Below are 69,898 nucleotides of genomic sequence, written 5' to 3'. Positions count from 1 at the left end.
CAAGTTTGTAGGACTATATTGGAAGTGCTACACACTCAGCAATTTTTTGCCAAGCTTTCCAAGTGCAGTTTCGCAACCGCGAAAGTTAGTTACTTGGGTCACATTATTTCTGCACAGGGAGTCCAACCAGACCCAGAGAAAGTCAAAGCCATACACGACTGGCCTCAGCCACGATCACTCACGGAATTACGGGGTTTCCTCGGCCTCACCGGATTTTACAGGAAATTCATAAAGCACTACGCCACTCTCGTCGCTCCTCTCATCGACTTATTACAACACCACAAATTTACATGGACTGAGCTTGCGCAGCAAGCATTCGAAAAATTAAAATTACACATGAAGACAATGCCTACACTACACCTTCCAGATTTTAAGCTGCCCTTTGTGGTCGAAACAGATGCCTCAGCAGTGGCCATAGGAGTCGTCCTCAGCCAATCAGGGCAACCACTAGCTTTTTTCAACAAAAAGATGACTGCCAAGCTTCAAGCTTCCTCCATATACGTTCGAGAGATGTATGCCATAACAGAGTCAGTAAAAAAATGGCGTCAATACCTCATAGGACAACATTTCATAATCATAACAGATCAAAAGAGCCTAAACACCCTCCTCTCCCAAACCATTCAGACCCCAGAACAACAGAAATGGATTGTTAAATTGCAAGGATATGATTTTTAAATTATTTACCGACCTGGGAAGGAAAATGCCGTGGCTGATGCTCTTTCAAGGCAAGGTCATGATTCCACTATCATACTGTTTGCAGTGTCGTCCCCAATCCCACAGCTTATTCAAGAACTCCAAACTTTTTTTGCCACCACAGAAGGCCAGGAAGTGGTCCATGCTTGCACAAGCAGTCAACAACAACCAAGCTTGTTCTCCACTAGCCACGATTTACTCTTTTTTCGCCATCAGATATTCGTGCCAGCATCAACTGATTTCCGCCAGCGCATTATGACAGAGTTCCATGCTTCCCCTTATGGCGGCCATTCCAGCATCAAACCAACTCTCAAGCGCATAGCCGCTTCATTCTATTGGCCGAAATGGACCAGAGACGTCCATCGTTTTGTCCAACAATGCTCCACATGCCAAAAAAATAAGTATATGCCAACCAAAACTCAGGGTTTACTGCAACCATTACCAATTCCAAAACAAGTATAGGAGGACATATCAATGGATTTTATTACTCACCTTCCAGTCTCATCCGGACACTCAGTCATTTGGGTCATGTGCGACATACTCACAAAATATGCGCACTTCATCGCTCTGCCCACACACTTCATGACCCAACAACTAGCCAAGCGTTTCTCAATAGAAATCTGTCGCCTCCATGGACTACCAAAAACCATCGTCTCAGATCGCGACCCCTTGTTTGTTAGCACTTTCTGGCTGCACCTATTCAAAGCACAAGGAACAACGTTAAAATTTAGTTCGTCATACCATCCCCAAACGGACAGTCAAACAAAGGTACTGAACCGCAGCTTAGAGGCCTACCTGAGATGTTTTGTGGGAAACCAACCAAACAAGTGGTACAAATATCTTCACTTGGCAGAACTTTGGCATAATACAACGTACAATTCGGCTATTGGAACCTCCCCGTTCCATGCGTTGTACGGTCGACAACCACCCACAGTAGTTGACTTCTTAAGCGTCCCAAACGCTGGAACCTCCATCCACGAGACACTGTCGGAGCACATCGTCATCCTCCACGACCTCAGGGAGCACTTGCGTCGCACACGCTAGCGCATGTGTGACCAAGCTAATCGCCACCGCACAGACCGTAGTTTTGAACCAGGAGAATGGGTGTGTGTACGACTCCAACCCTACCGGCTACACTCATTGGAACGAAGAACACACCAAAAGCTTGGCCCGCGTTTTTCAGGCCCATACCAGGTCCTACGCCGCATCGGCACCGTCGCATATGAGCTTCAACTGCCACCGTCGGCGCGAGTCCACCCAGTTTTTCACGTTTCGCTGCTCAGACCTTTCAAAGGACCTGCGGGAGAACACCAGGGTCTTTCTACCAAATCCAAGAACTTGGCACTTCCAACACCACTTAACTCATCTCCCAACCCAAATCAGAACGCTCTGAACTCACCGTACCAGGAAACCAATGACAACACGCCATGTGTTACACTCACAAATCACACGGACTTAGCTGGCATCGAGCCTCACGCTCACGTGCCCCACCAGCAAGCCATCTCCACGCCTCATAATCACATCAACACACGTTCTGATAGAATCAACAGCAGAGCGCCACGTGTCCCACTCACGGATGGCGCAGTTTCCCCACGCCTCGAGCCCCACGCGCACCAGCAAACCCTTCCCACGCCCATTAATTGCCTGAACGCGCTTCCTGACGGAGCCAACAATAGTGTGCCGCGTGTCCCACTCACTGATGGTGCAGCTTCCCCCGCCTCGAGCCGCGTGTCCCACTCACTGATGGTGCAGCTTCCCCACGCCTCGAGCCCAACGCTAGCACTCCATGCAATACAAACCGTAATTCTGAAGCACCTCAAACGGCGCCCCTTCCTCAAAACCCTAACGCCCCAACACCACTCCCTACAAACCCTAATGACCCAACAACCAATACCCAACCCAACTCATCCTTAATGGCCCATCCAATTCCTGCACCCCCGCGCCAGCTTGCATACACCCCACCCCATATCCAAACTCACGAGAACCAACACCAGCCCAATAACCGTCCAATGACCCAACTAATTCCAAAATCCCACTTTGAGGACAAAGTGTCTAGTGGGGCGGATAGTAATGTTAGACTGGGCCCATACACAAGCACAAGACCAAAAAGACAACCCAATTGGATGAAGGACTTTGTAATAGGATAGACTCATGTGTCTTTAGTAAATGTCTGCCATTTTATTATTATTATGTTGTTATTATTGAAAGGGTTTTTTTTAAGACCATGATCCCTTTTTTACCCTTACAGGGGACTAAGCAATATCAAAGAAGACAGTTTTTGGTAACCCTAATTTTAGAATAACAATAGCAAAAGCCTAACACATCCTTTATGTTTCAATATAGAAGTATCGTCCAAAACATAAAACATTTTACCAGAGATAAAAACTTAAAATATTCCCTCTAGCAACAAAAACTTAATTACGCCTTATATAATTGATATATATTAACTTTACGTAAAACTATTGACAGTGTAAATTTGGATGACAAACTTATAGAAGTGAGGGATAATTCTCCTTGTTGTGCTTTGATAGTAAAGTTTGATGTAAATTAATATCCCTATGCCAGACACATAAAAAAGGAGTAACAGCACACTCTTCCAAAACTCAAACAAAGCAAGACCCAGTGATGAAGCAGTTAATTAAAATCCATTGAAGTGATTGGTAACAGTGGACGCACCACCCTCCTCGAGTATCGACGTTGCACCCTTGTTTTCATGAAGTGGGTTTTGATAAAGGAGAGCACATGAGTGATGAACCATAAAATGTAAATAAGGAAACCGAAGCGTTCCCAAGTTTCGGGTAGCAACAGCACCAGCATGCAAAGCAATGAGAGTGAAGCGAAGACACGCTTGAGGGTTTGAAAGTGATTAACTCTGATACCAAAGTTGAGGTTACCAGAGAAGGTGAAGAAGCAATAAAGAAGAAAGCTAAGAATGGAAAGCCAAATGGTGTTTGGATGAAGGTGAAATGGGGTGGAATTTTCTGGATATCTGAGTTGGAGGAAAGCGAGAAGTACAAAGAAGATGAAGGCAACAAGGCCATCAACAGGGTGAGTTTCTATTGCCATGTTACATATTTGGATATTGCCTATGTTAAAAATCAGTTCATTACCTCTCATTCCAACTGCACGATCAGCCATGAAGAAGTTGAAACCTGATTTTGACGACAGCTAAAAGAAGGAGTGATTAAAGAGTGAGACAAGGGTACGCATGAGGATCAAGTCCATGGGTCATTTAATATCACTGGGTCGTCTTTGTGATTTTACTTTTTCTCGGGTTAAAGAAATCTTTTCCTATTCAAAGTTGAGTTATGCTGAGACATCCACGAAAGTTCCCTTACCTTATCATTTCTCACATAATGTGATTTGATGGGAAAGGAAAAGATGTGTTTCGGTAGAAAATGGAATGTATTTTTCTAACATTTGTGATAGTGAATGTTTGAGAATTTAAGAATTAATAATCAAGAAAGACTGTTTAGATTTTGCTGGTTAGAAGGGATTTAACGTGATAGAATTTTTTATTTTTTTTAAAAAGTGTGAAATATAAATACAAATTTATTTTTATTTCTAAAAATATTGAATAATAAAATATGAGGAACTTTTATGTATATTAAGTTAATTAAAATTTTATAAATAATTATATTTATTTTCATTATATTATTTTTATTTATTTTATTAATAATATAATAAAATATTTGCCTTAGAACATGAGCCATGAAAAACATTTAGGTGGTGTTGAAGACAGTTGAAAGAAGCCGAAAAGTTGAGATAGAGAAGAGATAGAGGAATAGATCCGGAACCTGAGGAAAGACAGAATATATAGAGGGAACTGTTGTCATTGTGCCGACAGGACCCACCCACGTGAGACAAAGGTCGGCAGTCTGGTAAAGTAAAGGAAATGTTGGGGGTGGGAAGGCACTGAAGTATTTTAACTAATGAATTTGGTCTTATGCAAACTAATAATGCCACAGGTTAGTATACATAATTTATAAAAAAGTTTATCATATTGCAATATTAATTTTTGAAATTAAGAAAAATAATAATTAATTATTATAATTTTTCAATATTTTAAATACAGATAATTATTTAATTTATGTTTTGCTTGTCTTGAAAAATTTAACTTTAATATCTTTATTTAAAATTATATTTTTGTAAACCTTAATAATTTTTGTCAAGAATTTTGAAGTGATTGACTATTATGCGTTCAAAGAATAAGAAGAACTAGTATGATTATGGCTACCATATATAACATAATAAAATATTAATACAAGTCTAAAATAATAAAATAAAAATTAATTAATAATAATAATAATAACAAATATTTATAATTATAAACATATTTTGATTATTTTATAAATATGTTATTTTATAAACTTTTATATCAATTAAATCACTTACGATTTTTCATAATTTATTTATTTTTCTTTTATTTTATATATTTTTTCTTTTAATTCAAATTATTTTAGTTTTTATTTTTATTTTTTACTCTTTCGAATTCATTCTTCAATTTAAACAAGTCAAATAGTATAGCGTTGACATAACAAATTAAAATGTCATGTGATGAAATTACTTAAATAATATAACATTAATATATGATCTTATTATTTACTGGAGGCCTTCTGACCAATGATTAATAAAGATTTATTAAAATTTATAATAAGATCGAAAAAATATATAAATAATTAATTCCAGCATATTTTTAAAATATTAATTTTCTAACTAGTAATGAGATAATCTTATATGCGTAAATAGAATCAAATTTCTATTATAAAATGAAGCAATGATATTTTAACACCAATAAATTTTTATAATCACTTTGTATCTACTATTTTACTTTTTATTTTATTTAATTATACAAAAAAAAAATTTAAACACATATATTATGCAGTTGTGTTATGTTTCCATAGTCAAATGTAAAGTCTGGCTACAACCAAAACCTGGGAAAGTGCAGCGAAAAAAAGAAAACAGGTGTTTGTATTGCAAAATACCCATCAATCAAGTTACACAACTCTTTAGACATGTGTTATAGTGAGGGATGTTTCCTTACTAGTCCTATATTGTTGTGTTGAATTAGTCTATTATTTTTTAATTCGAAAAGCTTTTCGTAAGTTAATGAAACTTAAAAACTTCTTAAAACAACAATCTTCATTTTGTATGGGATCGACCCATGACTCATCTCGATCGGTCCATGATTATATAACCTCTCAGCTTCAGACATAAGTCAATGAGGCTTAAAATCTTGAAACAACCATCATTTATCTTGTATGGGATCGACCCATAACCATACAGTCCCTTAGTCTCTGGCATAAGCCAATGAGGCTTAAAAGTTTGAACACTTGCCATGCAAACGTGTTTCAGTGCCTGGCCTCTGTTTTTGTTGAATAAATTCTTATTGGGCTCGGGAAACCTAGCAGATTGCTTCCTATCTCTTCATGGGTTCTCCATTCAACGTTTTAGCACACTATTCCCTTCCATTCCTCTTTTTTCACCCTTTTCTCTTCCCACCCTTCACTCTTCTTCATTCTTCATCTCCTTCGTTATTCACTCTGCTCCCTTCGAACTCAACTTGCTCTCAGGTACGACTTGCCCTTTTTATTCTACTATTCTATTCCTTATATGTGTGTCTTTTCTTCCACTTGATTGCCCTTCTATTGTGAATAAACCAAACATTACTTTGTTTCGCGTCCTCCATTTTAACTTCATGGATTATAATTTTGTATATACTTGAGTCAGACGTGATGTCCTTCATGAGACCTCCTTTTTTACTTTTGCCAAGTGCATAGAGCAATTATGTCATGCTCAAACATTAAGCCTTTTTGGTATTGAATTAAATGTATGTGTTGTGCCTTGTGTTTTTTTTTTATCAGCAAAGAATTAATAAAATTAAAGGGGACACTTCAGAGGTGGCTCAACCCTTACACAAAAAACCACCAACCCACCCACCATGCTTGCTAATCATACTGTTGGAAAACATCTGCATAAAAATTAAAACATTGGTGCATGGCTTAGCTAATTACAATAGAAAGAAGCCTACTTCTAGCTTTGCAATTTGCACTTCGACATTCCATTCCAGCATACCTACTTTTCCAACTTTGTTTTCCTTTTTCCTTGCATACCTTTCTATATTCAGAATGCACAAATTTTCTTCCCTGCATCAAAACTCCTTGAGACCAAACCTGTGATGGTCTGATTGGTTCAACCATCATTGTTACCACCATCATGATTAATAATTAATGGTCCAATATTAGCTAACTAACAAAGATGTCCTTGTAGCCACCCTTTCCAATCCCCCAGCCACGCTCTTCCATGGTGAGAGAATAAAAGTTGTTTTTTACAGCATGATCACAACAAAATCAAAAACTTGCCCTGCTTAATCACCCAAATCAAGCTGAAACAGAGGTAAAAAAAAACCCTTGTATCTCTACATTACTAGGCCTTAAACCTGCCACTACAAACATCAATTCTGCTCTCACACAAAGCCATTTCCTTAGATAGTTATATACGAATGAATTAGATACTGGATTGTGTATAGAAGCCAATAGGACCCCCACCTTGCCAACATTTGGGAATATAAGGAAAGGTGTTGCTGTCATGATGAGGAATAGGGACAAATGATGGACTAACTCGCAGCAACCTATATAGGTTCTCTATAACAATTTTAGACCCCATATATTGTGCTGATAAGTTAGTGTTACACATGCCTTACTACTCCATCTCACTACCACACGCCAACAATTCTAATGAACAACTGGTTTTAATAGTAGCACCTCTACCTCTAATCACACTTTTCACCCTTACCAGCTCTTTAGAGTTATCACTGGACATAGTATATCTTCCAGTACATCCATTCTGCATCCACAACTCACCTCAAAACCTCTCCCAACAATCCTTTTTGGAGCCCCTGGAATTGCTCACTTCTCCTTTTCTGGCTTCCAGTACAGCAACAAACCTTACCAATTTGCAGGTTCCCTTGTAAGTGTTAATCAATATTCAATTACTTAAAGCTTCTAATACATATTAAAGGATTAAGAACCCAATCTACAAGTGAGTAGTTAAAAGGTTGTCCCTTGTGCTTTAGCCATTGCCATGACTTAACTTGAACCATCTAGAAGATCTCTTCCACATCTACTACACCTTGTTTAAATACAATAGAATTCCTATGCTCCCAAATGCACCTCACAATAGTTGCCCATAGGAGATTTTGTTCGTTGTTTACTTGTGACAAGCATAAGCTCTCAAAATGCATCAATAATACATTGTTTTGAACAAACGATATACCTATCCATTTAAAACACAGTGTCCACATACTCTGGGCATAATGACATTCTATGAAAATATGTTGGCATGATTCATCCTTCGTTTTGAATAAAGCACACAATATTGTGTTTAACATCATCCCTCTCCTACTAAGACACACTCTAGTTGGGATTATGCATAGGAGAACCCTCCAAGCTGTGCTTATGACATTGGGGAACGCTTTGATTTCCCACAGGTTCTTAAACACTTCCCGATGAGGGTTGCTAACCTACTTAGATAGGAACTCATTGTTGGGTCTATTAGTGTCTAAGTTCAAGAGGGGAGGGGTGAATTGAGCTTATAAAATTTTCGCAAGAACACACAATTTTTCAGTATTCCAGAGGCAAAAAGAACAGATTGTTTTTACATGAAACAGATTGATTTTTCAGAGCAGTATTGGCACAATTTGAATATTGTTCACTGTAAAATTGTGATCAACAGAGAATCAGAACAGAACCAGATCAGCTTATTTTTGTGAGGATAAAAGATATAGCTATGCTTAGAGATCAACCAAAATTACACAACACAAGATTTCAAGAAAAAAGATCCTTTCATAGGTTTTAATGAATGGTCAGTTTGTTCACAATTCACTTAAGCCATTATATGCAGCAACCTTGTTTATGATCATAAAACTTTAACAAGACAGGAAGAACAGTTTTCACTTAACCCAGAATTAACAGATTCAATTTAAAAAGAACAGATTTAGTTCTTGACAGAATTAAGCGAAAACAGAAAAGAGTGCAGGGATGAGAATGCAAGATACACACGTTTTTATACCGGTTCACTCATACAGAGCTACATCCAGTCTCACCTTACCCCAAGGTGGAATTCACTAAAAAACAGTGTCAATCACTTACAAAACCAGCAGTTCTTGAACACTACAAGAACACCACACACAATGCTGAAAAACCCTATTTCAGCACACCTTGCACTCCAAGAAACCCTATCAAGGAGTGACTAACACTTACACCTTTACAAAACAGAATAAAGGAAAGATTACACCTGAAAAGAAGATGCAAGAACTCAAAACCAGTAGTTCAATTTGCTGCAGAAACTGCATCAGCACCTTCACCAAGATTCAAGGTTTCCTAGAACAAGCACACTTGAAAATCTCTTTGGAAACCTTTCAAAAACTCTTTTTAATCCTTCTTCTCACATGGAAATTGTTTGATCTCTGTTAAAAGCGTAATTCCTCAGCACTTATTCATGTGAGAGAGACTTTGTTTATATAGAAAACAGTTTCTAACTTCTTTTCAAAAAAATAGTTCAAAAGCAGTTAAGAAAACAACAGATTTAGTTTTGAATCTTAACAGATTTATTTGTGAAAACTGCCAACTCAGCTTAACAGAAATAACTGTCTGAGTGGTACCTTTGGAGCCCTAACTAACTTGTGAAAAACCTTTCAACTCACCAAGGAATAAACCTGTTCTTTCTCAGTGAAACAGATTAAAGTATAACGCACAGGCCAGCTCAGCTTAACTGAAATAACGAACTGAGTTTTCCCTTGGTGCCTTAACAGAAATTTAGAAAAGCCTTTTTAACAGAGAAGAAATAAACAGATTCTTTCTCCATGAAACAGATTTATTTGTGTACTGTTTTAAAACTGTTAAAACCATTTTAAAAAGCTTTTCAAAAACCATTAAACGAAAGCCTTTTTAACAGAGAAGAAATAAACAGATTCTTTCTCCATAAAACAGATTTATTTGTGTACTGTTTTAAAACTGTTAAAAACATTTCAAAAGACTTTTCAAAAACCATTTAACCACACCATGTGCTTGATCTAGACTTGGTTAGGCATCTAGGATAGGTTACACAGCAAAAGGCAATCATACACACTTACAAGCCTAATTACATATGAATCTAAAAGCCTATTACAATCTTCAAAGCACTCAAGCCATTTTCTTCATCAAACATACATCAAGCCTTGGTAGGGAAGAAGCTTCCTCCAGCTTCAACACTCATATGCTGAGCTGACAGAGAAGGACCCCTTTTCATTGCACCCCCACGTCTTAACATCTTCCTGTTCTCTTGTTAAGCTTGTCCGGGATATATGTTGGATAAAATTGGCTTCTAGCAAAGATTCCCACTCAAATCTATCCCTCCTCCACCTTAATTGCCACTGCCATGCTGCATCTACCCACTCCCCAACCCCATTCACCTTTAGACCCTGGTTTAGGGACAATGAGAACAATCTCCGATACAGAGTTTTAAGGTTTTTATTACCAATCCACACATCTTTCCAGAATCTCACTTTGTCACCACCTCCTAATCTCTATGGTAGTTGCTGGTGGAACCAACCTCCTCCTTCTCCCTCTGTACAAACTTTCTGTAGATCTCTCCACCATGACTAAAATTTCACTGGAATTTGATACCAGTCCGAATCCATCCCATACTTTGAGACTAGTAAGTTCTTCCACCTCCCTTTCTCTTCCGACACTAACCGCCACCTCCATTTGGCCAGAAGAGCGTAATTGAATTTTCGAATATCTCTGATCCCCAAATTACCTTCCTCTTTCGATTTACACACGTATTCCCAACTAACCCATGATATCGACCTCTTTTCCTTCCCCCACCCCCACAAGAACCTCCGTTGAATACTGATTATGCTTTGGTAGATAGAGCCTGACGCTTTAAAGATGGAAAGGTAAAAGAGTGGAACCGCAGTGATGACTGATTTAATTAGACATATTCTCCCTGCCATGGATAAGAATCTTCCTTTCCAAGCATTGAGTCTATCTTTTAGTTTGGTTAGCACAGGCTCCCAAAACTTAACCTTCCTTGGGTTCCCTCCCACTTCTAAGCCCAGATACTTAAATGGAACTCCCATCTGGGCACAATTCAGTGTCTTTGCATAGCTTGCCAAAGCGTTTCTATCGACATTTACTCCTGCAGCAATCTTAGACTTATGAAAGTTTATCTTTAGGCCTGAAGCTAGCTCAAACCCCCTTAGTATCGCCTTCACGGTTACCACATTACTATGGTACTCCTCACATAGAAAAAAGGGTATCATCTGCGAATTGCAGGATACTAAGCTCCACTTCCTCTCTACCAATCTTAACTCCTGATAGCAGGTTGGTCTTATTAGCTTTCCTTACTAACCCAACTAAACCTTCAACTACCACAATAAAAAAAAAGGGGCAAGCGGATCACCTTGCCTCAAGCCTCTTGTTGGTTTGAATTCCTCCGTTGGGCTCCCATTAACGAGTACCGAAATTGTAGCCGATTCCAAGCACCCTCGCATCCACATAACCCATTTGTTGTTGAAACCCAGCTTATAGAGCATGTCATATAAAAATTCCCACCTAACCGAGTCATAGGCTTTTTCAAAGTCCACCTTCAAGCATAACCCGCTCCTTCCACACCTTCTAAAATCCTCTATCGCTTCATTGGCCATGAGCACGCTATCTAAAATCCCTCTTCCTTTTAGAAATGCAGATTGACTTTCATCAACAACAGAACTTAGCACTTTCTTTATTCTACCAGCCAACACCTTTGAGATGACTTTATATATAGCCCCCACTAGAGAGATGGGTCGATATTGCTCCAACTTAGATGGATCCTTAATTTTTGGTACCAAGGCTATAAATGATGCATTGCACCCCTTTGGTATAGAACCTGTCTCATGAAACAAAGTCATTGCTTTGACGAACTCATCTTTTATGTATACCCAGTTTTTCCTAATGAAGTTGAAATTGAACCCGCCAGGCCCAGGACACTTTGATCCTTCACATTACCACATCGCTCCCTTGATTTCCCCTTCTTTTGTGTTCCTGATGAACCAGTTTGTAGAGATTTTCGTGATGAAAAACCCTTTTGTTTTTTCTATGAAACCCTCTTTACTAGGCTCGGTGTTCTTCGATCGTTGTCTTTCTTTGAGAAAAGTATCTTAAATGTGATGAATGTTGCTCTTGCACAACTTCATCCTATATTCTGTGTGCTCATTTTGATGTTACTCTGACAACCAATGTCTTCTTTTATTTTTTTGAGTATAAACCTTCAAAATGATCCTCTTGGGCTTCTCTTAGTGGGGTCTCCGGTCGAGGCCTCTTAACTCTTTTCCAATCTTCCTATAAATCTTTCAAAGGCAAGTTCCTTAAAGTGCAAGAATTAGATTAGAACTTAGACATCTTGAAAGGATTTCCTTTGTATTGGTTGCCTCAACCCCGGTATCAAACTTCCCGTTCCACCGAAGATCTAGAAAGCATTGAACTTGTTGACCGCAAAAAAACTGGATGAATTGGACGTCATCTTTAAGGTTGTGTTTGTATCCAGGCGGAGAAAGGCATAGAAATACTATTTGCAATGAAAAGGCCAGAAATCCACCTAATAACAACAACAAAAAAAAGGCACAGAAATCCAAAAATCATTTCCATGCAAACTTTGCAAAGAAAGTGGTATATATATATTTAATTAATTTTATTTATTTATTTTATTAATAATGTAATAAAATATTTGATACAAATTTATTATTTAATAAATTTATTTAATTATTATTAATTTATATTTATTACCATTATTTTTAAATTATTAGTTTTCTAACCAGTAATTCTGATAACCTTATGTGTAGGAAATGAAATCAAATTTCTATTATAAAATGAGACAATGATATTTAACACTAATCAATTTTTAAAATAATTTTGTATGTACTATTTTACTTTTTATACAAGTTTAGTTTTTATAATGATAACATTACCCATAAAAAACAAATATTATGAAGTCGTGTTATGTTAGATTGACTCAGAAGTCTCTTTTCAACCAAAACGTAGTAAATTGGTAAAAAAGAAGAAGAAGCAAAACTTGATTCCAATTTAAGAATTAAACATATAAAAGGTGAAAACAGTTATTTATTAGGAATCTTGTGTTTGCTTATGGTGTGTGTAAAAACTGAATTATAATTATTTTTATTTAATATACAAAAATAAATTTTATTAAATTTTCTCTCACATTGTACCAAACCAAATAACGACTCTTCTTTACTTAATCAATTCCCTCTCACGTGACTACTATGTGTCTCACCTATGGAGAAAAAATAAATTTTTCTTGAATTTGAAGTTCAAAATGTTTTTTTATTTGGTTTATTTAAAAAAAAATATTTTCAAGAGAAATGCTTTTTGAAAATGTACTTTTTGTATGTTTTATAGAAAACTATTTTTATAGAGAGACGTGTATGTCTAACATTCTTTTTGTTTTTAAAAATGAAAATACGTGTTATTGTATAAGTAATAAAGTGAGATTATCTCAAAACGAAAAATGTATAATTTGTTACTTTTCTCCTCTAAAAGATCTAAAAATCTAAAAGATTATCTCAAAATTCAGTTACCATATAATTAATTTCACATAAACATACATTAATCAAAGTTAAAAACTGAAAGTCTGAGAGTATATTGTTCAGAAATTCCATTTTGATGACCCACCGATAGACCTTTATCCACTCCTATTCATTATTAAAAAAAAAAAAAATCCTCAGAATTCAGCTCTCCGAAAAGAAAATATATTTTTTTCAGAAATAAAAGATAAAGGTTCTGGAAACTGAATTCTCTCCGTGAAAAAAATGGTGCTATCAAAAAACTAAATATAAAATAGTGTCATGTTATCCATAAAATTAATTCTCATAAGTATGCCGTTGTCATTTGGGTGAAAAAGTTTGTTATACACATGTGGGGTATTCTTTGTTACTTACGTAAAAAGGGTAAAAATATTGAATTTTAATTAAGTTATACTAAAATACATAAATATATGTTCTTAACTATAAAAAAAATCTTAATAATCATTTCTAATTAGTTCGTAGACATGTTATGCTCTTTATCCACTTTACATAAATATTTATCTCATATATTTAAATTTAGAGCAATTAATATTTATTATTTAATATGATAAATTTCTAATAATATTTCACTTTTCATTTTAAGTAATCAATTAAGGATTAGCATTTTATTTATAAAAAAATTGAACTTAGTCATATAATCTTCAGCTTGGAAGAAATTGATTTCTTCTAACTAAAATATACTTTTATATATAAATTTTAATAATATTTTTAAATTAGTTTTTTATGAATTGTCTAAGAAGGGTGGATTTTAAGGATTAATCTTGAGTGAATTGTATTTGAAGTTGTGAGGTGTAAAATGTTAAAGTTAAAACTCTAAGTATATATCAACTTTGAAGTTAAAACCAATGAGAATTATTTATCTAAAATAAACAAAGAGTAAATACCGAGTACAGTTTTTTCCATAATCTAATTAACATTTATCAACTATTACGTGTATTTATTCATTTCCGGATAAGTACTTTAACTATCAGTTAATTTTTTTTATTAATTAGAATATAAATAGTATGACACAACACATGTTTTTGCAGGATGGCTGTGGAGTCGTCGAAACACATGTTTTTTTATGGCAGGATTGCTTGGTTAGTCTGGAATCAGTGCTATACGTCGGTTGACCATGTTGTCCCAACAACTCACTTCTTGCATTTTATTTTGCTAAATGCTCCTGTTCAGGTTAATGTAGTTTGGAATTGTGTTTGGATAGTTGTAGTTAGTGAATTATGGAAGCACATGAATAAACATATTTTATAAGGAGGGGTGATAAATCCTTCGGAAGTGTTCACTTTGGCACAATTAAAGACTTGGTCTTGGGTAACTTCTAAAATTGTTTCTGCTAGTTTTACCTACTCTGGGTGGTGCATTGATCCTAGGGCTTGTATGTTTTCAATAAAGTGAGTTTACTCCTTCGATTGGGTTGTTTGTTGTTCTAAGCTTCTGTTGTTCTTTTTGCCCCTTGTTGTGGTTGCAAAGAACTTGTATTGGGTTTGGTTTTGAGTTTGTACGGGTTAAATTTGAATTTGTACGGGTTAGATTTGAATTTGTACGGGTTAGTTTTGAATTTGTACGGGTTAGCCTTGAAAGTGTACGGGCTGTACGGTTTTTAGTGGTAGATTTGTTTGTCTCTCTATTTGTTGGTTTGGGAGACCAGAGAAATTGGGTTTTTTGACCATAATGTGATTATTTTTTATTTTTTTTTACCAAAATGGAGTCTGTTTTAAAAAAATTACAAATTTAGGCAAGTGGTGCCAATTTGGCACGACTTCATATGCACAAATCGTCCCAATTAGGCACGACTTCTGCCTTGTCATACTGAAGTCGTGTCAACTTGGCACGACTTCTGTCCTGTCATACTGTTGGCACGACTTCTGCCACGTCATATTTTTATTTTATTTTATTGTTTATATATTGGGTAGTAAGTTATGTAATGTTAAAAATTAATTTGATACATAATTTTCTAAGAGTGTTAGTTTTAAGGAACAAAAAATTGGATAATCGTGTATGAATCATGTTTGACAGTAATGTAATACAATAACTTGATTAATTAAAAAATGAAGAAAATTGTTATTGAATTTGGAAATAAATAGATAAATGAAAATTTATTGTATTTGAAAAATAAATAGAGAATTATTGTTGTGAATTTGCAAAATAAATAATTTGAGAAGTAATGATTTTACAAAACACGTAATGATGATAAGAGATTAATTAGAACTAAACAACTTAGTAAGATTCATTACAAGATATAAAATAAAAATATAAAGTTGAACTAGAAGTAAATTATTCCAATTTTTTGTTCCTTAAAACTAACACTCTTAGAAAATTATGTATCAAATTAATTTTTAACATTACATAATTTACTACCCAATATATAAACAATAAAATAAAAAAAATTATGGCGTGGCTGAAGTCGTGGCACGACTTCAGTATGACAAGACAGAAGTCGTGCCTAATTGGAACGATTTGTGCATATGAAGTCGTGCCTAATTGGCACGACTTGCCTAAATTTGTAATTTTTTTTAAACGGACCCCATTTTGGTAAAAAAAAAAAAAAAATAACCCCATGATGGTCAAAAAACCGAGAAATTGTCTCATTTTTTTTAGGTATGTATAAGGGTTGAACCACCCCTTAAATGGTTCCTGTTATTCAATCTTTTTTCTGATAAAAAAAATGACACATACTTGTGATAATAATATTATAAATTTTAACTTTTTAATCTGTACAAGCGTTTCCAATAAATAATTATAATCAAAATATTGCTAGTTAGAATCATGATAATATTCTTCCCTCAAATTAATTTTAAAAGATGAAGATGAATTATGTTCTATCATTTACTATGTAGATGAAATTTAGTAAAGGTTAGAAGAATATCTATTTTTTTTCAATGAGAGATTTTAAAAAAAAAAATTCCACCCTAATTTAAGTATTTAGGTGATGAATAAATTTAATATATTTTAGGTTTTAAAAATACAGTGTTCCAGCCCCAGTACCACACAAAAACAGGAAAATAATATTTTTATAATTTTTGAATTTGTATATAATTATTAATATGATGATTTAGAAATAAATATATATAATAAAAAAATAAATTTATAATTAATTAAATAATATGAAAAGATATTAAAATAATAGAGTTCATTGTTTTTGTGGTTGTTGATTACTGGTGTTGAACTTGCAGTTGCCACCATAGATAGCAAGTGGTGACCAAAACGATTAGCCTTTCGTTGCTGCACCTACCTATACGTGTTTGTTTCTTTATGAAGCTCAGTTCTAATTCATGAGTGTATATTAAATGATGTTTCAAGCTGCTGCATATTTTTTTTTGTACGTAATAGGATCTGGTGCAGTTTTTATCTTGCAATTTTTTTCTGGTTACATGCATGATTCATAGTGGATTTAGAGACAGAAATTGATGTTACTGGTCACGTTTGCTTTATTATATATAAAGATTTATTTTTATATTGAATTCTGGTTTTCATGATCCCCGTGAAGCAACCTTCTTATCACACTATGTGCAGCAACCTTCTTATGTGTGTGATTAGCCTTTTATGACAGATAGCAGTGCTATGTAGGAAAAGGGAGAAAGTAAGAGAAGAAAAAGAATTATATTATCTTATTTCATATAAAAAGGAATACAGTATATATATAAAACTCTGTTAAATAGAAACAAAGTAAAAAAAATAACAAGAAAATGAAAACTTGATATTTTATTTTAATTTAAATAATTTATAATCTCAAAGATATTTTCATAAGTAGTATTAGAATGGTTGGGACACTTTAAGTACCCCTTTTAATTTTATTTTATTCTTTAAAAAATATTTTATATAAATATTTTACATTTCTCTTTATCAATCATGTCTATGTAGTAACATTTGACTTAAATATAATCGTTTTCTCTAAAATTCAAAAGTTAACTCTCCACTATTCTTCTCTTTTATTTCTCTTTCCACTTCCATCCTCATTGGACGCACAACCATCCTCATGTTTTTTTCACCCTAATTCAAGTATTTAGATGATGAATAAATTTAATATGTTTTAAAGTTAGTTCGGTCCGAAGGTGCTTTTCAGCTACTGCTTTTCAGCTTAGTTGCAATTAGTTGCAAGAGTCTTCACAAGACAGTGCAAAGAAACTGCTGCAGTCCCCGTTGTGATTCCACAGCGTGGGTTTCATATTTTCATTCTAACCACATTTTCAATCTTTCATCGGCGTTGTTTTTGTTGATTAGCAACTTTTGTTGTTGTCGCATGCTGCCGAACCTGTGCGGTTTGTTTCTTTATGAAGCTCAGTTCTGATTCATGAGTGCATATTAGAGATGTTTCAATAGAGAGAGAAAGTGATGCTACTGTTACATAATTCATAATCTCATAGATACTTGGATAACTAAAGTAATATTACATAAATTTTATTACAGGCCTTCCGTCCTCATGCCCTCACCTTGCCACTTCCGTCCTCATGCCCTCTCCCAAACAGAAGCAGAGTTAATTAAAGTCCATTGAAGTGATTGGTAACAGTGGACGACGCACCACCCTCCTCGTATATGGACGTTGCACCCTTGCTTCCATGAAGTGAGTTTTGATGGCGGGGAGCACATGAATGATGAACCAGATCATGAACCATAAAATGTAAAGAAGGAAAGCGAAGCATTCCCAAGTGTCGGGTAGCAACATCACCAGCAAGCAAAGCAATGAGAGTGAAGCGAAGACACGCTTGAGGGTTTGAAAGTGATTAACTCTGATACCAAAGTTGAGGTTACTCGAGAAGGTGAAGAAGCAATAAAGAAGAAAGCTAAGAATGGAAAGCCAAATGGTGTTTGGATGGAGGTGAAATGGGGAGGGATTTTCAGGATATCTGAGTTGAAGGAAAGGGAGAAGTACAAAGAAGATGAAGGCAACAAGGGCATCACCAGGATTGGTTTCTATTGGCCTGTTACATATTTGGATATTGGCTGTGTTAAAAATCAGTGCATTACCTCTCATTCCAAATGCACCATCAGCCATGAAGAAGTTGAAAGGTGATTTTATCGACAGCTAAAAGAAAGAGAGCTTAAAGATTAAGAATGGTATATGCATGAGGGTTATGACCTTTTTTATAGGTGTTACCATCAAGAATGAAAGTATCGTTGGGATTAAAATAAAGTGGATTCAGAGGGTATAGTGTGAGAGAAAATAATATTTTTTATTATTTATAATTATTTTAACTATGTTATATCTAAGTGTAGAAGAGTTTGGAGCGCCCATAAGACACATGAGTTTGTATAAGAGTGGAGAAGAGTTAAGAGGGAAAAGGGTTTTGGTGATGGGGTGTGGAAATTCTAGGGTGGAAGTTTGCGTCACTTGTGTATTGTCGTCAGAGACACAATAAGAACTCTCTTTGCCTCTCAAAATAAAAAATGGTTATGAAAAAAAAAATGTACAAGCTTTTCTCTCTTTCTTTTTTTTTTCCCCCAAAGTTCATGTCCCTCCTTGCTTGGAATATCTGATTTAACTATATTATATATTATTATTTTATAAGTTTATTATTAATATTTTTATTTATTTTACATATTATTAATTTTTATTTTAATAATAATAATTATTTATATTATATAATTTATTTATTTTATTTTATTAAATGTAAATATAAATATTAATGAAATAATAATAACAGAAAAGTATAATATATTTAATATAAAAATTATAAACATATATAAAAAAACATATAATATATTTAACAGATTTTTAAAAATATAAATTAAAGTTAAAATAAATTTTAAATTAAAACAAAAATTATTATAAAAACTTAATAAATAAAAAAGTAATATTTTAAATTAAACTAAATCACTAATATTTAGTTATTTTTATTTTATTTATTTCACATAAAACATATGTATTAACAAAATATTAAATTTATTTTATTTTATTAATTATTTTTATTTTATTACAAATTTAATTATTATATATTTTAAAAGAAAAAAAATACTTATTACATTTTTTTAATAATAATAAATTAACTTAAATTATTAAAAATGAACTTTCTTTTTCATCCCAAAAAAAAGTACAACATATGTAATTGATAATCATTTATAATAACATTTTAAATTAATAATAAAAAATGTAATTAAAATATTAATTTATTAGATTGTAAAGTGAGTTTTTATTACTGTTTATTGTATTTATTTTTATTTTAATATTTTTTTCTTAATCTTTTCTTTTATTACTTTGATCTGTATGTTTTTATTTTTTATTTTAATTCCATGATTTATTTTTAATAAAAAAATTATGGAATTAAAATAACTCACTTCACACCTCTCTTTACTGAAGGACGCGTTTACTAAACACATAGTCTTTTCTTTACTAAAGAACTAACACCTCTCTTTAGTGAGGGCATACTCTTTACTAGACGCATACTCTTAACTAAAGGACCCATGACAACTCCCTTTACTAAAAGACGCATGACGACTGATTGAACCTATAAATTTTCACATATTAGCCTTTTCAATGTTTTCCCCCGAACTCTTTTAACAAATACCATCAAGAAAGGAAAGTCCCAAGAAAGAGTGTATTTGGATTTTATTTTTTATTTTTTAAATGATCTAAAATATAAGTTAATCATTTTTTTATTTTTAAAAACATTTGAATAATAAAATATGAAAAATTTGTGTGTATATTTAAATTAATTAAAATTTTGTAAATGACTATATTTCTTTTATTACATTATAAATTTTATTTATTTATTTTATTAATAATATGATAAAATATTTGATACAAATTTATTATTTAATAAATTTATTTAATTATTATTAATTTATATTTATTACCATTATTTTAAAATTATTAATTTTCTAACTAGTAATTCTGATAATCTTATGTGTAATAAATGAAATCAAAATTCTATTATAAAATGAGACAATGATATTTAACACTAATAAATTTTTATAATCATTTTGTATGTACTATTTTACTTTTTATTCTTTTATATAATTATACAAGTTTAGTTTTTATAATGATAACATTACCCATAAAAAACAAAGAAGTACAAAGAAGATGAAGGCAACAAGGCCATCAACAGGGTTGGTTTCAATGGCCATGTTACATATTTGGATATTGCCAATGTTAAAAGTCAGTGCATTATTGAAAGGTGATTTTAACCACAGCTAAAAGAAAGAGATTAAAGATTGAGAAGGGTATGCATGAAGATGTAAGTTATGACCTTTTTTATAACATTGTGTTACCATCAATAATGAAAACATACCCTTTACATAGTAATAAATTAATATTTTAATACTTTTTATATTATTTTTTAATTAAAATTATTACTGTGAACTCGATAAGCACTTCTTGCTTAGTACTCACTAACATCTGACTGAACGAATGATAGTTTACTACATTACTAAACCACACATAAAAACTCTTACAATCTCTTACTTTTCTAAAAGGAAGCATTGATGCTACACCCTCCCCTACTAAATATTAATATTTTTTTTTAAAATTTTTTTAATTTTAAAAATTATTTTAACATTTTACATTTTTTTTTCCTATATATTCATTAAAAATATTTTTTTATTTTTTTAATTTTTTTATTATAAATATTAATATTTAGTTGTGGATATAAAATGAAGCAGAGGTGTCAAAATATCATCACTCCTTTCACATAGGAAAATGATTTTTTGACACCTCATACTCCACCCTACACCCACTAAATATTAATATTTTAATTTTTTTTTAATTTTGAAAATTATTTTAACATTTTACATTTTGCCTATATTTTCATTGAAAATATTTTTTAATTTTTAATTTTTTTATTACAAATATTAATATTTAGTTGTGGATGTAAAGTGGAGCATAGTGTCGAAATATCATCACCCTTTCCACATAGGAAAATGGTTTTTTGACACCTCATGCTCCACCCTACACCCACTAAATATTAATATTTTAATTTTTTTAAATTTTTTTAATTTTAAAAATTATTTTAACATTTTATATTTTACCTACATTTTTTTAAAAAATATTTTTTAATTTCTTTTATTTCAAATATTAATATTTAGTTGTGAATGTAAGTAGAGCAGGTGTAAAAATATCATCACCTTTTTCACATATTAGTCTCTTCAATGTTGTTGGTGGTTGGACAATGATATTTCTAACATGGAATGGTTTCTATTGCCATGTTACATATTTGGATATTGCCAATGTTAAAAATCAGTGCATTACCTCCCATTCAAATTTACGATCAGCCATGAAGAAGTTATAAGAAAGAGAGATTAAAGATGATAAGAGAATAAGTTATGACCTCACTTGATCCAGTCATCCCTCACTTATATTTTTTTGGATCAGAAAAGAAAAAGTGATGAGTGATTATTAGGACAAGGGAATCATCTCACATAATTTGAAGAAAAGGAGTCTTGAACAAAGGGCGTCATGTAATTTAAATATTATTTTTTGAAATTAAGAAAAAATAATAATTAATTATTATAATTTTTCAATATTTTAAATACAGATAATTATTTAATTTATGTTTTGCTTGTCTTGAAAAATTTAACTTTAATATCTTTATTTTAAATTATATTTTTGAAAACCTTAATAATTTTTGTCAAGAATTTTGCCAGTGATTTACTATTATGCGTTCAAAGAATAAGAAGAACTATTATGATTATGACTACCATATATAACATAATAAAATATTAATAAAAGTCTAAAATAATAAAATAAAAATTAATTCATATTAATAATATATAATAATAATAATAAATATTTATAATTATAAACATATTTTGATTATTTTATAAATATGTTATTTTATAAACTTTTATATCAATTAAATCACTTACGAATTTTCATAATTTATTTTTGTTTTCTTTTTTATATATTTTTTCTTTTAATTCAAACTATTTTACTTTTTATTTTAATTTTTTACTCTTTCGAATTCATTCTTCAATTTAAACAAGTCAAGTAGTATAGCGTTGACATAACAAATTAAAATGTCATGTGATGAAATTACTTAAATAATATAACATTAATATATGATATTATTATTTACTGGAGGCCTTCTGACCAATGATTAATAAAGATTTATTAAAATTTATAATAAGATCGAAAAAATATATAAATAATTAATTCCAGCATATTTGTAAAATATTAATTTTCTAACTAGTAATTTGATAATCTTATATGCGTACATAGAATCAAATTTCTATTATAAAATGAAGCAATGATATTTTAACACCAATAAATTTTTATAATCACTTTGTATCTACTATTTTACTTTTTATTTTATATAATTATACAACTTTATTTTTTTAAACACATATATTATGCAGTTGTGTTATGTTTCCAAAGTCAAATGTAAAGTCCGGCTACAACCAAAACCAGGGAAAGTGCAGCGAAAAAAAGAAAGCAGGTGTTTGTATTGTAAAATACTCATCAATCAAGTTATACAACTCTCTAGACATGTGTTATCAATCAAGTTATACAACTCTTTAGACATGTGTTATAGTGAGTGATGTTTCCTTACTAGTCTTATAGGGTTGTGTTCAATGGATTAGTCTCTATTACTTTTTAATCCGAGATATTCCTTTTCGTAAGTCAATAAGACTTGAAAATTTCTTAAAACAACAATCTTCATCTTGTATGGGATCGACCCATGACTCATCTCGATCGATCCATGAACATACAATCTCTCAGCCTTTGACATAAGTCAATGAAGCTTAAAATCTTGAAACAACCATCATTTATCTTGTATGGGATTGACCCATAACCATACAGTCCCTCAGTCTCTAGCATAAGCCAATGAGGCTTAAAAGTTTGAACACTTGCCATACAAACGTGTTTCAGTGCCTGACCTCTGTTTTTGTTGAATAAATTCTTATTGGGCTCGGGAAACCTAGCAGATTGCTTCCTATCTCTTCATCGGTTCTCCATTCAACGTTTTAGCACACTATTCCCCTCCATTCCTCTTTCTTCACCCTTTTCTCTTCCCACCCTTCACTCTTCTTCATTCTTCATCTTCTTCGCTATTCACTCTGCTCCCTTCGAACTCAACTTGCTCTCAGGTACGCCTTGCCCCTTTTATTCTACTATTCTATTCCTTATATGTGTCTTTTCTTCCACTTGATTGCCCTTCTATTTTGAATAAACCAAACATTACTTTGTTTCGCGTCCTCCATTTTAACTTCATGGATTATAATTTTGTATATACTTGAGCCAGACGTGATGTCCATCATGAGATGAGCAATTTTGCCATGCTCAAACATTGAACCTTTTTGGTATTGAATTAAATGTATGTGTTGTGCCTTGTGTTTTGTTTTTATCAGCAAAGAATTAATAAAATTAAAGGGGACACTTCAAAGGTGTCTCAACCCTTATACAAAAAACCACCAACCCACTCACCATGCTTGCTAATCATACTGCAGGAAAACATCTGCATAAAAATTAAAACATTGGTGCATGGCTTAGCTAATTACAATAGAAAGAAGCCTACTTCTAGCTTTGCAATTTGCACTTCGACATTCCATTCCAACATACCTACTTTTTCAACTTTGTTTTCCTTTTCCCTTGCATACCTTTCTATATTCAGAATGCACAAATTTTCTTCCATGCATGAAAACTCCTTGAGACCAAACCTGTGATGGTCTGATTGGTTCAACCATCATTGTAACCACCATCATGATTAATAATTAATGGTCCAATATTAGCTAATTAACAAAGATGTCCTCGTAGCCACCCTTTCCAATCCCCCAACCCTGCTCTTCCATGCTGAGAGAACAAAAGTTGTTTTTTATAGCATGATCACAACAAAATAAAAAACTTGCCCTGCTTAATCACCCAAATCAAGCTGAAACAGAGGTAAAAAAAAACCCTTGTATCTCTACATTACTAGGCCTTAAACTTGCCATTACATACATCAATTCTGCTCTCACACAAAGCCATCTCCTTAGATAGTTATATACGAATGAATTAGATACTGGATTGTGAATAGAAGCCAATAGGACCCCCACCTTGCCAACATTTGGGAATATAAGGAAAAGTGTTGTTGTCATGATGAGGAATAGGGACAAATGAAGGACTAACTCGCAGTAGCCTATATAGGCTCTCTATAACAATTTTAGACCACATATGTTGTGCTAATAAGTTAGTGTTACACATGCCTTACTACTCCATCTCACTACCACGCGCCAACAATTCTATTGAACAACTGGTTTTAATAGCAACACCTCTACCTTTAATCACACTTTTCACCCTTACAAGCTCTTTAGAGTTATCACTGGACATAGTATATCTTCCAGTACATCCATTCAGCATCCACAACTCACCTCAGAACCTCTCCCAACAATCCTTTTTGGAGCCCCTGGAATTGCTCACTTCTCCTTTTCTGGCTTCCAGTACAGCAGGAAACCTTACCAATCTGCAGGTTCCCTTGTAAGTGCCAATCAATATTCAATTACTTAAAGCTTCTAATACATATTAAAGGATTAAGAACCCAATCTACAAGTGAGTAGTTAAAAGGTTGTCCCTTGTGCTTTAGCCATTGCCATGACTTGACTTGAACCATTTGGAAGATCTCTTCCCATCTACTACACCTTGTTTAAATACAATAGAATTCCTATGCTCCCAAATGCAGCTCACAATAGTTGCCCATACTCCTTTCCATAGGAGATTTTGTTCGTTGTTTACTTGTGACAGGCATAAGCTCTCAAAATGCATCAATAATACATTGTGCTGAACAAACGATATACCTATCCATTTAAAACACAGTGTCCACATACTCTGGGCATAAGGACATTCTATGAAAATATGTTGGCATGATTCATCCTTCGTTTGGCATAAAGCACACAACATTGTGTTTAACATCATCCCTCTCCTACTCAGACACACTCTAGTTGGGATTCTGCCTAGGAGAACCCTCCAAGTTGTGCTTATGACATTGGGGAACGTTTTCATTTCCCACAGATTCTTAAACACTTCCTGATGAGGGTTGCTAACCTACTTAGATAGGAACTCATATGCTGAGCTGACAGAGAATGACCCCTTTTCATTGCACCCCCACGTCTTAACATCTTCCTGTTCTCTTGTTAAGCTTGACCGGGATATATGTTGGATAAAATTGGTTTCCAGCAAAGATTCCCACTCAAATCTATCCCTCCTCCACACCGCCATGCTACATCTACCCACTCCCCAACCTCATTCACCTTTAGACCCTAGTTTAGGGACAATGAGAACAATCTCCGATATAGAGTTTTAAGGTTTTTATTACTAATCCACACATCTTCCCAGAATCTCACTTTGTCACCACCTCCTAATATCTATGCTAGTTGCTGGTGGAACCAACCTCCTCCTTCTCCCTCTGTACAAACTTTCTGTAGATCTCTCCACCACCATGACTGAAATTTCACTGGAATTTGAGAACAGTCTGAATCCATCCCATACTTTGAGACTAGTAAGTCCTTCCACCTCCCTTTCTCTTCCGACACTAACTGCCACCTCCATTTGGGCAGAAGAGCGTAATTGAATTTCCGAATATCTCTGATCCCCAAACCACCTTCCTCTTTCGGTTTACACACGTCTTCCCAACTAACTCATGATATCGGCCTCTTCTCCTTCCCCCCACCCCCACAAGAACCTCCATTGAATACTGATTATGCTTTGGTAGATAAAGCCTGACGCTTTAAAGATGGAAAGGTAAAAGAGTGGAACCGCAGTGATGACTGATTTAATTAGGCATATTCTCCCTGCCATGGATAAGAATCTTCCTTTCCAAGCGTTGAGTCTATCTTTTAGTTTGGTTAGCACAGGATCCCAAAACTTAACCTTCCTTAGGTTCCCTCCCACTTCTAAGCCCAAATACTTAAACGAAACTCCCATCTGGGCACAATTCAGTGTCTTTGCATAGCTTGCCAAAGCGTTTCTATCGACATTTACTCCTACAATCTTAGACTTATGAAAGTTTATCTTTAGGCCTGAAGCTAGCTCAAATTCCCTTAGTATCTTAATTTAATTTTTGCATAAAATACTCTTTGAAAATGATCAAGAACTAACACATCATTTTCGATTCCGAAAAAGAATTAATGGAGGAAGCCTTCATGGTTACCACATTACTATGGGACTCCTCACATAGAAAAAGGGTATCATCTGCGAATTGCAGGATACTAAGCTCCACTTCCTCTCTACCAATCTTAACGCCTGATAGCAGGTTGGTCTTATTAGCTTGCTTTACTAACCCAAGTAAACCTTCAGCTACCACAATAAAAAGAAAAGGGGCAAGCGACACCTTGCCTCAAGCCTCTTGTTGGTTTGAATTCCTCCGTTGGGCTCCCATTAACGAGTACCAAAACTGTAGCTGATTCCAAGCACCCTCGCATCCACATAACCCATTTGCTGTGGAAACCCAGCTTATAGAGCATGTCATATAAAAATTCCCACCTAACCGAGTCATAGGCTTTTTCAAAGTCCACCTTCAAGCATAACTCGCTCCTCCCACACCTTCTAAGATCCTCTATCGCTTCATTGGCCATGAGCACGCTATCTAAAATCCCTATTCCTTTTAGAAATGCAGATTGGCTTTCATCAACGACAAAACTTAGCACTTTCTTTATTCTACCAGCCAACACCTTTGAGATGACTTTATATATAGCCCCCACTAGAGAGATGGGTCGATATTGCTCCAGCTTAGATGGATTCTTAATTTTTGGTACCAAGCCTATAAAGGATGCATTGCACTCCTTTGGTATAGAACCTGTCTCATGAAACAAAGCCATAGCTTTGACGAACTCGTCTTTTATGTATACCCAGCTTTTCCTAATGAAATCGAAATTGAACCCGTCAGGCCCAGGACACTTTGATCCTTCACATTGCCACACTGCTTCCTTGATTTCCCCTTCTTTTGTGTAACTGATGAACTAGTATGTAGAGATTGTCGTGATGAAAAACCCTTTTGTTTTTTCTATGAAACCCTCTTTACTAGGCTCGGTGTTCGTCGTTCGTTGTCTTTCTTTGAGAAAAGTATCTTAAATGTGATAAATGTTGCTCCTGCACAACTTCACCCTATATTTTGTGTGCTCATTTTGATGTTACTCTGACAACCAATGTCTTCTTTTATTTTTTTTAGTATAAACCTTCATAATGATCCTCTTGGGCTTCTCTTAATGGGGTCTCCGGTCGAGGCCTCTTAACTCTTTTCCAATCTTCCTGTAAATCTTTCAAAGGCAAGTTCCTTAATGTGCAAGAGTTAGATCATAACTTAGACATCTTGAAAGGATTTCCTTTGTATTGGTTGCCTCAACCCCGGTATCAAACTTCCCGTTCCCCTGAAGATCTAGAAAGCATTGAACTTGTTGACCGCAAAAAAACTAGATGAATTGGACATCATCTTTAAGGTTGTGTTTGTATCTAGGCGGAGAAAGGCGTAGAAATACTATTTGCAATGAAAAGGCCAGAAATCCACCTAATAACAACAAAAAGAAGGCACACAAATCCAAAAATCATTTCCATGCAAAACTTTGCGAAGAAAGTGGTATATATATAATTATATATATTTAATTAATTTTATTTTATTAATAATGTAATAAAATATTCTATACAAATTTATTATTTAATAAACTTATTTAATTATTATTAATTTATATTTATTACCATTATTTTTAAATTATTAGTTTTCTAACTAGTAATTCTGATAACCTTATGTGTAGTAAATGAAATCAAATTTCTATTATAAAATGAGACAATGATATTTAACACTAATAAATTTTTAAAATCATTTTGTATGTACTATTTTACTTTTTATTTTTTCATATAACTATACAAGTTTAGTTTTTATAATGATAACATTACCCATAAAAAACAAATATTATGAAGTCGTGTTATGTTAGATTGACTCAGAAGTCTGTTTTCAACCAAAACGTAGTAAATTGGTCAAAAAAAAAAAAGAAGCAAAACTTGATTCCAATTTAAGAATTGAACATATAAAAGGTGAAAACAGTTGTTTAATAGGAATCTTGTTTTTGCTTATGGTGTGTGTAAAAACTGAATTATAATTATTTTTATTTAATATACAAAAATAAATTTTATTAAATTTTCTCTAACATTGTACCAAACCAAATAACGACTCTTCTTTACTTAATCAATTTCCTCTCGCGTGACTAATGTGTCTCATCTTTGGGGGAAAATACATTTTTCTTAAATTTGAAGTTCAAAATGTTTTTTATTTGGTTTATTTTTAAAAAATAATATTTTCAAGAGAAATGCTTTTTGAAAATGTACTTTTTGTATGTTTTACAGAAAACTATTTTTATAGAGAGACGTGTATGTCTAACATTCTTTTTGTTTTTAAAAAATGAAAATATGTGTTATTGTATAAGTAAGAAAGTGAGAAAATAAGTAAATAGTCTTCAATAATATTGTGGTTTCATGACTAGGGATATGATAGATTACTCTTATGATTAAAAATAAAGAATTGATTTGAGGACTTAATTGTAAGAATGAAGAGCAGATTAGATAGTTTAAGAAAATTTATGAATTCTAAGGGTAACTTCCTACATGAGTTATTTAGTAAACTCCATTTTTGTTATGCCATGTTAGAATTCATAGGCCATTGCCTCTGCAAAAGAAGATCTCATTCCGCAACAATTGAGTTATTTCCAGACATCTAAAGAGCCTTTTCCCTGCTCTGGGCACAATCAACACACTCTTAGTTCTCACAAAACCATAAATGTAAAATTTGTTACTTTTCTCCTCATCCTTGTCTAAGCTTTATAAAAGATGTAAAACTGGTAAGCTTTATACACTACAAGAAAAACTTGATTTAGCTTCCAAATTTTTGCGTGGGCCATTTGCGGACGCTATTCTCGTCGGCCAAAATGAGTAAAAGCCCACGCAAGATTTACATTGGACGCAAAACGGACGCATATATTGATTTAATTTTATTTTTTTTAAAATTTTTTTTTTGTATAGGCGTCGGTTTTGCGTCGGTCGCGGCCCACACATATGCGTCCGTTTTGTGTTGCCCACAGAACCCACGCATATGCGTCCGCTATAGCCCACGCATGTTTAGAATTTTAAAATTTAAATATTTTTAATGTATAATAAATATTTTAATTTTGAATTTTTTATTATATTTATTTTAGAATTATTTCTTTAATGTTATAATAAATTATTTAATTTATCAATTTTGAATATAAATTAATTAAATTAGATTTATTAAATTAAATAAGCGTTTGATTTAAAATTAATTGAGTAAAATAAAATATATATTTAAATTATTTAAATGTTATATAAAATATTTGTTTATTTTAAATATTATTTATTTTAAATTTATTTTATTTATATATTGTCATAACTATTTTATTTTTGAAATTATGATATAAATTAGTTAAATTAAATTTATTAAATTGATGATAATAATATTAAATTTATTAAATATTAATATTAATACTAATAATATTAATAATATGTATAATATGTATAATAATATTAATAATATTTATAATAATATTAATTATAATATTAATAATAATGTTAATTATAATATTAATTATAATATTAATTATAATATTAATTATAATGTTAATTATAATATTAATTATAATGTTAATAATAATATTAATAATAATGTTAATAATAATTTAATAATAATGTTAATAATAATTTAATAAGTATAATTTATTTTATTATTATTAATAATAATTATATTAATATGTATAAATTATATTAATAATAAGTATAATAAAAATGATAATATGACTAAAGAATTTCTCTGGTCTAGTGGTTAATGCTACCCAGGAACACTAGTGGTTAATGCTACCCAGGAACACTAGAAGGATATGAGTTTGAATCTTGGCTGTCGCAGTCAAACTGGAAACTGATGATCAGAAATATGATTCTATGTGTTATTGTTTTTTATACATATATGGGTATATATACAGTAAAGTTTAATAAGGAGGAAGAGAATGTCTCCCTAACTCAAGATACTCACAATGAATTTAGAACTAGTCATTAACATTTAGCATGAAGATAACTCTATGTAATGTATTGTTTTTTCTTCTCTTTTATTCCGTTATCATACATTTTTTTAACACACGCATTTTTATTTTTCCTTTTCAATTTATAAGTGTCAAAAATTTCAGTTTTTTTAAGATAATATTTTCATTATCTGATTGTTATACATTACTTTATTTTCGGATGACTCGTTTTATTATTTCATATTTAATTATTTATGTAATTTTATATTTAATTTTTTTGAGACGGATGATCATGTCACCTCCACATTCAGATCTTCTAGTTTAGGGTTCTATTGAACTTAAGGAGATACTCACTAATAGCTCCAAGTCTACCAAAAGCTTAAAGGTCACTTAACATGCACCAAAGAGTTCTGATAAAAAATCTAATATACTACTAGGACTATGAGCTAGCAAAGACTAATCTTAAAGCAAAAAGTGTCACATGCGTAAACTTGGATCGAGATAGATCTACAAGTTTCAAAATTTAACTTAAAGAGAAGAGTAAAAATTGAACTTACTCTATCATAAATTCTGATCAGGCAGTCTTGTAGATCTCGCCGCCAGGAGTCTGATGACGGACTCCGATCGTCAAACTGATGAGCAAAGAGGTTAGAATCTTAGAAAGAATGAAGAAGAAGGAAAAATGAATTTTCTAAAGAGATAGTGATTCTTTTGAAATGAAACCTAAATGAATTTTATATTTATATGTTTTTTTTTATTTTAATAATAAAATATTCAGGTATCATTTAAAATATACCACTTCTAATCTAAGGTAAATTTCTAGATCATTAAATAACTTAATTTTCAAATTTTATATTTCCTTCTTTTTCAATTCTATAAATATTTAAATTTACTACAAAACAAAATTTAATAATTTAACCTTACATAATTTAATAATTTTTCCTCTCATTAAAATTTATTCTCCCAATTTGTAATTAAAATATTTAAAACATTTCTTACTTAAAAAAAAGTTTAAAAATATTTTATTTTATATTTCTTATCTTCTTTCCCATTCACTTACAAAAAAAATCTAAAAATCATCTCACAATTTAGTTACCATATAATTAATTTCAGATAATCATACATACATCAAAGTTGAAAATGGGAATTCGAAATTATATTTTAAAAAAATTGAATTTCGATGACCCACTGAAGCACCTTTCTCCGCTCCTGTTCATTGTAAAAAAATCCCTAGAATTCGGCTCCCCTGAAAGAAAACATTTTTTGTGGAAATAAAAAATAAAGGTTCCTGGAAACTGAATTCTTTTCGTGAAAAAAAATTACTATCCAGAGAATTAAATATAAAATATTATCATCCAAAAAATTAAATATGAAATTAGTCAGACACATTTTAATCACTCTAAGTATGTATCAACTTTGAAGTTAAAACCAATGAGAATTATTTATCTAAAATAAACAAAGAGTAAATAACGAGTATAGGTTTTTTCCATAATCTAATTAACATTTATTAACTATTACATGTATTTATTCATTTCCACATAAGTACTTTAACTATCAACTAATTTTAATATCATATACGTGTGATAATAATAGTATAAAATTTAACTTTTTAATCTGTATAACCGTTTCCAATAAATAATTATAATAAAAATATTGCTAGTGATAATAATATTCTCCCATTCAAATTAATTTTGAAAAGATGAAGATGAATTATGTTCTATCACTTACTACTATTTAGATGAAATTTACTAAAGGTTAGAAGAATATATTTTTTCTTCAATGAAGAGTTTTTTTTTAAAAAAAAAAAATTCACCCTAATTTAAGTATTTAGATGATGAATAAATTTAATATATTTTAGGTTTTAAAGTTAGTTCCGAGCCAGAGGCTACTGGTTTTGAGTTGCAGTTGGCCCCATACATAGAAGCAAGTGGTGACAAAAAGGAGTTTTGTGTAGCACGCTACTGTACTAAATCTTTTATTTCTTTATGAAGCTCAGTTCTAATTCATGAGTGCATATTAAAGATGTTAAGAGAGAGAGGAATTGCTGCTACTTTTAACGTTTGGTTTATTATATATGAAGATTTATTTTTATTTTAATTTAAATAATTCATTTTTTTATTAGCAAATGAATAAATAAAATTAAAAGAGATAATCTCAACCAGTTTACCCGTTTACAGAACCAAGACTACCTCTCTTATGGATAATAACAAGGCCACACATTTAAAAGCTTCTAACAGATGAACCAAGGCTTACAACTCGAAGAACAGATCCCAGTACGTTTAAACAATACTGTAACAGCTCTAGAAGAATTCTACCTCCAAACCTTCTTTGGAAATCTAAGGATAGGCAAAGCAAAAATAAAAAACATTCACAAGAGGCTAGCTTAGATCCCACAGCACTTCACACTTCACTTGGAAAAATATTTCATAATCTCAAAGATATTTTGATAACTAAACTAATATTACATAAATTTTATTACAGTTAACTGGTATGAATCATATCATCTCTAAATTCAAGCAAGTTAACTCTTCACTATCTTTCTTCTCTTCTATTTCCCTTGCCACTTCCGTCCTCATCCAAACAGAAGCCGAGTGATGATGAAGTAGTTAATTAAAGTCCATTGAAGTGATTGGTAAGAGTGGAGGCACCACCCTCCTCATATATGGACGTTGTGCCCTTGCTTCCATGAAGTGAGTTTTGATGGCGGGGAGCACATGAATGATGAACCAGATCATGAACCATAAAATGTAAATAAGGAAAGCGAAGCATTCCCAAGTGTCGGGGTAGCAACAGCACCAGCAAGCAAAGCAATGAGAGTGAACCGAACACACGCTTGAGGGTTTGAAAGTGATTAACTTTGATACCAAAGTTGAGGTTACTCGAGAAGGTGAAGAAGCAATAAAGAAGAAAGCTAAGAATGGAAAGCCAAATAGTCTTTGGATGGAGGTGAAATGGGGAGGGGTTTTCTGGATATCTGAGTTGAAGGAAAGGGAGAAGTACAAAGAAGATGAAGGCAACAAGGGCATCAAGAGGGTTGGTTTCTATTGGCATGTTACATATTTGGATATTGCCAATGTTAAAAATCAGTGCATTACCTCCCGACACTCCCGTTCCTAATGTACGTACGATCAGCACTTTGATTGCTGATAAAAAAAACAAAAAAGCGATCAGCACTTGATCACTTGATCCAGTCTTCTGTCAGTTATATTTTCTTTGGATCAGAGAAGAAAAAGTGATTATTGGGACAAGGGAATCATCTCACATAATTTGAAGAAAAGGAGTCTTGAACAAAGGGAGTCATGTAATTTGAAGAAAAAACCATGTCACATAATTTAAAGACAGTGAGTCTGACGGAATATTTTTATTATTTATAATTATTTTAATCATAATATTATTATTTTATAAATTTATTATTAATATTTTCATTTATTTTATATATTATTAATTTTTATTTTAATAATAATAATTATTTATATTATTTAATTATTTAATTAAATATAAATATAAATATTAATGAAATAGTAATAGCATAAAAATATAATATATATTTAATATAATAACTATAAACATATATATAACAAAATAAATAATATATTTAATAAATTTTAAAAAATATAATTAAAGTTAAAATAAATTTTAAATTAAAACAAAAATATTATAAAACCTTAATAAATAAAAAAATTAACATTTTAAAATAAAATTATATTAAATAAATCATTAAAGTTTAGTTACTTTTTATTTTATTTATTAATTTAATATTTTTATTTTATTTATTTAACATATATTAACAAAATATTTATTTTATTTTAATTTAATTATTTTAATATTTTTATTTTGTTATAAATTTAATTATTATATATTTTAAAAGAAAAAAATAATACTTATTACATTTTATTTAATAATAATAAATTAACTTAAATTAATTACTAAAATTGAACTTTCACGTGAAAAGGAAAGTTTGGGAGAAAGAAAATTTCAAGATTCTTTCATCCAAAAAAGTAAAACACATGTACTTGATAATCGTTTATAATAATGTTTTAAATTAAAAAATAAAAAATAAAAAAAAATATTTATTTATTAGATTGTAAGGTGAGTTTTTATTACTGTTTATTGTGTCATCCTCTAATATAATATTTTAGACATATGAAGACCCTTGAAAACGACAGACAGTAGATTCTCACATTTGCTATAAAACAGTGTCATGGTTCTATAAGTGATAACCCTACAACTAATTTATAACTTTTAACTACTTTTAATACAAATACAAATCAGTCACTGTTTTTGTTATCCCATTGGGATAGTTGAATTCTTATGTGTCAATCCAGAAAGGAAAGTCCGAAGAAAGAGTGTATTTGGATTTTATTTTTTATTTTTAAATGATGTAAAATATAAGTTAATAAATTTATTTTTATTTTTAAAAGTATTTAAATAATAAAATATGAAAAATTTGTGTGTATATTTAAATTAATTAAAATTTTGTAAATAACTATATTTTTTTATTACATTACAACTTTTTATTTATTTATTGATTTATTCTATAAATAATATAATAACATATTTGATACAAATATTATTATTTAATAAATTTATTTAATTATTATTAATTTATATTTATTATCACTATTTTTAAATTATTAATTTTCTAACTAGTAATTCTGATAATCTTATGTGTAGTAAATGAAATCAAATTTCTAGTATAAAATGAGACAAAGATATTTAACACTACTAAATTTTTATAATAATTTTATATGTACTATTTTACTCTTTATTTTTTACATAATTATACAAGTTTAGTTTTATAATGATAAGATTACCCATAAAAACAAATACTGTGAAGTCGTGATATGTTTGATTTGACTTGAGAGTCTGTGTTCAACCAAAACGTACTAAATTGGACAAAAAGAAAATCAAAATTTGATTCCAATTTAAGAATTAAGCATATAAAAGGTGAAATTGTAACATGAAGATGAAGAGATCATTTATATGCAATTGTAACATATATACTTCTATATTTATTTATCAGCATTTTATAAGTACAATAAAACATAAATAATAGTACAAAGATAAGAATTGAGGAATTTTGAAATTATATTTTAGTTAATGGGATATGTAGGTCAACCTCAGTTAAGGAGGGTTATTATTTTGTAAATACAATGCTTTGGAGTAAAATAAGTAAATATTTGGACAAGTTTTAATAGTTTCACAATAATAATAATATTTCAGTTTCAAATTACGCTTAAAAATAATTCGGTTCAATTTAAAAAACAATTCAATTATTTTATATAAGTTTAATTCAACTTAATATTAATTAAATTCTGTTTATTTTTATTTTTGTAGCTTGTCTTTTGAGGTCTTTAAGGTTGTTATATAACTCTTTTAAAACAAAGTTAGTAGTTAGTTTTGGTTATGTTCTCAAGATAGAACAGTTGTATTGTAACAAAATATGGGTTTATAAGTCCTTCAAGGGTGTAGAATAAAAATATAACAGTTTTACTTCTATCCTACCAACATTTGTGTTGTGAGAGCATACCTTTGTGTGTGTGAGTGAACACTAAAGTGAGAGAATAGTGTGAGTTGTGTGATCAGAAAGAGAGATTATTATTGGAATCTACTTTAACTGTGATATCAATTTGCTAGGTGAGATGGTGACCACTAAAGAATTAGAATCAAGGGAGGACTCTGTGGAGAAACTAGTGGCAAAATCTCAAGAAGCAACCCAGAAATATTTACAAAGTTTACAACAGGTTGTTGAAGGATTAATATCTTCTATGTCTACTAGGGGTGTTTTACAACAACTTTCGTCTTCTTCTTGCACAAATCAAGAACTTGTCAATAATTCTTCTTCGGTGCTTCATAGAACCCAGTTGCATTTTCCATCATTTGATGGATCCAATTTCCGGGATTGGAGGGCCAAAGTGGAACACTTTTTCGAATTGGAGGACACCCTAATATAACAAAGAACAAGATTATTGTTGTTGTCAATGGATGGAAAGGCTTTTGCGTGGCAGCGTCATTACATTAAGACTTTTGATTTCCAACATCAATCTTGGACACAAATCTTGAAGGATGCAGCTCAAAGATTTGATGATGGTGCCTTTGATGATCCCGTGGTTGAATTTGTTCGTTTAAAACAGGGAAATTCTTTAATTGATTATTTGGAAAAAATTGATAATTTGTTGGTCAGAGTTATAGTTTTTGAAGAAATTGCTTTGAGTTTTTTCTTGTCAGGTTTAACTGTGAGATTGGAGAAATCAGTCCATTTACAAAGACCTTCTACATTTCAAGAAGCAGTGTAGTTAGCCAGTCTCTGGGAAGATGTATTGCAGGAATTGACTAATGAAATTCATGGGATTTCAATGGGAAGATCATAGGAGCACCACAAAAATTTTAAGACCAGGAATCAGTCTCAGTTTTACCATAAATATGCACATATTACTACCTTACAATCTCATGCTACACAAAGTTCCTTTAAGACAATCTTAGGATTGGACAACAAGACTAATACTCTAGGTTCTATTTCCAGAAAAGAGGTTAGTGAACGTATTTCTAAGGGGTTGTACAAATTCTGTGGTGAAAAATGGGATAAGAACCATATAAATAAATGTAAGGTTTGGGGCAAATTAAATGTTATTTTTGTTTCCCAAGATCTAATGGAGGAGAAGGATGATTCAGACAAAGATGAGGAGATGAATTTAATTACACTCAGTCTGTAATTGTTTCCTGAGTCGCCAATACATGTTTCTTTACATGCCCTTCAAGGAGTGGCTGGTGGGAGTACTTTACAGCTAACTGGTATGATTAAAAAAAAAGGGTTCCATTTTTAATGGACACAAGTAGCACCACAACTTTATTAGTGAGAAATGGATGAAATCATTGGGTTTAAGACAGTTTTCATCAATGATTTTTCAATAATTGTGGCTTTGGATAGACAACTCAGAATTACTAAACAGTGTATTGGGGTTGAATGGCAGTTTCATAATCACACTTTCCAAGCTGATTTTTTGGTATTACCTAGTACTAATTTTGGAGTTATTTTAGGAATACAATGGTTTCAAACATTAGGGGAGATTGTATGGAATTGTGCACAACTAACTATGACCTTCAATCATAAGGGAGATAAGGTGACTTTAATAGGAGAGAAAAAGCAAAATGATAATGTTCAAATTTCCAATAAAGTTAAGCTTGTAGAGGGTCAACCTCTTTTATTAGCCATACAAGGTGCAACTACTTTTTAGATTGCATCACATTCTTAGTTTATGTGTTAGAGTGCACAACAACAACTGGATGAATTATTAAATCAATTTGAAGATGTTTTTCAAGAACCTACCCAACTTCCACAACCTAAAAGGTATGACCATAGAATCATTTTAAATAGTGATGTTCCTGTTTCTTTGAAACCTTATTTTTGGCCTCATCAACATCAACATTGACTTAACGATACTTCTCGTCCAGCAATTCCATGGCCTCCATGGTTGACTTCAACAAGTTGGAGGACTCGTCTAATTCTACCTTCAGCTTAGCCACCACAGTGGATGAGTTCCTCTCCAACTCATTGCTAAGCGTTCGGCTCACCACAAGGGAGCGACTCAACATTTTGGTTAATCCTGCCACCAAATCACTTGTTGAAATGGTAATTGGGATATTTTCCTCTTGGGTCGTCATTGCCACTTGAACGCCCTGCGCCAGTTGTAGACGTTCAACCAACATCGACAGTGAATAGGAAGATGACCCAATTTCGGTTCGAGGATGGGACGTCTTAGCTGGACGTCCTATCTTTTTTGGGTTGGAAGGTTGCAAGGTAGCCATTGGTGGCACCACGTCAAGAATAGGGGTCGATGTTCTCGCCCCTAGCACCTCCAAGGACCCTTTTTGACGCTTGGCCGCTTGGCGCTTCAATTGTTTTAGAATATTCACAGATTCGAGGTCAATACAAGACATGATTTCTGCAAAACACAAACAGATTAAACATCTAGTCAACATATTGAACGAATATTATATACATTGAAATGTCTCATATCGGTCAGGTCGGTCCATCTTTTGGACGACTTATACAAAGCCACAAGCTTATTCGGAAGTTGGTCGAGAACATAGAAAATTTCTTTATTATGGGGATTCATGGAGGACCTCGGCCAGGATAGTACTGCGTGGGATTTTGGGTCCAATGGAAAGGAAACTTCAGTCTCCCTTCCAGATCATAAAGAAATGGTTATAGGACGAGATCATAAAGTTTTTTTTTTGAAATATCTCTCCTTAAAGTTTTTTTTTTTGAAATATCTCTCCTTAAAATGTTTAGAGGACGAGGTGTAGGGTGCGAAACGAATGTTGTCCGGATGACTTGTTAAAGATAACCAACTCACAGGGGTGGTCAGTCGAGAATTGTAGTAAAAAAAGAAGGATTGAGGAGTCGGCTTCAATCTAAAAACATCGCAAACCGCCCTAAAATTTTGAAGAGTTGCCCATAAATTTGAGTGCAACTGAGTAGGAGCAACTTTGAGGATCTGAAGGACCCCCACTGTAAACTCATTAAAAGGAAGGGTGACATGTAAATCGCTGAAAAAACAAATATATACAAAGAAAAAGTCATGGGGAGCATTTTTCCGACCGTGACAGACTCAGACGGTGTGGTTACAACTATCGTCTACAACCGCGTCTGAGGGGGCATCAGGTCTCAAAATCGAAACTTCAAACAAAACATCGTCTAAAGCGGTGGGACCCTTAAAACAAGTAGGGATGTCCAAGACGCGAGGATCAACCCACTCAGTTAGGATCATCAAAAGGTCGGCTGGCAAGGTCAACTGCTTGATCCCAACCACTAAAATCCCTCACACCACCAGATGCGGAGTGAGTATGCTGAAAAGACTCAGAACTCAAAATAATTCTAGAAGATCCAGCGGGGAAAGCCATTACTAACCTTTTGGATTAAAAAAGTGAAAGAGAGAAGATTGAACGAGACTCAACACTCAGATCACGCTTGATAAACTCAATAGCAAAGAAAAGTGGTAGTAAATGTTGCAAGTTCAACAAGTGTTTCTATTTAAAGAGAGCAATGAAGAAAGAGAGTGAAATTGCTTCTCATCCAAGGGCGCATAACACTTGGCATACGAAACGACATGATTTCATAACCGTTAGATATCTTCGATCAAACAGTACACACGAAGTGGTGCATTGAAAAGATGTACGTCATGTATTTGATAGCGCATTGAATGAGTCTAAGTCACATCTCACCTCGGGGCACCCAATAGTCACATATAGACTTTTCGGAAACTAACGTTTCTTGAGCCTGGGGCAAGTGTACCCGACGAGTCAATCACTCGGTCTCGGTGATCGACCGACCGAATTAAATATACATTAAAGACGCTCAATAAATGACAACAATGACACATATGAAAAATCCCAACGAATCATAATCATGTCCCACCGAATTCAGGTGACATCCTGAGAAATAAGCTAACATTGATTTAGTGAAACATATTGATTTATTACAGATATTCTCCAAATGTACCTATATAACAATATATTTTACTATTAGGGATCACGCTAGAAATCAGTTAACACTGATATTTGATAGATTTGGTCCATGACTAAACACTAAACCCTCTGCAGAGATGTAAGATACGCTTTTACCAATTTTCACTATACACTCTTACCACAGAGTACTTACTTGATCGTCAGAGTACCTTTTTTATGTCAACCCCGACCGAGCACCAGCAACTAAAGAAGGAGACTTGAAGTGAGGAGTAAGGGGGTGACACATCAATAATTGTACAACCAGTTTCAGGTACTATCTAGGCTCACTTTATCTATACAAGTACAATTTTCAAAAAAAAATCTCCAAATTTATTTTCACGAAATTATAAATTTATGTATTATTTTTCATCTACCTCTAATTAATATACAAAATAATACTTTAACTAACCGCATATTTTTTTTAATGCTTTTTTATATATATTTATAATTAAATATTATTATAAAATATTTTTTATTATACTTTATAATATATATTTATATATAACTCATTCTTTATTTACACCATATTTTCCATTTTAATTATATTTTATATTTTATATTTTGTATTTTATTTTAAAATTGTAATTTATATACTTATTTTTTTAAACCTAATAATTACACTATTCACTTAATTTTTTTTATTACATGTATAAATATAATGAATAACTTAACTTTTTTCTTAAAAAAATTAAACCATTCAATTAATATTTTTTTTATAAAATATCCTAATAATTTTATTTAATTTTTTCCATTACTTATTTTGATTTTTTTTTTTAAAAAAAATCCCCAGAATTCAGGTCCCCAAAAAGAAAACATATTTTTTGAGAAATAAAAAATAAAGGTTCTTGGAAACTGAATTCTCTGCGTGAAAAAAAGGTGCTATCCAAAAACTTAAATTTAAAATAGTGTCATCCAGAAAATTAAATATGAAATGGTGTTATCCATAAAATTAATTTTCATAAGTATCTCATTGTCATTTGGGGAAAAAAGTTTGTTATATATACACATGTCACTAAAAAAAAAAAGTTTATTATCGTGGGGCAAAATCGGAGGCTAAGTATGAAAAACCTACGTAAAATGATCATTATTGGCATAGCGTTAATAAGAATTTTGAAGCTAATATACACGGCGGGTGTTTTTTCCGTAGGTCAAGCGTGGACTTAGCCTACAAGGAGTTTAGAAATTTATAAAAAATTGTGAGTTTGACCGACGCTAAGCTCACACAAAATTATATTCGCGTGGGTCAAGCCTTCAAAATGTCCAAGTAGTTATAAAAAATTGTGAGTTTGACCCACGCTAAGCCCACACAAAATTATATTAGCGTGGGTCAAACCTTCAAAATGTCCAAGTAGAGGGGGCACACAATAAGCGTAGGCTAAGCCTTCATGTTGGCCACAAATTAGCGTGGACTTAGCCTTCAAAATATTTTTTATATTATTTCTTTGAAAAAGTGCAGGCTTAGCCTACAAGTTTGACACACAAAGAATTTCACGTAACTACAGTTTCTAGTTTCCAGTTTGAAATATATTTTTATTGAAATAAATCAATTTAAAAAACAGAACTATTTTTTTTATTAAAATAAATCAATTTTAAAATTACATTAACTAATGTGAAATCAATTTTAAATTATTCTATTTCTCTTTTTCTTATTGTATTTATCTTATTTTTTACCTATTTCATTTTTTTCAATATAATTATTCAAGATAAAATTATTATAGGGAGCAATCTAACATGAAGAAATGTTTTTCTTACTAAAAAATTTTTATTTATAACTTTTTCTTTATACTTTTTACTTGTCTTGAAAATTGAATATTGTTTTTAAAATGAGTAAGAAAAATAATCTTTTTAATAGGAACAAGGAAAAGAACAAGAAAAATTATTTTCTAATACAAGGCCCACGATAATAAACTTAGAATTTTGTACAAAAATACAAAGGTAGAAACGTGATATCTGTGGTTTGTGATTGAAGATATTTTGATTGAAATTGAACTAAAGTTACTTTAATTAACTAAGGTTGAGCTGATAGATACCAAGACAAGCTTACCTTCACACTCTTCAAAATACCAAGAAAAACAGAAAACACGCTTTAAAAAATAGTAACTTGTTGACAAACAAAAGTTGAGTTATATAAGGTTCCTTTGGTTCTTGTTTTAACATAATAAGAAAGAGCCTAAAACTAAAGAGATCATCCACAAAACAGATGACTACAAACATTCCCAAAGAACAAGGACACACACTCAAACAAACTATGCTTAACACCCTGCTACTAAACCTGGAAACAACAGTGCCTAGGCTCCAAAAAGAACATCAAAAACACTTTAACTGCAACAAAACAGTATCAAACCAGCACCAAAACTACAACATAAACCAGCATTTATATAGCATAAAACCAACTAAAAACAGTACCAAAACTGTAGCAGAAAACCAACATTTGTACATCATAAAACCAACACCAAAACTGCACCAAAACTGCAGCAGAAAACCAACATTTATACAGCATGAAACCAGCAAAAAGAAGTACCAAAACTGCAGTGACAAACCAGCATTTGCACAACATAAAAACCAGCAAAACCAGTACCAAAACTGCAGCAGAAAACCATCATAATCCTAGCAACTACTTCGTGCTATCTAACTCCCCCTGCATAATCATAATCATAATTATAAGTTGAGCTATTAAAGCCTACCTTGCTTACAACAAATCAGTATATGCTACTATCTAATCACCCACCAAAGGAAAAGAAACTTCTACTTTCTGATTATTTTGTACATTATCAAACTTCATAAACAACAGTATGTGACATCAATGAAGGTAATTTCTCCAAAAGCAACTTTAGGGTGGTAATGAAATATAATTTAGTTAATACAAGGAAAAGCAAGTTATACTACCATACATAAATATTGTTTTAAGAAAACTTACAAAATGATGAACTCAAGGCAGGGGTTGATCATCAAAGTTTCGAGCATAGTGAGGGTGAACCTGACTTGTGCTTGTTGAGGTGTCACCTTGTTGTCGCTCCATCATCATGGTTAATTTTTGCTCCATGAACTTTATTTTATCCTCCAACATTGCACACTTTTGATTTTCTTGAGCAACTATTTGAGTTGCTTGATTGACTATCTTTCATTTGCTTGCATCACTTGTTGATGAAGTTGTTCATTATGAGAAAAGTAATCACTGGAAGGAGCAAGTATTGAAGGTTGGGTTAGGGAAGACACTTCATGGCAAATGTTGGAAGCCAAGTCTGCAGTGTCATAACATCGACCTTTACTCTTGCCTCCAACAACATCCTTCCAGCATTGAAGTTTTGTTGTTGGATTGATCGGTTGGCTGTTGGAAGTTGATCCTTCAGAGTTGTCTGATTGGAGGTCTTTCAATCGCTCATGGTAGGTTTCCTGGTTCATTGTGAAAAGTGTAAGTGGGACAATAATAAGTTAGAAATATAAATCATGTATACAAAAGTAGAGAAATAACTTATGTACGTCTGTTTGGCACGACTATGTACCCAAAGTCCATCCTTCTTAGTTTGTGTGGCTATGAATAATTCATCGGGTTGAACCGGTCGGCCAAATTTTCGTTCCTAAAATAAATGGAAAAGTTACCAATATTAGATATTATCTACTAAATTTAGGCTTATGCAACAAAATATAGATACTTACTAAGCCCAATGCAATGTCGAGGTGTGATTTACAACCAGTAGAGTGCAATGCCCCACCTCGAGTCGATGACCTATTCAATTTATTTTGGATTGATTGTTCTTTGAACTTTTTCGAATCCCAATAGTCCAAGAGACCTATCCATGCTTGTTCACTAATCCAGTTAGGTCTAGTTGCTTTCATCCTAGCTTTACCAAGCATATCAGAGAGGCGTTTTCTCACCTTTGACTCGTACACTTTTCTAATTTGCCAATCATCATGAGAGGCCCAAGTCACTCGAATCTGTAAAAAGAACAACAAATTTAAATAAAAGTTAATGAATATAATAAATGCTTAAATGGAAATGAGTGAAAATGCTATGTTAAGATCACCTTAAAGTTTTAAGTATTGAACAATAATTATGAACAATAAAACTGAGGATTGGGTGATTACCTTTCAAATGGATACATCCATCTGTATTGGACAGGACCACCAAGTATTGTCTTAGTAGGAAGATGAATAACCAGGTGTTCCATTGAATCAAAGAAACCCGGTGAGAAGATTCTTTCCAATTTACATATAATAATAGAAATATTCTCTTTCATTCGAATTAAATCATCCATCCTCAAAAAGTTACAACATAAATCTCTGAAAAATTGACTTATTTCAGCTATCGCATTCCAAACAAATTATGGTAATGAACGAAATGCAATTGGTATTAAACACTCCATGAAGACATGACAATCATGACTTTGCATACTATGCATACTCCTTTTATCAATGTTTGCACACCTGGCAATGTTAGAGGCATATCCATCAGGCATTTTTAATTCTGTAATCCATTTATAAATTGATTTTGCATCTTTTTTTTGTGAAAGTGTAGTTTGCCTTTGGCTTTCCTAACTTCCCATTTCGTAACTGAACCAATTCTAAGTCACCCCGTCCACAAAATTCAGCAACATCCATTCTTGCCTTGTGATTGTCCTTTATTTTATCCTTGACATCCATCACAGTATTGAAGACATTATCAAAAAAGTTTTTTTTAATGTGCATGACATCAAGATTGTGTCTTAGCAAATTGTGTTTCCAATATGGCAGATCCCAAAAGATTGATCTTTTTGTCCAATTATGATATTGTCCATACCCTAATAAGGTATCAAATGGACCATCAGTCACCTTTGGAAAGTCTCGAATAAATTCCCACAATTGCTCTCCATTTAGGAAATTAGGAGGCCCATCCAACTCAATCTTGTTTTTCGTAAATCTCCTCTTGCTTCTTCTAAATGGATGATCGGTAGGCAAGAATCGACGGTGACAGTCAAACCAACTACTTTGCCCACCATGTGGTAATGTAAAAGCTTTTGTGTCCTCCATACAATGGGGACATGCTAATTTCCCTTTAGTACCCCATCCTGACAACATGCCATAAGCTGGAAAATCTTTGATTGTCCACATCAAGCAAGCTCACATGATAAAGTTTTTTCTTGTAGAGATGTCATATGTCATTACACCTTCATTCCACAATTGGTTAAGATCATCAATAAGAGGTTGCAAGTAGACATCTATTTTTTTAGTTGGGTTACTTGGGCCAGGTATGAGACAAGTTAGAAACATGTATGGTTTGGTCATACACATTTCAGGGGGCAAATTATAAGGAGTAAGAAATACAAGCCAACAAGAATATGGGGATGTTGAAGCTTGGACATAAGGAGTGAACCCATCGAAACATAAACCAAGTCTCACATGTCGTGGGGCAATAGCAAAATTCGGATATATCTTATCAAAGTGCTTCCAAGCTTCCCTATCACATGGATGTCGCAGTATGCCATCTTCTTTTTTGTTTTCAAAATGACATCTCATTTGCTTAGCAGATTCTACTGATGCATACAGTCTTTGTAATCTTGGGATGATTAGCAAATAAAACATTCTCTTCCTTGGAATTTGTTTGTATCTTCCCTTGTCACCCTTAGGAGAAAAATATCGAGGAAGATGACAAAATTTGCATTCAGTTAAAAGGTTGTCATCCTTGTAATATAACATGCATCCAGCTTCACAACAATCAATTTTTTGGGCTTTCAACCCAAGACTTGACACAATTTTTTTAGTTTCGTAGTAGTTCTTTAGTATGCAATTGTCTTTGGGAGCTACATAAACTAACAATTTTATGAAATGGTCTAAATATTTTTCAGGTGATGCCAATTCGTTCTAGTTGCTAGTAGTCTGATGGCTACTGATAATTTTGACTCGGTGGCACCATCATAAATGGGTTCATTTGCAGCTCCTAACATATCATAAAACCTTTGGGCTTCTGCATTAGGTGACTCTTCTACATATTCATCATCGTTGTCCATGTGATCATAATGACTTGTTATGTCTGCTTCTTGCATGTATGCATCATACACCATATTGGTCATTGAACCAATGTTATCAACTGGTTTCGTTCTTCCATGGCTACTGGATGCATAACCAACATTGTCCTCACTTGACATCTCTTCTCCATGTTGAACCCAAATTGTGTAGTTAGGTTTAAAAACATATAGTAGCAAATGAGCCCTCACATGTGATGGTGGAAGAATTTTCTCACAGACACACTTTATGCAAGGACACCTTATCCCTCCTTCTATAGTATAAAAAGTTTGATCCATTGCCTTCGAAACAAACTCACTTACTCCAGGGTTAAACAAAATCATCCTAGGGTTACACAAATCGGCATCATAATTGTAAGAAAAAGCAAGTATATGGGAAACCTACATCAAGAACCTAGGGTTACTTATTAACGGTCGTCAAAAAAGAAGAAGGAATGGAGGAAGAAATGTGAAACTCACCGTTCACGATTGCACGTTCACGGTCGAAGCACCGTCATGGTCAAAGAAGAAGAAGGAGTGGAGGATGAATGTTCACGGTCGCACGATCACCGTCACGAAGAAGGGTCAAAGAAGAAGAAGGAGTGGAGGAAGAAATGTTCAGTATGCTCAGCAGTTTTGTGGGCTCTCTCAGGCTTATATTCGAGTTCAGTACCACTTTTCAACAACTAGAAGTTTTGAAATAAATTAATTATAATATTTTTAATTTTAAAATCATAGCGTGGGCTGAACCTTCAAAACGTTTAAGTAGCGGGGACTTAGCTTCAAAGGCATAGCGGGGACTTAGCTTCAAAGACATAGCGCAGGCTAAACCTTCAAAAATTTAAAATTTTATTATTATAAATTTTTTTTTATTTTTTTTTAAGTTTGCATCCGTTTTGCGTGGGTTTGGTCGACGAAAATGCGTCCACATTTGGCCCATGCAAATATGTGGAAACTAATTACTTGTTTTCTTGTAGTGTGTGAATTTTTCGTGTGTTTGACCGACGCTATTTATGTTTTTTTTTTCTTCTTCATTTTGTGTAGACTTAACCTACGCAAATATTGTGATCCACGCTTTCTATTGCAGCTAAATCTTATTATTCTTGTAGTGTGTGGGGTATTCTTTGTTACTTAAGTAAAAAGGGTCAAATTTGAATTTTAATTAAGTTATACTAAAATACATAAATATATGTTCTCTCTTTTTAATTTTATTAATTCATTGTTGATAAAGAAACATAAATATATGTTCAACTATAAAAAAAAAATATCTTAATAATCATTTCTAATTAGTTCGTAGACATGTTATGCTCTTTATTCACTTTACATAAATATTTTTCATATATTTAACTTTAGAGGAATTAATATATATTATTTAATATGATAAATTTTCAATAATATTTCACTTTTCATTTTAAGTAATCAATTAAGGATTAGCATTTTACTTCTAAGAAAACTGAACTTAGTAATATAATCTTCAGCCTGGAAGAAATTGGGTTTCTACAAACTAAAATATACTTTTATATATAAATTTGAATAATAATTTTAAATTAGTTTTTTATGAATTATCTAAGAAGAGTGGATTTTAAGGATTAATCTTGAGTGAATTGTATTTGAAGTTGTGAGGTGTAAAATGTTAAAGTTAATCATACAGATTTTAATCACTCTAAGTATGATATCAACTTTGAAGTTAAAACCAATGAGAATTGTTTATCTAAAATAAACAAAGAGTAAAGAGCGAGTATAGTTTTTCCATAGTCTAATCAACATTTATTAATTATTGCATGTATTTATTCATTTCCGCATAAGTAATTTAACTATCAACTAATTTTTTTATCTATTAGAATATAAATAATATGACACACGTGTGATAATAATATTATAAATATTAACTTTTTAATCTGTATACGTGTTTCCAATAAATGATAATATTCTTCCATTCAAAGACAGTGCAGCGGCCCCAGTGATCGCACACCGAAAACCTCGCAGACAGAACCACACTAAACGTAACAGTTTTTAGGGTTTCAATATTTCATTTTAACCACATTTTCAATCTTTGATTCGCATTGCTTTTGTTGGTTGTTGCTGGCGGGTTTTGAGTTGCAGTTGGCACCATAGATAGCAAGTGGTGACAAAAAACGATTAGCTTTCGTTGCTGTAGCACGCTGCTGCACCTATACGTGTTTGTTTCTTTCTGAAGCTCAGTTCTAATTCATGAGTTAAACGATGTTTCAAGAGAGAGAGAGAGAAATTGATGTTACTATTGACGTTTCCACATTTATCTTTATTTTAATTTAAATAATTTATAATCTCATAAATATTTTACATTCCTCTCTATCAATCTTAGTTTTCGAGTTAACTCCACTATTCTTCTCTTTTATTTCTCTTTCCACTTCCGTCCTCATCCAAACAGAAGCCCAGTGATGAAGTAGTTAACTAAAATCCATTGAAGTGATTGGTAACAGTGGACGCACCACCCTCCTCATATTTTGTTTCCATGAAGTGAGTTTTTGAAAGCGAGAGCACATGAATGATGAACCATGAAATGTAAATAAGGAAAGTGAAGCATTCCCAAGTGTCGGGTAGCATCAGCACCAGCACCAGCAAGCAAAGCAATGAGAGTGAACCGAATACATGCTTGAGGGTTTGAAAGTGATTAACTCTGATACCAAAGTAGAGGTTACCCGAGAAGATGAAGAAGCAATAAAGAAGAAAGCTAAGAATGGAAAGCCAAATGGTGTTTGGATGAAGGTGATATGGGGTGGGATTATCTGGATATCTGAGTTGGAAGAAAACGAGAAGTACAAAGAAGATGAAGGCAACAAGACCATCAACAGGATTGGTTTCTATTGCCATGTTACATATTTGGATATTGCCTATGTTAAAAATCATTACTGCAGTACCTCTCATTCCAAAAGCACCATCAGCCATGAAGAAGTTCACACGTGATTTTGATGATAGCTAAAAGAAAGAGAGATTAAAGATTTGAACAAGGGTATGCATTAGGATCAAGTTAGGACCCTTTTTATAAGCAGTGGGTCATTTAATATCACTGCGTCTGTGGGTCTTTGTCGTGTGTGTCGTTTATCTTTCATGCTCTGTAAGTGTTATTATTTCTAATTTTCTTATTATTTTATAAATTAATTAAATATTATTATTATTTTATAACCTTGAATTGAAATTAACAATTCAGGTGAATAATTCTTACCCTTAGGTTTATCTATCTAACTAGAGAGAACATCACATGGTAGCTGTGGATTTGCAAAACCAGGTTTAGAAACTTTGTTGGGGAACCATAGACCAAATTATAAAAATATTAATAATATGAAATCATAAAATAATAAGTAATGATAAAAATAAGAAAATTAAAATTAAAATTATAAGATAATGATACAATTATAATCTAATACTTAATTAACATTAATTTATAAATTTATAGTTATAAAGATAATTTAATCATTTTATAAATATATTATTTAATAATTTTTTAAATTTATCACATTAATTAAATCATTTATAAAAAAAAGATTCTTTTTCCTCTTAAATTAAATCATTTTCCTTTTTAATTTTTCACTCACTCAAATTCATTCTTCAATCTAAATATGCGTGGGCATAACAAATTAGTATGTCATAAATCAATAAAATAATATAACATTAATATACAACCTTATTATTTATTCGAGACCTTTTAACCAATGATTAATAAAACATTTTCAACTAAAATTATAATAGATTGAGAAGTTATATAAATAATTAATTCCAGCATATTCTTAAAAATATTAATTTTCTAACTAGTAATTCTGATAATCTTATGTGTAGTAAATGAAATCAAATTTCTACTATAAAATGAGACAATGATATTTAACACTGATAAATTTTTTTTATAATAATTTTATATGTACTATTTTACTTATTATTATTTTTATATAATTACACAAGTTTATTTTTTATAATTATAACTACCCATAAAAACAAATATTATGAAGTCTTGTTATGTTTGAGACTGTTTCTTCCTGCACCTCTATATCTTTTTCTGCCACCTCCATACATAATATGAAAATACATTTTTGTCCTTCTTGTGTTACCCCCATAGAGTAGTTTTCGGATTATGTAATTCGGAGACTCATTTGAAAAAAGACTTCTGGATTACATAATCCGGAAGTTAAATAAGACTTCTAGATTATGTAATCCGGAGAATAATCATGCATCTGAAAAATGGCTTCCGGATTATGTAATCCGGTAGCTAATTACAAATTTGAAAAATGATTTCTGGATTACGTAATCCAAAATATTATAAAGGAGTATTTTTCGAAATTTGAAAACTTATGGAGGTGAGAGAAGAAGGTATGGAGGTGCAGGAAGAAACAATCTATGTTTGATCTACTCAAAAGTCTGTGGTCCAACCAAAACGTACTAAATTGGGCCGAAAAAGGGTGTGTTTGATTCCAATTTAAGAATTAAATAGGATAAGATGAAAAGTTGATACAGCCACAACCATTGACTTTATTTTTAGATAAATAAAAAGATAAATCATTTATTTAATAGGAATCTTCTATTTGCTTATGGTGTGTGTAAACACTCAATAATAATTATTTTTATTTAATATACAAATAAAAATTATTAAATTACCAACCAAATAATGCTCTTAAGTGAGTAAGATAATGTCTTAGATTATATATAATAATTATTGTAGATATCGATCACTTTCTTGTACTTTAGTGTTCACTCTTTCGGACTTTAACACTTCTTCTCCTTAGTTCCTTAGCGTTTGGTCGGGATTAAACCTGCAAAAGATTTTCCAACGATCAAGTAAATACTATGTATTAAGAGAGACTCCATTGTAAAAGACTTATTCATAACATTTAGTAATAGGATATATAGCATATATATGCACTAAATCAGTGTTACCTGATTTCTCGGGAGGTGGTGACTATTTTCAAAACAAGTGTACTAAGTTAGAAGTAATACTTTATCCCTAAGGATAAATATCAAATCCACAAGAAACAGTTGTTGTTTAAAATCCTAATAGTAACATTCACTACAAGAAAATCTTGAATTACATATCGACATACGGATAAAAATCCATATATATGGATTCTAATTCATATGTAAGATACTTAAAATTTAATTCAAAAAACAAAAATTATTAAATATAATCTATATAAGGTATTTAAAAATTTAATTTTAAAAAAATTATTATATACGAATATAATCCATATATAATTTATTTTAAATTTAATTAAAAAATAAGAAAAAATGTTATATACAGATTATATTTGTATGTAATGTATTAAAATTTAATTAAAAGAAATTGTTACAGACAGATTAAATTCGTATGTAATTTATTTTAAATTTAATTAAAAATAATAAAAAGATTTATATACGAATTATATATGTATGTAATATAAATTAAGAAAAAACTGTTACATACTAATAAATTCACATCTAACTTATTTTAAATTTAATTAAAAATTAACTAAAAATATTATATATGGAATATATTCTTCGTATGTAATTTATTAAAAATTTAAATAAATAAATTTTTTATATACGAATATAATTCATATATAATTTATTTAAAATTTAATTAAAAAAATAATAAAATAATAATATTAATAATATTAATATTATTAATAATAACAATATTGATAATATTAACAATATTAAAAAATTAACATTATTAACAATATTAATAATTTTTATATTATTAACAATATTTAATAATATTAATAATATAATAATATTAATAATTTTAATAATATACTAGTTTTAATAATTTTAATATTATTAATAATATAAATGATATTGATAATATTAATAATATAAATGATATTAATAATATAAATTATATTAATAGTATTAATAATATAAATTATATTAATAATATTAATAATATTTATATGGTTAATAATATTAATTATAATAATGATAATAAGTATAATAAAAATCATAATATAACAAAAGAACTTGTTTGGTATAGTGGTTAAAGTTTCTTTGGTCACTTAAGGGTCTTGGCTTTGATTCTTACTCACTCAGTCCTGATTGGTATTCACAAACACCTTCAACAACTTATTCGTATATAACTTATTTAAAATTTATTTAAAAAATAACAAATAATAATATTAATAATATTAATAATATTTTTTTAGTTCAAATAAATAATTCAATTTTTTTACTTAAATCTCCACGTTGCACATTTGGATTAAGAAGTTACATAGTTTTTCAACTATTAATCATTTTGTTGTGTACAACTTTTTTTTTACAACTCTAATCAAATTTCGATGATTCACGGAATGATTTTTTTCGCTCCTTTTTGTTATTGAAATTTTTTATTTTATTTTATTTTTCAAAAAAAAAAAAAAAAATCCTGTATGCCTCCTATTCATTTTGCAGGTTATGTATTTTGATCCAGCAAATGAAGCAAGACTATAGATAAAGATTTAAAAAAAAAAAGTTGGATGACTTCTTAAGAAGAGATGATTGAGAAAAATATGGTTTTATCTTTCTAATTCTCTTTTCTTTTCAGTTATTTGAATTTTATTTTCTGTTTAGTTTTTTATTTATTTTTCGGTTATTTTGTTTTTTTTTATTTGCTTATTTTTTTAGTTTGTTTTAATTGCTTATTTTGTATTTTGAATAAATTTGTTATTTTTGTTAGTTTGTTAGTTTGAGGTTTTGAATTAAAGTTCAGTTTTAATTTGTTTGTGTTCTAGTATATTTTTTCAAATAAAAAAGAACTAAAATATTATTTTTGAATTTTGGAAAAAGGAATTTGTGTTTAAATATTAAATAGTGAGATGAATTAGACACAGTTTAGAAGAAAATATGATTGAATCCCTATTAAATGTAGTTAAAATTATTATACATGAAAATTTAACCAGATGATTGATTAAGACAGATAATGACAAAACAAAAAGAAATGAGACCAATTAAACCAAGTGAGTGTGAACCTTAAACAATTTTGAGAGTTTTATTGATGAATTGATAGTTCTGGTTGCTTAATTTTTATTTTTGTTACATCATAAAAGAACATGAAGATGATTGAGGCATTTGTTTGTGATAATTAGGAACCCAAGGCCAAAGAGTCAATCTTTATCTTATTAGAATTCCATTTTTTTATATATCCTCTTTGGGTCAATAAATTTTTTGTTAATATTGCACCTTAACCTTTAATGATATATTTTGCTACCTTTTAGCATGTTTAAGGAAGGAGAACACAGATGCAATACATATAGAAAAGGGAATGGTTGGTTCTAATTGTTGAAAATTCAAAAAGTTGAAAATAGGAAAAATTTATTCCTATTGATTGAAAAAAAAAACAGAGAAAAAAAATTGTTGAAAATCATAAAAAGGTAGAAAAAAAATGAGGAAAAGTGTGATCCTGAAAGAAAATGGTGATTAAATAACATATATGTTATCTATAAATTGGATTGTAGGTATGTATGTGCATTTTGTTATCTGAAAATATTAATAATATTAATAAAATGAGAAAATAAGTAAATAGTCTTCCCAATATTGTGGTTTCATGACTAGGCATATGATATATTACTATTATGATTAAAAAATAAAGAATTGATTTTAGAATTTTGAAGATTTAATTGTAAGAATGAAGAGCAAATTACATAGTTTAAGAAAATTCAATTAATTAGAAGGGTAACTTCCTACATGACTTATTTACTAAACTCCATTTTTGTTATGCCATGTTACAATAATCCATAGGCCATATTCAGGAATATGACAGAAAAACCAAATAATTTATATGCAATTGTAACATGTAGAGATAATTTATATGCAATTGTAACATTTATACTTCTATATTTATTTATCAGCATTTTTATAAATACAATAAAACATGAATAATACAAAGATAAGAATTGAGGAATTGTGAAATTATATTTTAGTTAATGGGATATGTAGCTCAACCTCAGTCAAGGAGGATTATTATTTTGTAAATACAATGCTTTGGAGTAAAATAAGTAAATATTTGGATAAGTTTTAATAGTTTCATAATAATAATATTTCAGTTCCAAATTACTAGGCTTAAAAATAATTCGGTTCAATTTTAAAAAACAATTCAATTGTTTTATATAAGTTTGATTCAACTTAATGTTAATTAAATTCTGTTTTTATTTTTTAATTTTTGCAGCTCTAGAAAGTCTTGCCTTTAAGGTGCATGGAAAAAGTAAATAACAAGAGTGTAGTTAATTATTCATTTAGATTGACAGAGCGACCAACATTACAATTTTGCCACACTTCTCTGAAAGAATTTATGATCCAGAAAGGATAGAATTACAGAATAAGTCAAAAAAGAAAAGATAGGTGTAGTTAGCAGTAGACAACGCGCGAAACATCTGGAAAACAAAGATTTTTTTGAGTCTAAACATTTCTATTCTCCGACACAAGTGTCCTATATAAGAGTAACACGTTCTCTTGCACATTCCCTTCAATTAGCATTCTCACGGTAACAATTCAACTACAGTAATCCGCTGCATCGCAACACACGCACTCAGAACACCAAAGTCATTTTTAGTGTAAGTCATTCCTCGCCTCTTCTATAAGTTATCTTCTTACTATTTCCATGTGGGTGAAGAAACATTTTCGGTAAATTTTAGTTGATGATCCAATCAAGAGTTGTTTTTTCTGTTAACTTCTAGCAAATCCTATAATTATACAACAACGTAATTTCTACTATTGCCTTTATTTCAGAATTGGAAAGTGATACACTGAGACACTTCTAATACTAAATGAGTCTTGGAGAGATTGATAATGGATTTAAAAATATTGGTTGTTTTTTCAGAATTATATACAGGGGTCACATTATAGAAAAATGAAAAAATTGCATAAATATGGCAATTTTCCTCTGTTGTTATGAAGAAACTTTTTTGAATATTAGGAAAGCATAGTATGATAAGAGTGTGAAGCAAGCAAGGCAATGTTGGTTTTTTACATAGAGAAATACTTTCCAGTATTATTCAATTACTCATTTATATATTATGAAATGTCATACCCATTATCGACTTATATACAATGAAATGTCCTATTGACTTATACACTATGAAATATTCTACCCATTTATATACTATAAAATGTCTTACTCAACTATAAAATGTCCCACCCACTATCGACTTATATACTATGAAATGTCCTACCCACTACCTACTTATATACTTTGAAATGTCCTACCAATTTATATATAAAATGTCATAATTTCTAGTTGAGGCTATTAACTTGTACGTGGGACTATATATTATAGGTGTTTTCATGCTCAGGCCGTGTGTAGAGCTATATATTATGGGTGGTTCGGTCTGATAGTGGATGACCTAATAAGTCCAATAAATAGGATAAACTCGAAATACTCTAGATGACTCTAATATCATATTAAGAAGTGAACTTTAAGATTAACTCAATTCATATAACTGATTTATAAGATGAGGTTTGTACCTATTTACTTAAATACTATACAATACTAAAAAAAACATGAAACAAATACTAAAAAAAACATGAAGGAGAAAATTGAAGGCAATGTATGTCTGGAAGTTCGATCGAGCTCCCCTATTTTGTTTGCATTTAGAATTTTCTTAATTTGCTTCTGTTCGGCATGGTTTGAGTCAGAGAAAAAGGTTTTGTGCTCTTGGTGTTATGCCATGTAGTTATAGTACTGAGAAGCTTTATATAGGTTTTCTAGATAGATAAATGACTACTCTTATTTGCAACTTCTGTTCAGGTGTTTTTCTCATATAATTTGCTAAAAAGTTGTGTTCTTTCATTCATTCTTGGTCCTCTATTTCTTTGTTACGATGAACTTTATTCATGTGATTTTTCTGGTTCTTTGTTGACATTTATTCTCCTTACTTTTCCCTCTAGTACTTGTACTACATGATACTAATCCTGCACTTGATTGTGAAATGCAGAGGTTGCGCTATAGAGTTACCAAGGTCAGACACTTACCCCATAAAAATCTCTCTTCTGCCTGGTAGCTTCACGAAACATTATGCCAATCAGAAGTATGGACTCATACCCATACCAGAGAAACCAAATGCCATTCCCTCAGTATTATCATCCTGGCATTGAGGCTTTTCCTCCTCAAATGAAGGTTGATCCATCAAAACCACACTTTTCTTATGACCAACGGTGGCCCTGTGCAGGCAATTATGGGCACCCTATTCCCCCACATTTCTGCTGTGGCCACAACAACTTCCCTTGTAATTATAGCTACATGCCTTCATATCCTCACGCTCCTTCTCCAATGTACTATTCTGGAGGTTGTCCTGCATATAGTGAACTGTATTTTGTTCCTTATTCTCCACAACCACATCATACTATGGAGCTTCCCAGATATGAGCATGACAAATATATGCCCCGTGATCATCATTGTTGTGGTTGTCCTAATCATTCATGCAACCCAAAGGAAGGTAGAAGTGTGGAGATTGAAGAGCATGAACCTGATGTTGGAAGGAAAGTCAATGATTCTTTGGTTCCTATTCAGCTCAATAACTATCCATATCCCTTTGTTTTGATTCCACGGGAGTACACAAGTAACAAACAGCTGAAAAATCCTAATACGGTGGAGGTCGGTGAACAAAACAAGCCTCCTAGTGTTGAGAGTTCTAATGCTGTTGCACAGCCAGCACAAGAGCCTAGAGTATGGAAGGGATGGTTACCCTTTGATATAAAGGGTGCCCCAAGCATGATTCATGATGGACATGGAATAAGAAACCAGAAACAGGAGTCTGGCAACAATAGAGGGGAATCTGAAGATGGAGAAATGGACCAGAAACGTCAAAGCGAACAGAAGAGGTCAGAATTCCCGTTCCCTGTCTTCTGGTTACCTTATTACAATAAGCTGGAGAGTGGAGAGACCAACAACCAGGAGAAGAACACTTCTCCAATAAAAATCATTGAGGAGGTGCCTTTTGCAACCAAATCTGTTCCAGTAAAGTCTAATGTTGATGAAGGTGGTAGGAACGGAACCAGATCAAATGAAGCTGCACACTCAGATACCAATGCTTCAGATGTTGCAGAGAAAGTGACTAATGCCAGAAGCATACCTTTGAAGCTGATAGGAAAAAATGTTTCTCTAAATCAAAAGGAAGAGAGTGCGATAAAAAAGGACTCCCGTAATGATGATAAGAAGAGACAATCTGCATCTTCACCAAAAGCATCAAAGTTACCTCCTGTTTGTCCGAGAGTTGATCCAATACCAAGGAAGAAAAATGGCAATGGGAGTTCGAGGTGGAACTATAAATCAAAATACGATTAAACATGATTATGAACGCATACAATAATATTCTCATACAGATCTTATCATATCATGATTCTCACATATATTCATACAATCAAGAAGGAATAGGCACTTACTTACCTTGATCCATGAGTGATCCTACTTGAGCAATTACTTTATCTCCTTTGTCCCAATCTATCTTTTAGCAATTCCGTTCTTGTCACACACTTTCGTGATGGTTAACAGTGAGACAACTATTATTTGCAGAGACAGAACCCTATAGCTTTAGTTCCCAATCTCCATCAGATATTGGTTTTCATTAGGTATATCATCAGATATATATTTCTCACCTTAACCAATGGGTCCTTTATTCTATTATTATTATTATTATTATTATTAAATCATATTTGGGTCCAAAGTCCAAACTTTAAGTCATGTGAGTCACTTTATAGAAATTAATTTACATAATTTCTTACATTCTCCCACTTGACTTATATGAGTTATAATACTTTCATGATTTAATAATTACATAAATGCACATTTAAAAGGCCTTACATAAATTGGTTCTATCATTAATCAAAATCAAAGATACAGAAATAATAAGAGTCATGGCGGTTACATGTCATTTCAATCAACACATTTTCTTCCATGTACTACTATATCATTCTTTCTCCTTAATATGACTTTATAATGAGAAATCCATAATAGGTTCAAACATAATGTCATTTTTCATCAATAACAACATAATTTGTTTTCCACAACATAATTTACATGCATATACATAAAGTAGAAAACATAAATTTCAGAAACTTTATTTATCAATGAGCTCAGAGTGTCAAATAAGAATTAATAACAACATTCTTCATTCACTAGTAGACATAATGCCCATACTTACAACATGACCAGTAAATGTTTTGGGTGGTAACCTTTTGTTAAATGGTCAGCAATCATAAGATCAGTGCTAATATGTTCTATTGACACTCTATGTTTCTGAACTTCTTCTTTAACGACAAAGTATTTCAATTCCATATGTTTAGCACCTTTGGAATACTTGTCGTTTTTAAAAAAGAAGACAGTTGCGGAGTTATCACAATAAATTCTCAGCGACTTGGCAATATTGTCAACAATTCCAAGTCCTGAAACAAAATTCTGCAACCAATTAGCTTGAACTGTAGCCTCAAAGCATGCCACAAATTCAGCCTCCATGGTGGATACAACAATGACTGTCTGCTTCGCACTTTTCAATGAAATCGCTTCTCCGACTAAAAGATACACATAACCAAATGTAGATTTTTGTGTATCCACAAAGCCAGCAAAATCTGAATCTGTATATCCAATCATCTCAAGATGATCAGATCTTTTATAAGTAAGCATGTGATCCTTCGTTCCTTGCAAGTATCTTAAAACTTTCTTTGCAGCTTTCCAATGATCCAATCCTGGATTACTCTGGTATCTACCAAGCATACCAACTACAAAACTAATATCTGGTCATGTACAAGTTTGAGCATACATTAAACTCCCAACAAGAGATGCATAAGGTATATTCTCCATCTGTTTTCGTTCCAAGTCATTCTTTGGACATTGCATGAGACTAAATTTGTCTCCTTTCTGTATTGGAACAGGAGATGTCGAACATTTATCCATTCTGAATCTGCCTAAAACTTTATTAATATATGCTTTCTGAGACAAACCTAACAGTCCTAGTGATCTGTCATGAAATATTTCAATTCCTATCACATAGTATGCCTCACCCATATCTTTTATCTCAAAGTTATTAGAGAGAAACTTCTTATTCTCACTTAATAGACTAAGATCATTAGTTGCAAGCAAGATATCATCAACATACAGAATCAGGAATATAAACTTGCTCCTACTGACCTTCAGGTATATACACCGATCAATGATGTTTTCTTTAAACCTAAAGGACACAATAGTATCATCGAACTTAAGATACCATTGCCTAGAAGTCTGTTTAAGCCCGTATATTGATTTCTTAAGTTTACACGCCATGTGTTCCTTTCCTTCTTCAATAAACCCCACTGGTTGGTCCATATAAACATCCTCTTCTAAATCCCCATACAGAAAGGCAATTTTGACATTCATCTGATGTAACTCAAGATCATAATGAGCTACTAATGCCATGATAATTCTAAAGGAATCTTTCTTAGAAACAGGTGAAAATGTTTCCTTCAATGTCATCCTTTTGAGTAAAACCTTTGGCAACAAGTCGGGCCTTGTAACGTTCAATATTGCCATGAGAGTCACGTTTAGTCTTAAAGACCCATTTACACCTGACTCTCTTGCATCCTTCTGGCAATTCTATAAGGTTCCATACATCATTTTGTGCCATTGATTTAAGCTCATCTTTCATGGCATCTAACCACTTATCAGATTTATCATCATTGATGGCGTCTGAAAATGAAACTGGATCATTATCAATACCTAAGTCATTTTCTGACTCTTGTAGATAAACCACATAATCATTCGAAATAGCAGACTTTCTTTCTCTTTGAGATCTTCTTAATACTATTTCTTGTGGTTGTTCTACTACAGGTTCATTGTTAACTTCAAGATCATTAATTTGTTGTTCTTCTTCATCGTTGAGTGACGCAACTACATTAGGAACAACAATACTTGAAGTAAAGGTACTAGTTAAAGGAACTTGTACGCTTACTTCCTTGATCTCCACATTTTGTGAAGTATCACTCCCACTGGTTTCACCATTTTCAATGAACCGTGCATTTTCAGATTCAACAATTCTTGTGCTATGGGTAGGATAGTAAAACATATACCCTTTTGACTTTGCTGGATAACCAATGAAATATCCACTGATTGTTCTTGCATCCAATTTCTTTTCTTGCGGATTGTATATTCTGACTTCTGCCTGACATCCCCAAACATGCAGGTGTCTCAAACTGGGTTTCCTTCCTGTCCACAATTCAAAAGGTGTCTTTTGAACTGCCTTACTAGGAACCCTGCTCAACAAATACATGACAGTTTTTAAAGCATACATCCACAATGAAATAGGTACAGTTGACTTACTTAACATGCTCCTAACCATATCCATTAAGGTTTGATTACGCCTTTCTGAAACACCATTTTGTTGTGGTGTACATGGCATTGTGTATTGAGCACAAATACCACGTCTCTCAAGGAACTTAGCAAACGGACCAGGGTGTTGTCCACTTTCATCATACTTTCCATAATATTGACCACCTCTATCTGACCTGACAATTTTCACCTTTCTGTCTAATTGTCTTTCCACTTCATTTATATAAATTTCTAAGGCATTCACTGCTTGCGATTTTTCATGCAGTAAATAGACATAACCATAACGTGAAAAATCATCAATAAAGGTGATAAAATATCTTTCTTTATTGAAAGAACTTGCATAAAAAGGTCCACATATATCAGTGTGTATAATTTCAAGAAGTTTAGTACTTCTTGTGGCTCCTTTCTTTGTGTGTTTTGTTTGTTTGCCTTTAATACAATCCACACATACATTCATATCAGTAAAATCCAAACTTGGAAGTATTTCATTCTTTACTAATTTTTCCATCCTTTCTTAGGAAATATGTCCCAAACGTTTGTGTCACAAGAAAGTAGAACATTCATTCACCAAACACGTTTAGTGTCAACATTATGATGCGAGGTCATAAGAGTTTCAACATATAGATTATCGAGATTCAATCTATATAATCCATCATAAAGAGTATCATATACAATCAAATAGGTATGTTGATATAAACTGAAACATCCATTCCCAAATTTAAAAGAGTATCCGGCAACATCAAGTTTAAACAATGAAACTAAATTCCTAGATATACTAAGTACATAAAAAGCATCCACCAAGTCTAAATAAAATCCAGCGTCGAGGATTAAACGATAAGTCCCGACTGCTTCCATTGGAACCTTCTCTCTATTCCCCATGAAGACAAACTTTTTATTTGGCTTTATGGTTCGGGTTGAAAAGAATTCTTGCATCATGTTAGAAACATGAGTTGTGCATCCAGAATCAATCCACCAAGAATTATGTGGAACTTCAGTTAAGTTTGATTCAAAACATACATAATAAGCATTATGCTTACCCTTCTTTTCGAACCAAGCCTTACGTTTCAGACAATCGTTTTGGAAATGTCTAGATTTCTTGCAGAAATGACATTTGTCATTCTTCTTCTGGAGCTTAGTAGATGACTCATTTATCTTCAGTGGTCCTTTACCTTTTCCATGTTTCTTGAAGACTTTCTTTCCAGCTCCCTAATTGTTCACATAGTGTATTGAGTGGTTTCCTTGATTCTTCAATCTAGTCTCTTCCTGAACTAACATGTTATAGTTCTCATCCACTGTCATTCTTATAGACTTAAGTCTTGTCGCAATATTAGTCATTTCAATGATATGTTCGTGCATAGTACGAGAACTATCAAATTCAATGGTGGTTAAGGTACTCATTAATGTCCCAATAAGAGACTTATCAGTAGTTTGGGAGCGCTCTTCCACAAATTTCATAAATTCTTTTGCACTATCAGTTTTGGGAAGAGCAGACTTAATATTACTTGCTATGCTCATTCGCATAAAAATACAACAGGAACAGATACTCGATCACACATGCTTAACATTAATACTTTGATTCATAAACTAAACATATAATACAGATTCAGAAAACATTCTATGTCTACTAATGTTCTCCTTTGGGAGATTCATTAATACACAAAATATAATGATGCTAATAGTATTAACTTTATTTGGCAAGATATATGCATTAGGTAGAAACACTTGTTATCTTTGGATATGCAAGCAAAACTAATAACACATGCTCACTACCAACAATCATATCCAATAATTATAAGGACAACTAATCAACCTTTGGATGATCCAAAAATGTCTTATAATAATGAATTTCCATTTACCCATATTTAAATAATTTGACATCCATTCTATAGGTAATTGAAATAAAATTTATCAGTAATCTTGAATTAAATAAAACTTAAAGATTTGATCACTTTGGTGATTGCAAATCTATCATACAAATAATTCCATAAATAATATCATTAATTGAAATAAAATTTCATCCATAATTTGGAATTAAATAAACTTAAAGATTTGATCACTTTGGTGATTACAAATCTATCATACAAATAATTCCAAAAATTATATCATTAATTGAAATAAAATTCATCCATAATTTAGAATTAAATAAAACATAAAGATTTGATCACTTTGGTGATTACAAATCTATCATACAAATAATTTCAAAAATTATATCATTAATTGAAATAAAATTCATCCATAATTTAGAATTAAATAAAACATAAAGATTTGATCACTTTGGCGATTACAAATCCATCATACAAATAATTCCAAAATCATAATTTAAAAAATAATACATAAAGCGGAAAAATTAATTTTCCATTCCTCACTTTCAATCAATTAATTAAACTTTAATTTAATGCAAATTAAATTACATTATAACATAAAAAAATTTCATTAAAATTTTAATTTAATGCAAATTAAATTACATTAAAAATTAATACATAAAGTGGAAAAAATAATTTTCCATTCCTCACTTTAATTAAAATTTTAATTGAAATCATTAATAAAATAAAAGAGGTAAGGAAATTAATTCGTAAGTTTCAGTAATTGAATTAAAAGTAAAATAACATAAGATGAATGAATGACATAAAGTGCAAGAATGAATTCATTGCTATTCATAAATTGAATTCAACATTATATTATAATTTAATCTAAAGTGCAAGAAGAAACAATTCATGTTTTTCATTAATTTATATTATAATATATATTATATTATAATTCCATAATCAGAAATTGAATCCACATCATCATCTTCCTCACACCTTTCTTTCCGAAAGGCTCCTACCACCATCACAGCAATACCACCGTGCAAACAAGGTTCGCAGAAGTGGCGAAGGCTTGCGGTCCCACTAATATGTTCATAGGATTTTTAACACCGTTAATGGCGTTGGGTGCATGAAGATTAGAGTTATGTTAATGGAAACCTTAATCCATAAACCCTAATTTTAAAATTAGGGTTCTTTGATTTTTGATGGTTTAGGACAATTAGAGATCTATTATAGAGGAATGGAAACCTTAATCTATAAATCCTAATTTTAAAATTAGAGTTCTTAAATTGAGAATATTTTAAAATTAGGGTTCTTTGATTTTGGAAAAGCATTAATGGAGAATCACAACATGATCATGAAGACTCTGATACCACATGTAAATCAAAACATAAATAAAAGTACAATTGAACACATACAATAATGTTCTCATACATATCTTATCATATCATGATTCACATATATCCATACAATCAATAAGGAATAGGCACTTACCTTGATCCATGAGTGATCCTACTTGAGCAATTACTTTATCTCCTTTGTCTCAATCTATCTCTTAACAATTATGTTCTTGTCACACACTTTCGTGATGGTTAACAGTGAGCCAACTATTATTTGCAGAGATAGAACCCTATAGCCTTTAGTTCCCAATCTCCATCAGATGTAGGTTTTCATTAGGTATATCATCATATATATATATCACGTTAACCAATGGACGATTTATTCTATTATTATTATTAAATCATATTTGGGCCCAAAGGTCATACTTTAAGTCATGTGAGTCACTTTATAAAAATTAATTTACATAATTTCTTACACGACATCCCAAGTCCACCTTCCTCAAAAGCACAGCCCCAAGTTACATTTGATGAAACATTAAAGACTCCTGTTTGTGTCACAGATTATAAGAATCAGCCAAATTTGAATCATTAGAATGCTCCTAAGACCATTGAGAAAGTTGAACCAAAGGAGAAAACCATTTAGGCGTCTGAATATAAAACTGAATATAAAACGAATGAAAACAAGGTTGTTGACTGGAGAGATGGATGTTAGAACCAGATAGAATTTCATAATAAATATCTAAAATTCATTTTCAGATAAATAGTTACAATTTTTATTTTGATTATTATGTTGTGTATTATGTATTTATATTTATTTAAATAAAATATAAATAATATATTATTTGTTTCAGAACTATGAATAGTTATCATCCATTAATATTACAACCAAATTAAATTATATCATAACCATAAATGTAATATTGATATATTATACCAATAATATCTATAGTTTAAAATTAGAATACACATAATATCCTGTAAATCTGCCTTCGAGAACCATATATCCACAGATATAAACACAACATAAGAAAAATTTTGTTCATGAGAAATAATTGAAGTTGTCTTTCGTCCAATGTCTTCGAGAACAGTATATCCACAAATATAAACACAACATAAGTGAAAGATTCCGTTTGAGAAATAATTGAATGAAGTTGTCCTTCATCCAATGTCTTCTTCGAATCACTGGAGACCATCCTGACTGACTCAAAGGAGCAAAACCATTCTCTATTAAATACCATTGTATCCTATTTTTGTGTTCATTATTGAATCTTTAACTCATTGGTTTTAATTTACAAAGGGGTTTAGAGCTGAGTTTTTATTAGTTTTTTTTTTAATTAAAAATATTACTATGATTGTTCTTATAAGGTCGAGTTCCTCTTAGAGTGACTCCTTCGATCTTCGTCTTCTCGTCCTCATGGCTTCTAGGCTTAATGATTCTCCGATTCGCACTTCCTTACTCCGAGATGAGCGGGGTGGGTACCTGCGAAGGTTCTCCAACGCTTAAGTTAGTCCGAATAAAATATGCAGGTGAGTTAAGAGTGAAAGAATACCTTTGACGTTGAGTTTCCTTTGGTATTTATAACTTTGGGATGGGCCTCAACTGTCATGGGTCTGCTTTTGGACTCATAAGAAGACTCAATTGTGTCTTAATCATAGTTTATAATTAAACTAGTTTAATTACAGTTAATCACAGGTTTATTGTCTGTTCTTAGGTTCATTCGGTCTCGTCGACCATTCGACCTCTCGGTCATCTGGTAATACATTTGTTCCCCAGACTTAAGTGAAATTATTAAAATATAACGTAGAGTCTATTAAAATGCAAAGATATTATTAGTTAGGTTACCTTTCAACTTTACGTGAAATTCTTCTTCAATAAATTACTATTTTAACATAATTCAAATATATATATATATATAATTAAATGTTTTAATATTAAAAAATATTTCTTTAATTTATTGTATCAAATTGCACATCTCTCACTCATCAAATCCATGTTTCTACTTATACTATTTCATATGACACATTACCAATAAAAAAATAAATAATAATAATAAATAAAATTTAATTAAAATTTAAAAGTTATTATTTTTCAAAAATACACTAGTCTCATAAAACATTCCATAATAAAAAAATTCAAAAAAAATTATATCTTTTTATCCTCCACCCAATTTTATATATATTTTTTTCCTAATAAACCAAAATAAATAATTATTTACAACCTTTATAAACTTATTATGAATTTTAATTTAATTTAAAAATACATTTAACATTTAGCATGGGCTAAACCTTCACAGTCTTAATATTTTATTATTATTTGTATTTAACATAGACATTTATTTTATTTTTTAAAAAATTTAGTGTAAGCTTTACATTTATTACACCCACGCTTGTTTTGGTATTTTATTGTTTTTTTTAAAATGTTAGTGTAGGCTTAGTGTGGGCTAAACCTCCACAATCCTAATATTTTATTATTTTATGTAATTAACGTACACATTTTTTTTTTAAAACATTTAGTGTGAGCTCTACGTTTATTACACCCACGCTTGTTTTGGTATTTTATTGTTTTTTAAAAAAAATTTAGTGTGGGTTTAGTGTAGGCTAAACCTTCACAATCTTAATATTTTATTGTTATTTGTATTTAACGTACACATTTTTTAATCTTTAGAAAAAAACTAGTGAGTTTTACGTTTATTACACCCACGTTTGTTTTAGTATTTTATTATTTTTAAAAAAAATGTTAGTGTGGGCTTAGTGTAGGCTAAACCTTCCCAATCTTATTATTTTATTATTATTATTTGTATTTAACGTACATATTTATTAATTTTTAGAAAAAATTTAGTGTGACCTTTACGTTATTACACCCACACTTGTTTTGGTATTTTATTTTATTTTATTTTTTAAAAAAGGTTAGTGTGGGCTTAGTGTGGGTTAAACCTTTACAATCTTAATATTTTATTATTATTTTTATGTGTGTGCTTGTTTAGCGGATACAATACATTATTATTAATTTGTTTAAAATATCTAGCGTGAGCTTTATATTTACTAAACCCACTCTAGTTTTATTTATTTATTAGAAAATCTTAGTGTAAGTTTTACGTTAACTAAACTCATGCATTATTAGGAGCCACTCCATAGCCTTCACAATTTATTAGTAGCTAATTCAACATTTCTCGTATGGCACAAACTAAAAATGAGATATTTATTGAGGAGAGGACTACTTGATGAGAAAACAGAAGAATCTCAAGTTGAGAAGCATGATGAAGTTAAGCCTAAAGAGGTTCTTCTAGCTCAAGAAGGGGAATGTAATGAAGATGAAGAAACAAGTTCTTCCACAGATAATACTTCAAAAGCAACTCAACTAGAGCAACAGCAGCAACCACTGGAAGAGGTGCAGTCTTCTGGGGAATCAGATGGATGGGTAAAAATTGAGTTCAACAAAGATGATGAATTCAAAATGGATATAGGGGGTTGAGCTTCAGTCAGGGGAGGGAGTTGGAACTGATATTGAGTCGCCACCTTTAACAAATGTCAATGATCGTGAACCAGGAAATGAAGATATTTGCTTAACAAATGTCAATGATCATGAACCAGGAAATGGAGATGTGTGCTTGGAAGCAAATGATGTAAACAACAGCTTACCCGAGCCAATAGAGTTCGTGGCTATCAATGCCACACAAAAGGAAGAGGAACCAGAAGGAAAGATTGCAGTGAGGAGACACAAGAGGATGGTGAAGGGATAGTTGGTGAAACTTTGGATGAAGAGAAAACTGAACCCTTTGCAACATCAGCTGCATTAGAAGAGGTACCTGTGGCTGATGATGATGAAGGGTTAAACGGTGAGTCGAAGTTAGTGGAGGAAAATGAGAAGCTCAGGAAGATGATGAAGAAGTTGGTTGAGGCTGGGAATGAACAGTTAAATGTAATATCAGATTTAATAGGCAGAGTGAAGGAGTTGGAGAAGAGATTAGCCCGGAGCAGAAGCAAGAGAGTGAAGACAAAACGGTGTAAACCAGCAACTTCCAAAATGTCTAGCATGAAACCACTGAACTCAATGTAATGTCCCCTTTGTAATTTGCAGGAGTATATGCATATATTGTCGTTGAGGGTGTTTATTTGCATGTTTTATTGTAAAAATTCCAACAACTCTACTTGTGTGCTATAAAGATGAAGGGAATAATATAAAGATGTTGAGAATAATCACTTGACCAATTATATATGGACAATTTATTCCACTATACGACTCTTCATTTATGATATAAAAAAAGAGTATTTTTGTCATTTCATACAAAAAGTTGAAATTTTAGGTAAAGAAAGAGAGTTGTATACTAGAACAAAGTTGTCATTGTATCATTTTCCTAATCACTTATAGTGTACAAGTGAGAACATGTTCTGGCAAATTAAGTAAAAAGTATTATTTAATATATAATTATTTTAGTAAAGATGGTAAGCCCTCTTAAATGTAGACTCTTTTTTGCAAAGATAAACCTGTAAATCCTTTTATCATGCATAATTATCAATTTCTTTATTATTATTATTATTATTATAGATTTATTGAGTTGTAGAAAAAAATATTCAAATTATTCTTGATACACTTAACTTAACTCTTCATTTTGTAATAGTTTTGTATTCTTTTTCTTCATATTACCCAATTTGAAATTATGGCATGATGCATCATAGTTGGTTCGTTGATTTGCGGAATGATAGTATCTAAAGATACTGATTCTATATGGGATGTGGATTTAGGTTAAAGTAGTTACAATTCTATGTAATGTATTGTTTTTTTCTCTTTTATGCTGTTATCATACAATTTTTTTTATCAGACGCATTTTTATTTTTCCTTTTCAATTTATAAGTGTAAAAAATTTCAGTTTTTTTAACATTTTCATTATAATCTGATTGTTATACATATTTAATTATTTGTACAATTTTATACTTAATTTCTTCAATATCTCTTTATATTGAGAATTTGGTTATTAGAAATCTCACCTTTTGTTTTTTACTTTTGTATTGGTCGGTACCAGACGAGTCAAACACTCACTATTGGTGACTGATTGACCAAATTAATATACATTAAAAACACTTAATAATGATAATTATGAAAACTTCCTACGAATCATAATCATATTCCATCAAATTTAGGTAACATTTGCAAGAAATTAGCTAATACTGATGTAATGAAAGATAGTGATTTATTAAAGATATTCTCCTAATACTTATTTAATGGAAGATATTAATTTATTAAAGATGTTCTCCAAATATATCAATACACCAATATACCTCTTTATAGAGCACAGACCATGCTAGAAAGCCCAAGACGAGAAGGTCAGCCTCAAAGTGGAAGTCCTTGACGAAATGATCGTCCAAGATGCGACATTCGCGAGGTGATAAATACTATCGCCAGAGGATTTCCACTTGGAAGTGGTAGTCAAATAAGGGGACGATCACGTCAAAGTTCTTCCCTAAGAAGAAAAAGTTCCAGACATCGTGTGGGACGCGTCGTAGGACATATAAATACGATTGCTGGAGGATTTATTTCGCCCATAAGAAACACCTTCAGGCTATTTAGTTGGTCCACTAAGCAACTACCAGGGACCGACCGAGAATCCCCCAATTCTTTTACAAAAGATGATTTTATTGCTATTGATCTGGCCCAGGACGACCCCATCACTGTAGAAATTGATAAATTTGTCATCACCTTTGGTAGATCAAGGCAGCTCGGTCGACATTTTATACTGGAAAACTTTCAAAAAGATGAGGATTCTAGAGTCAGAAATCCAACCTTATGACAACTAGATTGTAGGTGTTTTGAGAGAGTGAATAGATACACGGGGTTACATCGACTTGTACACCACATTCGAAGAAGGTGGATATATTTATAAAACTATCAAGATCAGGTACCTTCTGATGAATGTCAATACCTCCAATAATATATTGCTCAGTCGGTCGTCCATTAATCGCCTTAAAGCAATAGTGTCCACACCACACCTTTCCATGAAGTTTCCCTTGGTGGTAGGTGATATAGTTATCGTTCATGTAGATCAAAAGGTAGCTCGCAAATGCTATGTTGCAAGTTTGAAAGTCGAACCAACCAATCGAATTTACAAGGCATAACCACGTGAACGGTCAATTAGAAGAAGAGGACGCTTACCAGAATCTAGAGGGCCGACCAGAGATCGGTCTCGAGAAATAAAATCCCCAAGAAGAAAGCGTATGGTTGCTTTGGTCGACCTTGACTCTCGGCTGAATGAAGCTCGCATTGAACCAAGCGAATGCTATGTCGCAAGTTTGAAAGTCGAACCAACCAATGGACTTTACAAGGCATCACCACATGGACAGTCAACCGGAAGTAGAGGACACTCATCAACATCTAAAGGGCCGACTAGAGATCAATCCCGAGAAATATCATTTTTTTGGTCGACCTCGACTCTCGATTGTACGAAGTTCGCATTGAACCAGACGAAGACATTCATCTGTTACCCCTACGTGATGAAGAACATGCAACACAGGGATTTCTTTAAAGCCATACGACAATAAACTGGTGAGTCAAAATTTAATTGACAATGCTGATTTGTTTGCTTGGAGGCTAAACAACTTGTTTGTAAAAGTGATTCCCAACTCGTCGTTGGACAACTTAACAGAGATTTTGAAGTCAAAGAGTCTTTGTTGCAAAGGTATTATCACCTCGTCCGGAATTTGATGACCAAATTCAAAAATGTTAAAACTGAACATCTCCGTCGAAAACACAACACTAGAGCTGACATGCTTTCACG

General features: G+C 31.7%; 2 protein-coding genes and 2 pseudogenes across 2 annotated transcripts; 1 reads left to right on the top strand and 3 right to left on the bottom strand.

Annotated features, from left to right (window-relative positions):
• Positions 1–3,327: 3,327 nt before the first annotated feature.
• Positions 3,328–3,831, bottom strand: LOC150024789 (uncharacterized). The gene has a single exon (XM_090296310.1). The coding sequence runs from the start codon at positions 3,829–3,831 to the stop codon at positions 3,328–3,330; it is 504 nt and encodes a 167-aa protein (XP_090152436.1).
• Positions 3,832–42,850: 39,019 nt separating this feature from the next.
• LOC150024788 (uncharacterized) lies at positions 42,851–46,059 on the bottom strand (annotated as a pseudogene).
• A 2,084-nt stretch (positions 46,060–48,143) lies between these two features.
• LOC150024787 (uncharacterized) lies at positions 48,144–48,642 on the bottom strand (annotated as a pseudogene).
• Positions 48,643–54,108: 5,466 nt separating this feature from the next.
• On the top strand, positions 54,109–67,220 carry LOC137818019 (uncharacterized). Its single transcript, XM_068621242.2, is given in 8 exon segments — positions 54,109–54,242; positions 55,623–56,943; positions 62,615–62,621; positions 63,610–63,867; positions 66,315–66,337; positions 66,339–66,591; positions 66,593–66,823; positions 66,826–67,220. Coding segments are annotated over 7 exon segments (2,373 nt in total). The 5' UTR covers positions 54,109–54,242; positions 55,623–55,702; the 3' UTR covers positions 67,186–67,220.
• Positions 67,221–69,898: the final 2,678 nt, after the last annotated feature.

Source organism: Phaseolus vulgaris, chromosome 10 (genome assembly GCF_051622355.1).
Source record: "Phaseolus vulgaris cultivar YP4 chromosome 10, ASM5162235v1, whole genome shotgun sequence".
Classification (NCBI taxonomy): domain Eukaryota; kingdom Viridiplantae; phylum Streptophyta; class Magnoliopsida; order Fabales; family Fabaceae; genus Phaseolus; species Phaseolus vulgaris.
This window is presented reverse-complemented; position numbering and strand designations above follow the sequence as displayed.

Coding starts and splice junctions, on each gene's coding strand:
- LOC150024789 (XM_090296310.1), bottom strand. CDS start 3,831: ATGGCTGATCGTGCAGTTGGAATGAGAGGTAATGAACTGATTTTTAAC.